General features: G+C 40.5%; 1 protein-coding gene and 2 long non-coding RNA genes across 4 annotated transcripts; 2 read left to right on the plus strand and 1 right to left on the minus strand.

Moving 5' to 3' along the window:
• Nucleotides 1–4372: 4372 nt before the first annotated feature.
• Nucleotides 4373–5681, plus strand: LOC136950435 (uncharacterized). Its single transcript, XR_010877489.1, has 3 exons — nucleotides 4373–4510; nucleotides 4696–4797; nucleotides 5165–5681. It is a non-coding gene; the product is annotated as an uncharacterized lncRNA (long non-coding RNA).
• A 4258-nt stretch (nucleotides 5682–9939) lies between these two features.
• oat (ornithine aminotransferase) lies at nucleotides 9940–36982 on the plus strand. Of its 2 annotated transcripts, none has more exons than XM_067244771.1 (10): nucleotides 9940–9958; nucleotides 27808–28035; nucleotides 28161–28385; nucleotides 28513–28608; nucleotides 28724–28851; nucleotides 29240–29362; nucleotides 29519–29647; nucleotides 31704–31817; nucleotides 31924–32068; nucleotides 35698–36982. In XM_067244771.1, the coding sequence occupies exons 2-10, from the start codon at nucleotides 27831–27833 to the stop codon at nucleotides 35856–35858; spliced, it is 1326 nt and encodes a 441-aa protein (XP_067100872.1). In that variant the 5' UTR covers nucleotides 9940–9958; nucleotides 27808–27830; the 3' UTR covers nucleotides 35859–36982. The 2 variants fall into 2 exon arrangements, with proteins under 2 accessions (XP_067100872.1, XP_067100871.1); XM_067244770.1 differs by lacking the exon at nucleotides 9940–9958 and adding an exon at nucleotides 10059–10205.
• Nucleotides 31615–40480, minus strand: LOC136950434 (uncharacterized). Its single transcript, XR_010877488.1, has 2 exons — nucleotides 40252–40480; nucleotides 31615–31811 (listed from the first exon to the last, which is right to left on the minus strand). It is a non-coding gene; the product is annotated as an uncharacterized lncRNA (long non-coding RNA).
• Between the last annotated feature and the right edge of the window lie 14946 nt (nucleotides 40481–55426).

Consider the following 55426-nt stretch of genomic DNA (forward strand, 5'->3'; position numbering starts at 1 on the left):
ACCAAGGAGCTATATTTTAGTTCGATTAGCTTTCCATACCAATAGAGTTCTTCGCGATTGCCAAGATCCTTTATTTCACACGGATGAGTTCTTGTTTGAGCGATATCGATTCAGCGGACAAGGACTCATTTATTTGCAAGACCTTCTCGGGCCGTACATTGCAAATATCATACGCCGCAGCAAGCGTTATGAGCTTATGCTGCTGTATGTGAATATGTAACGCTATGTTTTAGGAAATGTCTTGTCTTATCTGTTGTGCCTGTGCTTTTTATATGTTTCACTGTGGGAGAGTGGGAAACGTCATATCGATTCCTTTTTATGTCTTGGCATGTGAAGAAATTGACAATAAACTTTAACTGTGCTTCAGACTCTGCATAGCCTTGAGGTTTTTTGCGTCAGGTATAGGCTAAATTTTTATACAGTATAGGCGATGCAGAAAACATTGGCAAAGCCGCAGCATGCGTTGCTGTAAGAAAAGTGTACTTGGCGCTTAACCAGCTGATGAATCAACTCATCATATTCCCTGGCCATGTCCCAGTCAATGAAATCAAAGAGGGATTTACACATAGGCCTACATGCATATACACATATATAGTACATGATATAAGCTCAGTAGCCTACATATATCCTCATAAGTGTCTATGAATTCGTATCAATTAGATACTCTTTGGCCTTGTTTTTATCTAGCCTACTTATTCTGAAAATTTCCATTAAGCCTACTGCCAGCAGGCACATTTAAAGAAATGTGATCTGATTGGGGTAATGAGGCACTTAAGATGAGCCTATACATTTCCCCAAAACTTTCGCATTTATAGCTTATCGGAAATTTTGCCAAGCAGCTTGTCTTGCTCTGGCAGCGGCGGTGTTTGACTTAGGCATGATAATATGTTTATTGTCTTCGCAGAGACAGACTCATTATAATAGTTTGCTCGGATGGCGAGAATAGCCTATCACCGCTCTCTCTTTCGTCTTTTCCGCCATCATACCGTTAGAAAATCACGGTTTTGGTGATCGACCTTTCCTGCCTTTTGAAGTAGGACGTGCACGTGCAATTTCCCTGATAAGTTTAGCCTGATTGAAATTAACCACATGATTTGGATGCGGATCAGCCGTTGACGAACCGATATTTGCTGTTCTCACTCATCTTGCTAATGTTAGCGGGCTAAAGGGACAATTGATTAACTTAGCTTCAACCCTTACGACGAACGGGGCCCTGCTCTACATCCTAAATTCCTCCCCTCGATGCAATCCACTTCCGTTCTGGCGGGCTGGGTTTGTTTTGCTAGCTAGCTCCGTTGTGCCGATAAAGCACTGATATCGCAGTGACAAAGAGGATATAAAATTTACAACATGAAGAAAAGTGGTTCGGGAACGACGTGTGTGGTAGTTGGTTGCAAACACTCGAGAAAGCACCTGAACGAGTGGTTAGATAGAGAGTGCTACGACCACAAACCAGCTACTAAGAGTCCATGCGCTCCATTGTTTACATTTTTTCGCAAGCCTGATACCGACTCGGAATCAAGGACGTGGCTGAAGGCATTGAATCTAAAGAAACCCCCCCCGTAACGTTTTTTGTTTGTTCCTATCACTTTGTTGACCAAAAACCAACCAAGGATAATCATTTCCCAGAGTTGTGGTTGGGATACAATCGCCCTCCCCAGCCAAAGAGGCGTCAATTCACCCAGCGGACCACTGCCTCCACCCAGAATCTGATGAATGGTTTACTAATATAATGTCATAATAAATCATAAAACGTTCATTGATTTGTGAGCCATGCTTATTATTTTAACGATTGAAAACGGATGTATCACAGACGACCGCTATATCGTATATGTCGTCCAACAGATGCTAATTATGCTAACGCCTCAGTCAACAAGGTAAAATTGACTGTTTTCGAAAGTAAACGTACTAATAATATCAGCGTACATCGTATTGTACATTAAATCTCACAATTGTGTTTTATATCACAATGTTAAATGAGCAATAAATTAAGTTTAGCATTTGTTGACGCTTGGAACTCTCCGTTTTGATTACATTGAGAGCAGAACGTTTGTCCTCCGTACCCAGATAAAGAAACGCAGACTTGAATCTGAGGGTAAGTTCAGCAACTTTAGCTATGAAGCTGACAACACTGTTAGCGTTAATTATGAAGAAGTTGTCATACACTAACATTGCTACCGGTATTTTGCTAAGGCAGTTGATTGTTTTGGAGATGTGACAAACAATGCCCACGATAGCTAACGTTACATCATCAGAATGGGATTTATTCGCCATGAAAGTTTGCACAGACAAGGAATTTGCTTTGGCAGGTTCTTCTCATCGTCATGTTATCCTCCCAGTTCTGCACTGAATAACAGTAACGCCATCTCCAGTCAATGTAGTAGAACCGTGATCACAAGCTAGCATCGACATCTGTTTTTACACCGGCCGACGCTGTGCAAACCACTTCCGGCGGAAATTACGTGCATTTGTGTAGAGTTATGGCGGCCCCCTGGGATTTGGCGCGTAAACTTGTGTATAGTTCGGTCCATTCCACACCAGAAAAACAGAAGGAGGGCAATGTTATGACGATATGACTATTGTGAAGACAACCAGGTGGTGAGATTATAATGTAGGTTGCTGTAAAAACTTTGGTTTGCTACGTGAGAGCCCCGTCAGCCTCCGTTGACGATTGCGTCAGCTGTTGTCGATCTCTGATGAGTATTTTCTTAAGTTCGTACCAGGGTCAATTCTACATCAAAAATCAGAAGGAGGGCAGTGTTTTAAAGATATGGCGATTGCGAAGATAGCCAGCGGGTCGGCATATTTTTGTGATTTGTGTAAAACTTGGAATTTGAGTGACACCGCGGCTTGTTTTGACATTAGCCTCAGTCAGACTCGGCTCGCCCACTGGCAGTGTGTCGTGCTGTCTTCAAAGCTATGAAAACTATAATAACTATAATATTAAACTAAACTTTGTCAAAAGAAACGTTCTCATTTCCGGTGCTTTCAAACAATCAGTGAAATGTGGAGCAACAGCAGCTAGCTTGCCTCTAGCAAACTTATTTTGAATTAGCCATTTCCCCCTACATTAATGTCAAACTTATTTACGTTTTGGGGGCATATTTTCAGTTAGCAGACGGTACTGTTTGAATCGCGATTCCACACTGCCAGTGACAACGTTGTTACAGTAGCTTGTTTCAAAGGGGGTTCGCAGCTGTTTCAAAGGGTGTTCTTAATGAAATATGCAATATGAGTAGGCTAAATGCTTGAAAATATCACTAGAAGGGAAAAACTTAGAGGACGTACCCACCTGCAACCGACGCAAGCAGGCACACCCTACAATTTCCCCAGAAATTGTACCCTCTCTAGTTGTATTTTTTACTTTTCCAGGTTAATGGAGAATATTTGGCTTGAAGGGATAATGCGAAAGTTAAAGAAAGTAAAGGATGCCCAAGGCATTCAACAGGTCATACCTTTTTCTGGGGAGGAGAATGATTTCATGCAGGGTTACATTAAGAAACTGGAAGAGGAAACAAAAAGCATCTTCAAGTCCCCTGTGTCAAGTCATAAAGACTACTTTTACTATGGATGTGAAAGATCAACCAAAGCAAGAGGGAAAAGCAAAGGAGAACCAACAAAGACAGCTAATTCTTGCATAGCTTATGTGTCCTTCAAAATAATCAAAGATGGTAGTTTCACAGCTGCTGTGGTCAACAAAATGCTTCAACATAATGTGTGCATGAAAGAAGAGGGAGTAAAAAATCGGATTGACCCAGAGTTAATAACCTTCATTGAAATGTGGCTCGATCAAGGACTGTCAATTTCAGAAACACTTTTAAAATGTGTGGACTGGGCAGAGTGTCATGGACATATGGACAAATATAATCGGCGATATTATGTTACACCTGAAGATATCCAATTAATCAAGAAGACCATTAATGCTCTTAGTTGTCCTGATGCGAAAGACTGCATTAGTGTGGACAAGCTAGTCACGTCCGAGCTGTAGGAAAACATTTGTTACTACCAGCCTTTGAGTGAAAATCAACCACTAATAATTGTAGTGCAGACACCCTGGCAAAAGGATATACTTAGAGAACATCCCCATACCATGGTATTCATGGATGCTACTTACAAAGCCATAACATCATATGGTTATGCATTTTATGCACTTCTTTTGACCAACAGTATTGGGAGAGCAGTCCCATTTGCTTACTTTGTTGTTAGTGAGGAATCAGCAGACATACTTGCTATCTGCTTGGAAAAGCTTGCAAAACACAACCCAGGATTTCTTCCCAGGTCAGAAGCTAAAAACTTAGGGTAGCAAAAATAAAGTTTTGGCAGCAAAACTTTATTTTTACACAAGCTGTTCATTTTGACAAACTCTACAGATGTTGACATATCTTAATTCCTTCTCAATTCCTCATCGTGTAGGTCGATAATGATTGACCGTGACCTTAAGGAACTCAATGCCATAAGAAGAGTTTTTCCAACAGCCAAGGTTCTTCTTTGCTGGTTTCATGTACTCCAGGTAGGTTTAATATATCTTTTGTACTGGAAAAAATATATATATATTGGGCCTTTAATTGGCCTTATTGAGTTACAATTAAGGAATTTATCACTAGTCACAGACATATTCATTTTAAAAATAAAATTTGATTTAAAAGGTCATGTAAAAATTATAACATCATGACTAGCTTTTGAATGTTTTTGTAGGCTGTGCATAGGTGGATGGTTAGAAGAGATGGAGGGAACTTGCCAGTGAATCAACGAAATATTGTGATTCAAGCAATGGTGTCACTGAAATCCTGTTTAATGGTAATATTTTTATATAATAAATCACTTTATTCTTTAGAAATTTCAGTACATGGAAATAAATCTTGCGTTGTATACTATGAATTTTAAAGGGATTGGTCAAGTTTATATTTGTGTTGTTTTGGACCCCATTATGTTTCATTACATGGAAGAAAAAAAACCCTCTGAACCATTATTCAAAATATATATTAATATCTTCAAAATATCTATTGTGTTCTATTGAAGAAATAAAGTCATATAGTTTTGGAGTGACATGTAAATTATAATATAAGACACAATGACAATTTTCAGCTTTGGGTGAACTACCCCTTTAGATGTGTGTAAAATAAAGTGGCATAACTTTACAATGTTGTGTCTTATTTCTTCACAGGAAGAAGAGTTTAACAGCATGTCAGCTAGAAAGTGCGAAGAGCTCGATACCTGTCTAGGTAGTTCACATGTATCGACCTACCTCAAGAATCATTGGATTTGTTTTGGAGATTTGTTGTCCAACTTTGGCAGGTCATTCTATCACCATAACAGCGAAACCAACAACAAGGCAGAAAGGTCTAACTATTAAAATTATAGCACAATACCCTCAACTTACACTTGAAAATATAGTGTAAATAACATGATATTCATGACAAATATTCATTAAGGATGTTCCAAGTTTATTAACTTTTGTACACAGATTTTTCCTCACAATGAAGTATCAGTTTCTTAAGGGAAGGATGAATAGCAGGATTGATCAGCTTCTTCGCCTACTGTGTGGTGATGTCCAAAAATATTACAGGTAAATATAAGTTAATTGTATTACTATTTTTTTGTGGTACCCTGATTATATATTGCATAGATATTACCTCTGGCCACTACCTGTTGCCATTATCAAGTTGTTTGGATACAGGAAGCTCTGTTGTTGATTGTTGTAAAACTAATCCAATATAAAACAGTATACAAAGAGTTTTCCCCCCCCTTTGTTCTATACAGTTGTCCCCCCCCCCCCATTTATTTGTATTAGTTTATAGCCTATGAAATCTATACAAATGTCTAAGGGTATTTGCTTTTCATTTAATTATTACATCAGTTGACCATTTCCTAACTTTTGCTTTCATTTCATTGTTCAGTTACCTGGATGACCTCTTAAGACTCCTGTTAAATGTGCCTAAAAACACCTAAACAGCATACCCAAAGTAAATTGGAAGCTGTTCTTGAACCATTTGGAGTACATGCATGTAAATGGTCTCTTTTGAAAGCTGACACTCTAAAGTTGTGTCCCTTGTTGTCAGGACCCCTGTCAGTCCTACTAGTGTTGAGTAATAGAAGCTTGAACACAAGGAAAGTGAAAATTTATATTTCCGCCTAGATTTTGTTTTGAAAACAGAGGCCTGAAGAGGCCTAGAGGTGGTAGGTATTAGCTGGAATACTAAATTGGACCACAGGTTGAAGCCTTACCCTATTCAAATCAAAAGTCAAACATAATACCACAATATATTCATATTTGACACATGTTTTTATAAGAGTACATCCAGGCATTTTCTAAAAGGGCCTTTTGGAGACTCCAAAATGACCCTTTATAACCAAGGTCAAATACTTAGGATAAAAAGGTATTATTTTTCATATTTTTCATAATTGTTATCTCTAATGAAGGGTGGTACTTAGAACTATCATATATAATAGCTAAATTAAAAATAGCTACTTTAGAGGGCTGTCAACGGGGCATGGAAGCTCCTATTGGGTCAAACAAGGTGTCAATCGAAAGGGGAGGGTTCAACGGACATTTTGATGCCTTCATATTGTAAATACTCCGTTGCTAACCGGAGAAAAGAACACTTTTATGTGAACAAGTTGTTTCTTCCGTCTGCTAACTTGCATAATGAAACAAAGGATAATGGCTATTCATGAACGTAAAACATTGTATTTGGACAAATTACTTTACATGGTTAGATACTTTGAACCCTTGGGACTGTAAGCAGATCAAGTTTTGTTGGCATGATTTGCACACCTGGACCTATTTGAACCATTTAGGGTGAGTAAAACTTTTTTTTCTTTGGCATTGTTGAAGGAATGTTCACCGGAAAAAGACGTTGACTTTGCTTGCTATTGCGACTTGATCTTGAATTGGTTTATTTCAATGGAAGCACAAGAATCGTAGCTTTCCAAAGATGTATAACATGTGTAGTGTCTAAAAAATATATTTGTTAGAATTTAGTGCGTCGTAACTCAGGGAGGGGGGGGGCAGCATTTTTGTAACGCGGGCGAAACAGGAGCGTAAATTACGACTTACAATTCCTACGCTCCCATCAAAATGATAAACGGTAAGGTTTTCATTATCTGTGAGGTAGGATTCACTGTCAACTATTTTTCTTGCTGCTTCTGCCCTAAGGTCTTGAATTCCAAGTCCTTGTTTCTCTGCAATGTTCTGTGAGAAAATGAGGTGTTTGCACACAGATCCACATTGGAATCTTTTGCAATTGCATTTATGCATCACCAGGTCAACTCTGTGAGATTGTGTGCTTGTATCGGGTGGAACCAAACACACTCCATTTTCATGCATCTCCACTGAGTCCAGGCCTTTTGCAACCATAGACTGGGCGACATTAGTCGTCTCTTCACAGTTTGCCCCCTTGATTCGTCCAGTTTCTTTAAAGAGTCTAAATTTTGCACATGCATTGCAAATAGCTATGGAGAGGTATGTGTGTGTGTATTAGCTCACAACATCTTGCGAGAACATATCCGATGGGTCCGTGTACCTTGTGGCCATTGGTTTTTCTATTTTGCAACCCGTGTTGACAAACGCAAAATAGGGCCGTAATATCGTTTTGTCACTTTAGTAAGTCGAACACACATTTAAGTATAACGGCTTGTTTTTGGTTGTTTTGTTTTATTTTGGAATAACGGAATAACCATATAACACAAATGGTATTACGAGCCATTTACTCGTTTGTTTGATTATTCCATATCCTTTATGCTGGTATCTGCAAAAAATGAAAAATAGCCTCGTAATATCGTTTTGTCCATTTTGGATGTCAGAACCAGATTATGGGGAAAGGCTTGGTTTCCGTTGTTTTTTTTCATTTTGGAATTACGGAATATCCATATAACACAAACGGTATAACGAGTCATAACGAGTCAGGTGGCTGAGCGGTGAGGGAATCGGGCTAGTAATCCGAAGGTTGCCAGTTCGATTCCCGGTCATGCCAACTGACGTTGTGTCCTTGGGCAAGGCACTTCACCCTACTTGCCTCGGGGGAATGTCCCTGTACTTACTGTAAGTCGCTCTGGATAAGAGCGTCTGCTAAATGACTAAATGTAAATTTACTCATTTGTTTGATCGGCCGTATTATGCATACTGGCACAAGTGAAAAAGAGAGAGAGGGGGAGAAATGTGAAACTATTGGGGGTGTTATTACTTGCGAACACCAGAGGGCAGCAACGACTAGCTTTAAAAAAAAAAAATCCTGTGATCTGCAGGCCTACAATCTTGACGACATGGCAGCAGGTTCTTTAGTAGAAGACACACACACCAAACTGAAGGCACATGTTGACCCCATTTGCTAGTTGCTACTTAGTTAATAAATCTTTGATGAACCCAAGTTTCTTTAATATATATTAAGTTTCTTTAATATATATTACAAACATTACAAGACGGGGCTCCAGTGTGTGTTCAAACAAGGCCAAAAGTGCCAGATGGTATCAATCACACCCGTGCAAGTAACACTCCATGCCCCAACCCTCCCTCCCCCCACCTAAATTACGCTTTCAGTTCTGTTGTACGTCTTAATGAAGTGCATTGAGGCAATCATAGTAAGAAAGTTGAGGTCATGTGGGCTACCTTTGCAGTTTACATAGACACACAACTGACAGAGGCACTGTTGTGGATACTTTTTTCAAAGTTCTGATCATATTCCAAATTCAACTTCTTCAAAGTCCAAAAACAGTATGGAGCAGCAACGAGAGGGTTCCCAGGAAAATCTGATTTCCCTTTTGTCTGTGTGTGTCAAGTGTGATGACTGTATTCCTCCACACACCATGGGCTTGGACATGGAGTATCCACAACAGTGCCTCTGTCAGTTGTGTGTCTATGTAAACTGCAAAGGTAGCCCACATGACCTCAACTTTCTTACTATGATTGCCTCAATGCACTTCATTAAGACGTACAACAGAACTGAAAGCGTAATTTAGGTGGGGGGAGGGAGGGTTGGGGCGTGGAGTGTTACTTGCACTGGTGTGATTGATACCATCTGGCACTTTTGGCCTTGTTTGAACACACACTGGAGCCCCGTCTTGTAATGTTTCTAATATATATTAAAGAAACTTAATATATATTAAAGAAACTTGGGTTCATCAAAGATTTATTAACTAAGTAGCAACTAGCAAACGCGGTCAACATGTGCCTTCAGTTTGGTGTGTGTGTCTTCTACTAAAGAACCTGCTGCCATGTCGTCAAGATTGTAGGCCTGCAGATCACAGGAACATTTTTTTTAAAGCTAGTCGTTGCTGCCCTCTGGTGTTCGCAAGTAATAACACCCCCAATAGTTTCACATTTCTCCCCCTCTCTCTCTTTTTCACTTGTGCCAGTATGCATAATACGGCCGATCAAACAAATGAGTAAATGGCTCGTTATACCGTTTGTGTTATATGGATATTCCGTAATTCTAAAATGAAACAAAACAACGGAAACCAAGCCTTTCCCGATAATCTGGTTCTGACATCCAAAATGGACAAAACGATATTACGAGGCTATTTTTCATTTTTTGCAGATACCAGCATAAAGGATATGGAATAATCAAACAAACGAGTAAATGGCTCGTAACACCATTTGTGTAATATGGTTATTCCGTTATTCCAAAATAAAACAAAACAACCAAAAACAAGCCGTTATACTTAAATGTGTGTTCGACTTACTAAAGTGACAAAACGATATTACGGCCCTATTTTGCGTTTGTCAACACGGGTTGCAAAATAGAAAAACCAATGGCCACAAGGTACACGGACCGTGACCAAAGGCTCGATTCAGTTCGTTTTTTTTTCATCATGATCCAGCAGCACAGAGTGCACATTTCGAGGCTGTGTCCAGGGTAGTCCTGCGTGACTCTATGAATACAATCAAACCAAGATGCCCTTCTTGAAATTCCTTTCACGGATCAAATGTGCAAGATAAATTATTTTGTGACTATTTATTTGGGTAAGTTCAATTGTCTATAGATACATGTGATGTTAGTCAGTTACTTGCTCATTTTATTGAGTGTACGCTCCGCCTAGTTTGTTGCAACATTCAGGTTGCGTCTTGACATAAATGCTCCAAATTGACGTCCACTCACACGTTTGCTCTCTTCGCACTCATATACACCGGTGACAAGCGGCACTGAGGATTCGTAGTACTCGACGGACGGTTAAACAACACAACTTCAGAAGAACATCGCATTTTATTGGTAAATTGACTGATATCATATATGGTCGCAGTATTAGAGCTATTTAACGTCATGGTGAAACTGGCGATGGCTTGTAACTGTACTAAACTACGCTAGCTAACGCTAACATCTGTTGTGGCCGGGAACTTAGCTTTAAACTTAAACTTTGCTTGCTCTTAACAATTTATTGTAGTACTGTTATTGTTTGCTAATAGTAACATACGTTATCCACATTTAGCCATGTGCAAGAATAGCTCGTCGTATGGTGGTAAAATGTGCTAGCTAGCACTAGCTTAACTGGTTAGCTACGCAGTTTTCTGATGTTGCCTAACAAGTGCCCTACTACTAGCTAGCATTATCTACCTGGCTAACCACCACATCACACGGGTACTTTTCCATGAAGTTGGTGTGACTGATGCAAGGGAGAAGCAGCAGCAGCAGGAGGTGGAGGAGGATAATCTGTTTTATAGCTGTATCATTGAGTTAACTGTTTATGTAGGTGGCTAGCTAGTGTTGTTGAATTGGACGGTGCGCCGTTTTGGGGAGAAGACCAAAGCGTCACTGGCAAAAAATACATAAAATCATTTGTTTTGAACTAGATAGACATCCCTCATCGGTAGATAGCCTACTTTCCTTTCCCTTGAAACTTGAGTGTTTTGCATAATTGGGTGTGCTCAAGCCTTCGGCGAGAGCACAACCTTTGTTCTCTCACATATATATTTGGGTGTGCTTTGCCTTAGGCAAGGGCACAACCTTTGTTCGGTCACATATATATTATTATTGTGAGAATGCTGTTAATCTTTATTGTTTTCCTGTTTCTCTTTATTATTATTCCAACTTCTTAGTTCTTCCGCCGTTTTTTGGCCTTTAACTAGTTCTGCATACTTTCACCGATTCCTACAATTTTTGTATCAAAACGTTCAGCTCCTTCAGGAGATGTTGGCTATGACTTTTGGTATCTCACTTTTATACTTTTTTAAGACATTAAGGTTTTTGTGCAAATTATTCTCCCATTAAAAGTAATGGTAAATCTTTTCAAATCATTAAAAAGCTTCCTCCTCTTTCAAACGTAACTACTTCAGCATACTTTCAGCTAGAGACACCATTCAACCTTTAAAATGTTCACAAGACATTCAGCTATTCCCAAATGATTCAGCTTTTTCAAATATTCAGCCAATTTTGAATTATGACAGGTTGAAATACATTAAAATGTTTGCTCCTTCTTGATTTTTATGAATGAGCAGCAAGCAGAGTGGCACACTGCTGGCTGCTCTTTTTCTGATATTCAACTAAATTGTCAAACAAATTCCTCTAACGTTCATATAGTTTAACTTACAGAAACAAGTTATAGCTTAAAATGTAGGAAAAATTGTCCTCTTTCAGCCAATGTAACTACTAAAGAGCTCACATTTACAGATTCTCAGCTATGAGCCTTGAAGCGAGAGCAGCCTTTCAAATTCTCTCACTAACTTCAATGGAGAGGTGGGTAAAATTCGTCAGACAAAGCGAAAGAAACAAGATTTTTAAACTGCCGGTAGAGTCGTATTTCTGACCGCACAGACATATAAAGAATATCTCTGGTTTCGGCAGAGTCTTGGGTCTCGGAAACTATCCTTATTTTTTGGATTGGATGTACAGTTTTGCGTCTAGGTTAACTTGTTTGAGGTGTGGCTTCTAGGTACATTTCTGTTATTCTCTGCCCTCAGCGCGTTAGCAATCATAGCTGCACCATCACCAGACAGCGACAGACACGCACCACTCACGCCTGGGACACACTGCCTGCGATCGGCTGCAATCTGCTGCGACGCGCCTGGAAGCGCCTCCTTTTTTCTTTCGGCGCCCATGTTATCAAATGGGACCGACCACACTGGCTGCAAAGCGCCGCGATTGCCTGCGATCGTTTCGGCAGCTGGTCGAATTTGTTCGCGAGACTAATAGTTGATATATTTGAATAAAAAAACATGTTATTAAGATTTTACTCCATTAATTGTAGACTACGGTGAACATTTGTAAAGTTGTAGACTTTATAATTACACAATGTTGGTAACGAACGTCCTTTACATGTGGTTACCCTGATGAAAACGAATGAAAATAAACGGATTGATCCGTTGAAAACTTTACGTTAAAACTTGCACCATCATCCTTCTGCAACAAAGTGTCGCCGTGTCTTCCTGTATCGGCCCTACTGCTGTATGTTTCATTCCATCAACACATTGAATCCTACTAAGAAAGACGAGTAAACGCACTCAATGGTAGGCTACATCTGCTACTGCTATTACTATCCCAACTATAATTTCAGCTGTTAAAACGATAATGTTCTTGTTACGACTAGCTAGCCTACTTCTTCTATTTAACAGTTCAGCTCTCAGCTTCTCCCGCATTGTAGGCTATTTTAGCTCTTAGCTTTGTTAGATGATGCAGTTCAGCTTCCACACTGCCTCTTGTGTGACTCACACATTTTTGAAATTCATTTCAGCTTGCGGGTATTTTCTCATTTCTCACTTTTATACTTTTTAAAATATTAAGGTTTTAGTGCAAATTATTCTCCCTTTAAAAGTAATGGTAAATCCTTTCAAATCATTGTTGGAATTCTGCTCCAGCCCCTTTCAAAAATACCTTTCGATTGCTTTGAAGCTTCAGCTTATAACTTTCTACTACATTTTCACTATTTTCCTCTTTTTTTGCATGGTCAGCTATCCCAATTCAGGTTTTCAGCATTCTCACTGCTGTTTCGCAGGAACAGCCTTTTCTAGTTATTATTAGTGTGTTTGCTGCAAGCAAAAACACTATTGTTATTCTGCATACTTACTATTATTGGGTGTGCTCAAGCCTTCGGTGAGAGAACAAAGGTTGTGCTCTCACATATATATTTATTGGGTGTGCTCAAGCCTTCGGCGAGAGCACAATCTTTGTTCTCTCACATATATATTATTATTATTATTATTCTTTTTGCCCCCCTAAAACGCAGTCAATATTTGGCCTACATAGACAACGTAGGTGTCAAAAGTTTCGTATTGGTAGCGATTGAGTTGCTTCTATTGGAATTTACGTTCCGTTGCATGGTTTAGGCTTAAGTTAAGTTTTTGTGGCGAAAAGTGAAGCTAACGGTGGCTAATTTGCTAGCCACAGTCACTGACGTTACTAACGTCACTGCGTCACTAACGTCACGAAAACACGCGTGACTACCTTTGGCAGAACATTCGTTTCGCATCTGTTAACTTGGGGGATAGCTAGGCTAACTATAGCTTTACTGCAAGGCAGCTGCAGAAACGCCACAAGCAAAGAGGCCAGGGTGATAAATATTTACTCATTTTACTTTGTGATATGACACACAATTGTGATGTGTAATGTACAATATAAGCTGATATTATTAAGGAAGTACATCTACTTTCGGAAACAGTAGTCTACTATTTCACTGAAATATTAGCATCATGACATTAGCCTGTGTTGCCCGGGCAACACATACTACAGTGGTCTATGATGTATCTGTTTTCAATCGTTAAAATAAACATTCCTCACATATACATTTTCGTTGTAGGATTTATTCTGACATTAGTAAACGATTTGTTGGTGAAATTACCATTACCTGTGGTTTCAAACCAGTGTAGCTCACTGCAACGCTGTAGCTTACGCGAGACACACTACAAAAACATCTAGCTACAGTACACAGCTGTTTAGGAAGTCAAACGGCGACAGAAAATGTTCGGCACTCCCCTTACTTAAATCAAAAGTCTATCTAACTACTAACCTGAACTTCATTGCCACAGCCTAAACGTTGTCAATCTGTTCATGAAAATAATTAATTTCAGCCTAAACCATACAACGGAACGTTAAATCCTATTCAACCAAGACGAACACAGCAGTAGTCTACTAGTACTGTACGGTAGTAGTACCATTTACCGGGGCAGCTTCTCCACACAGGGCTATATCGCATTTTGCGTTGTTACTGACAATGATCGCTACCAGTGAGCTTTTTATGAATGAGCGATTGTCCTCTAAATAAATGTCAAGCTTATTTACGTTTTGGGGGGCATATTTTCAGTTAGCAGATGGTACTGTTTGAATCGAGATTCCATCTTCTACTGCCGGGTAACGTCGTAGAATAATCTTCAAAGGGGTTGTTTATTCATGAATGAATGCAATATGAGTAGGCTAAATGCCTGAAAATATCATGAGAAGGGAAAAACTTAAAATGACGTTTAAGTCATAGAGATTAGGTCATTTTTTACACCGGTCTGCCAAATGTATTCGTTTTGATTCAACGATGAGGCTGCCTCTTGCAGGGGAAATGAGAAGACATCTATTTCATTCTACACGTCACTCGTATTTTCAGTTGTAAATGAGCAGCAAAAAAATCTATGTAATCTTTATAAATAATAAGTATGCATTTTTATATAAAATATACAGAAATATCAGTTGTAAAAATGTCATTCAAAAACGGACCCCTGTGCAACCGACGCAAGCAAGCACACCCTACAATTTCCCCAGAAATTGTACCCTCTCTAGTTGTTATTTATTTTTGCCCCCCTAAAACTCAGTGAATATTTGGCCTACATAGACAACCTAGGTGTCAAAAGTTTCGTCTTGGTAGCGATTGAGTTGCTTCTATTGGAATTTACGTTCCGTTGCACGGTGTAAGTAGGAATTAAGTTTTTGTGGCGAAAAGTGAAGCTAACGGTGGCAAACTTGTTAGCCACAGTCTATGACGCTACTTACGTCACTAACGTCACGAAAACTCGCGTGACTACCTCTAGCAGAACATTAGTTTAGCAGCTCGTTAACTTCTGGGAGATAGCTAAGCTAACTGCTTTACTGCAAGGCAGCTGCAGAAACGCCACAAGCAAAGAGGCCAGGGTGATAACTATTTACTCATTTTACTTTGTGATATAAAACACAATTGTGATGTGTAATGTACAATATAAGCTGATATTATTAAGGAAGTACATCTACTTTCGGAAACAGTAGTGTACTATTTCACTGAAGTATTAGCATCATGACATTAGCCTAACATACTACAGTGGTCTATGATGCATCTGTTTTCAATCGTTAAAATAAACATTCCTCACAAGTACATTTTCGTTGTAGGATTTATTATGACATTAGATTACAAGTAAACGATTTGTGGGTGAAATTATCATTACCTGTGGTTTCAAACCACAGGTGAGACACTACAAAAACATCTACACAGCTGTTTAGGAAGTCAAACGGCGACAGAACATGTTCGGCACTCCCCTTACTTAACCCTTGTGCTGCCTTCGGGTCACATGACCCAAAGGTTCATAACGAACCACCGTTGTTTTTACCCAATTTTACCCAATACAAAAACAAATAAAAACTAGTGTGGATACAATTTCTGGGGAAATTGTAGGGTGTGCTTGCTTGCGTCGGTTGCACAGGGGTCTGTATATTTTATATAAAAATGCATTGGGCCTACTTATTGTTTATAAATATTACATAGATTTAAAAGCATCTTTTTTTTGCTGCTCATTTACAACTCAAAATACGAGTGAAGTGTAGAATGAAATATGTCTGCTCATTTCCCCTGCAAGAGGCAGCTGACAGGCTGAATCAAAACGAATACATTTGGCAGACCGGTGTAAAAATGGACCTAATCTCTATGACTTAAACGTCCTTTTAAGTTGTCCCTTCTCATGATATTTTCAGGCATTTAGCCTACTCGTATTGCATTCATTCATTAATAAAGAACCCCCTTTGAAGATTATTCTAAGACTTTACCGGCAAAAGATAGAATCGCGATTCAAACAGTACCATCTGCTAACTGAAAATATGCCCCCAAAAACGTAAATAAGCTTGACATTTATTTAGTGGAAAATCGCTCATTGATAAAAAGCTCACTGGTAGCGATCATTGTCAGTAACAACGCAAAATGTGATATAGCCCTGTGTGGAGAAGCTGCCCCGGTAAATTGTACTACTACAGTACAGTACTAGACTACTGCTGTGTTCGTCTTGGTAGCGATTGCGTTGGTTGAATTGGATTTAACGTTCCGTTGTACGGTTTAAACTGAAATTAATTATTTTCATGAACAGATTGACAACGTTTAGGCTGTGGCAATGAAGTTCAGGTTAGTAGTTAGATAGACTTTTGATTTAAGTATGGGGAGTGCCGAACATGTTCTGTCACCGTTTGACTTCCTAAACAGCTGTGTAGTGTAGATGTTTTTGTAGTGTCTCGCGTAAGCTACAGCGTTGCAGTGAGCTACACTGGTTTGAAACCACAGGTAATGGTAATTTCACCAACAAATCGTTTACTAATGTCAGAATAAATCCTACAACGAAAATGTATATGTGAGGAATGTTTATTTTAACGATTGAAAACAGATAACGCTACATCATAGACCACTGTAGTATGTGTTGCCCGGGCAACACAGGCTAATGTCATGATGCTAATACTTCAGTGAAATAGTAGACTACTGTTTCCAAAAGTAGATGTACTTCCTTAATAATATCAGCTTATACTGTACATTATACATGACAATTGTGTGTCATATCACAAAGTAAAATGAGTAAATAGTTATCACCCTGGCCTCTTTGCTTGTGGCGTTTCTGCAGCTGCCTTGCAGTAAAGCTATAGTTAGCCTAGCTATCCCCCAGGTTAACAGATGCGAAACGAATGTTCTGCCAAAGGTAGTCACGCGTGTTTTCGTGACGTTAGTGACGTAGTGACGTTAGTAACGTCAGTGACTGTGGCTAGCAAATTAGCCACCGTTAGCTTCACTTTTCGCCACAAAAACTTAACTTAAGCCCAAACCATGCAACGGAACGTAAATTCCAATAGAAGCAACTCAATCGCTACCAAGACGAAACGTTTGACACCTACGTTGTCTATGTAGGCCAAATATTGACTGAGTTTTAGGGGGGCAAAAAGAATAAAAATAATAATAATAATAATAATATATATGTGAGAGAACAAAGGTTGTGCTCTCGCCGAAGGCTTGAGCACACCCAATTATTTTCTTTTAACCATTGCAATGTGGGGGGTCTGAGACAGCCCGACAGTTAGAAGAAAATGCTTCACTTTGTTTTTGTAGGAGGTAAATTTGTCGCAATACGACGGTGGGTCACAATGACTGATGGGTCAGAATGACCCGAAGATAACACAAGGGTTAAATCAAAAGTCTATCTAACTACTAACCTGAACTTCATTGCCACAGCCTAAACTTTGTCAATCTGTTCATGAAAATAATGAATTTCAGCCTAAACCGTACAACGGAACGTTAAATCCAATTCAACCAACGCAATCGCTACCAAGACGAACACAGCAGTAGTCTAGTACTGTACCGTAGTAGTACAATTTACAGGGGCAGCTTCTCCACACAGGGCTATATCGCATTTTGCGTTGTTACACACCCTACAATTTCCCCAGAAATTGTACCCTCTCAAGTTACTCTTGTATATCTGTCAGATTTACTTACATGTGTTATTCAGGGCTCCAGACTAACTTGTTGCCTTGGTTGCACTGGTGCGCCTAACTTTTAAATTTAGGTGCACCCAAATTTTTCCTTGCGTCGCCACAATTTCAAGGTCACCTTTTTATCACGCTCCATTTACATTCATATATATTATGTAAATGATCTTAAACAAGAATAAAGTGAAGGTAAATATATTTGTTATTTGAAGCACAAGCATACTGTATATATATATATTAAAAAATATATTTTAAGTGCTAAACTGAGCTACCAAACTAAAACATTTTAAGCAAAATAAAACATTTCAAAATAGAAAGTGCTACTGTTTAAATGTCACGGTGTGAGGAGGGGTAGGACCCAAATGCACGAGAGATGCGAGGCATGGTCGAAAAAAGGGGGTTTACTTCTCAAAACGGGGAAAGATAGGGTACTCACAGGGACAAGTAGTAGTAAGGACAAGACAAAGACTGGACACAAAACAGAAACCTAAATACACAGAACCAAACGACACAGGTGGACACAATGACGCTAATGAGACAGGTGAAGACAATGACAGGGAAACACTAGGGCAGGACAAAAAACTGAAACCGGGGGGGGGCACGGCTGTGGCCAGCTTCGTAACTCAGGGGTCCGCAATTCATTTTTACAAGGGGCCACATGAGAAACCTGAAATGAGTTGGAGGGCTTCATCAATTTGCTCACTATTCATTTTCTCCCATTGTAAAAAGCAGTAAAGTATATATTTTGATTAGCTGCTACTGGTTATCAGAAGAATAAGGATATTCTGTAAATATTTATATAAATATTTTAGATTTAGGTGTAGGTCAAATAGGAAAGATTATAGAAGTAATAAACAGTATAAACAACAACAACAGTGTCTCATTTTATTTGTAACCAGTTAATCTTCACAAACACTGAAAAGTTGTTTTGCAGTATGTTAAAGATGTGGAATTGATCAACTTTATACAAAAAGCAATACGTTTTTTCAGTTCATTTTGTTCTGTGAGAGAAATCCAGTGGGCTTGAACAAGTGCATCGAAATCTGTCTGAATGTCTGAGGTGGATATGCGAAGGACAGCTGACAGGTAATGATCAGGGTCTGCAGTTCAACTAGCAAACCATCAGCCCGCGCCCACTGAATCAGTCAAGTTCTTATTATGTCCGCGTTAGTTTTTTTTCTTCACAGCTTTCACTTTGACCTCAGTAAACAGATACTTAAAAGTCCTTGTCTTGTTAACAGTGTCAAAGTTTTTCATTTTCGGGGGCTAACCAACAGCTAACTCTCCTGACGGTGAGGTTGCGCAAGCGCACATATGTAAATCGCCTGATCACTGTAGTCTTTCAGGACTACATATTTACTACCGCTCAACACATTTATTTATTTTACATTTTTTGATTTACCTCACGCGGGCCGGATTGAGACAGCCTGTGGCCGGTTATGGCCCGCAGGCCATACAATGCCCAGGTCTGCTAAATTGACTGGTGCTCAGGTCGTAATTTCAATCACACAGCACGGAGCTACAGGAATATCTGGACCACAGCCAATCAGAGGCAAAGACCCGCCCCATCTCTGTCTCTGATTGGTTTAGACCACGATATGATCCAACCATGAGTGTCAGTTCCGTCTTAGGATAACAAACGCTTCGTTTGTGGAGAGACAGCGGATGCGAGGAGGTTAGGTGCACCGGTGGGACCTAGGAATTTTTTTTGTCGCACCCGTACACATTTTGGTCGCATAGAGCCCTGTTATTGCAAGAGGGATTTTAAATGTATTTTCTAATGAAATTGTTTCCTGCCGATTGGATCTGTGTTCCTTATCATTACAAATAATCATCATCATCATCAGGTCAGTCAGTGTCTTGATGAGAAGATAGAGAGCCCGAACAAAGTGACAGAAGACAGCACATAGTTTTATCCGCTCTGAAATGGTAACGCTGCTCTTTTTATTTTATTTTTTATGATCGATTAAACATTCAATAGGGATAGACTACACAGTGGAATTCAAATCAATCTCAGGTTAAGATTTGAATGAAAAGTTATACATTTCAGGACCATCAGACCTTTAGTGATTGATTTATTGGACTCCTGTATCTGATTAGTGGGGCTACACTTTCAAGATAATGGTATTCATTATGTCACTGTGTCGCCTGTTGATTGCATTATTTATTTTTTGATTTACTGCTTGTAGACTTGGTAAACCTGGTTTATTTGTCATGCTTTGGCTGATTGTAACATACTAGGGACATCCTAAGTTTGTCAGCTATGATGAACTACAAATAATCATCATCATGAGGTACGTCAGTGTCTTGATGAGAAGATAGAGAGCCCGAACAAAGTCTGACAGAAGACAGCACATAGTTTTATCCGCTCTGAAATGGTAACGCTGCTCTTTTTATTTTATTTTTTATGATCGATTAAACATTCAATAGGGATAGAGTACACAGTGGAATTCAAATCAATCTCAGGTTAACATTTGAATGAAAAGTTACACATTTCAGGACCATCAGACCTTTAGTGATTGATTTATTGGACTCCTGTATCTTGATTAGTGGGGCTACACTTTGTAGATAATGGTATTCATTATGTCACTGTGTCGCCTGTTGATTGCATTATTTATTTTTTGATTTACTGCTTGTAGACATGGTAAACCTGCTTTATTTGTCATGCTTTGGCTGATTGTAACATACTAGGGACCTCCTAAGTTTGTCAGCTATGATGAACTCAAGTGGCATGTGGGTTGGTCTTTTTTTAGCCTTTGGCTGTGATGTATTGGGGGTGTGCCTGAGGGGCAGCTCCCACACCAGCCTATCACCTTCCATTACCAAATTGAGCAGTTTACCATGGTCATTAGCAGGTTATTGATTAACTTAATCTGTGGTGTTGACTGGATTGGATGCTTACCAAGTATAGGTTATTTTCACATTGGAGTCCTATTCAATAGATGATGCTTGTCTAAATTATTTACAGATCCAGTAAAATATAGTTGCAATCAGTGCTTGACATTAACATTTTTGCTCACCAGCCACTGTGGCTAGTGGTTTTCTGAAGTTACTAGCCACTCAGCAATTTCATTAGCCACAACTTTCGTTTCGTTGTCTTTTATTTTTCTTTGTCTCCTCTTCATTTTCGGTTTCATCACCATTTTTTATCTTTTGTGTTGGTGTCTGCCCTCCGGGTTTTCATACACCTGTTATGTGCTGCCACATCCTTGCCTTTCAATGAGTTTATTATATTAGACAGGGTCCTCAAGTTTTATCAAAAGCTTGGAATGAGATTTAATGTAGGCCTATGTTTTGACAGGATATGAAACATTACTACATTTAATAAATGTAGTCTTACTGTAACTAGAAAGACTAATTAGTGGTGGGCCGTTAACGCGCTGCGACTCTTATCGGCGATAACAAAAAATATCGCCGTTAATCTATTCTCAAAGTTGGGTTGGGAGCTGGTTCCATACAGCTCAAGCTATGATGACTTTCAACTTGATATTTTAGCGCGAATGTATACCTAGCCGAATTGCACTGTAGGGGGCGAGAACGAGTCTTCGAACCTGTGTGAATGCCTTGTGTATGAAATTATTACATCAAACGTGACGTGCTAATATGGATGCAGCTATGAAGCCGCTTGGTTTGCTTCAGGGAAAATGTATTTTTAAGAAGCTTCCCAATGGAAACCTCGACAAGACTAAGGTTGTTTGCACCTTGTGCTATGCGGAATTAGTTTATGGTAGGAGTTCTTCCAGTCTCAAATACCACCTAAACGCAAAGCATCCCTTAGCTAATGCGGAAGATGCCGGGCCAAGCACTGATGTAGCGCAGGGGAAGAGTCGTCGTCAAACTACGATGTTTGAGTGCAACCGACGCAAGCCTGTCAGCACAGCTCTATCAGCCAAGCTAACTAATCTAATAAACACAAGTACATCTTATTGAACATAATTTATTTTCATCACCAATTATCATAGTAGAACAGCTTTCTCAAGCAGTTTGTGATGCATTTTGGAAACAGGAGATGAGCTCCTGGTCTAATGCGCCACCTGGCTTGAGAAACCCGTTCTCAAAGACTTACTTTTAGTCATTATTTGGGTAGCACACATATTCTGAATGCCTTCGGCGGAATTCAAATGAGCCATCTTAATCTCGATTAATCTAGATTAACGCCAATATTACAGTGAGATTAATCTAGATTTAAAAAAATAATCTATGCCCACCACTACTATTAATACAGTATAATTTGAAATAAAATGAAGAAATACATCATCAGTCCTTCCCATACCCTCTAACATTAAAAAATACATGTTACTTGAACTTGAGCACACATTGATTACTCGGTGTAATAGCCTAAACTAACGTAGTTAAGTATTTCAAATCTTCAGAAAATCTCAATTCATTGCCCTCACTGTTATTGTAATACAAAGATCATAAATGGTACAGAGAGTCATGGCCATCAAACAGTGGGGTTAGAAATGACTTTTGACCCATGGTTTACATGAGGTTGGCCACTCTATTGTGTTGCATGTGAAAGAGAAATGCTGCTCAGCAGATAAACTGTATAGATCTGCACTTGTCGCTGAATAGAACTAACAGTGCGTGTCCACTGCAGCGACGCGTATCGCTTGCCATCGCTCGCCTTCCCACAGTTCACCACAGTTCATTAGAAACTGCAAGTGGCAGCTCGGATCTAAGATGGATTCGAGAGACCGCAGATAGTGCGGCTAGTTTGGTTTGTTAAACGTTTTAGATCAACACTTGTATTATTGTTTTTGTTGATTTTATGTAAAGCACTTTGAGCTGCAATTCTTGTATGAAAAGTGCTATATAAATAAAGTCTTACTTACTTACTTACTACGCTCGGGGGCGTTTCAAACAGATTAATGTAGAATGTAGTTCTCTAAAGTCACTGTTGTAGTTGTCATGGCCAAGTGCGCAGGCTTGAGTTTACGTACTCGCAACATCGATCAAAATACAACTTGTATACAAAATACAAAACCGTTTAATAGACACATGTTGACATGTGTAAAAAAAAACAAAAAAAAAACGTTTTATTATATTACTCAAAGGCTCTGCCAATCTGTCGATACGATAGGGAGTTCCAGCCGGGATAGATAGCTAGTTACCACAGAACGAAGTTACGAAATGTGACTAGACTGAATTTGAAAGTACAAGCACCAACAACTTCGGCAACCTTGCGCCATGCATCGTTTTTCATTAACATCTCTGTACGAATACAGCTATGTATCGTACAGGACTGGGTAAGCAGCCACACAAACGATTAGTTTCTCCTCCACCTTGAAACCTAGAAAGCTAGAAATGTTCACCATGGTTGCTACGTTACGAGAAACAAGAAAAGACTCCGATTGGCCATCGCAAGCGAAAATCGCTCCTCATTTGCATAAAGTTGAGAAAATCTCAACTCGGTCGTGTCGCTACCCACAATGCATCACGCAAGCGATTCCCCTGGCTCCATTGAAAATGAATGGAAAACATGTTGTCGCTCGCATCGCGTCACTGCAGTGGACACGCACTGTTAGGCCGAATCCCAATACTCCTTACTTACCCATACCCCTTACCCCTAGCCCTTATGTCTCGAAACTGAGGGGTAAGGGCTACATAGCCCTATGAAAGGAGACGCTACTTGGTTATGGTTACGTATATCGATGTCTCCAAATCAGCAATGTAAGTTAGCGCAGCAAACTAGCGATTTTTAGAAAGTTTCAATTAAGAATATGGTTGCAAATACATATGTACAGGACTGTGTAGAGCGCAAAACAAGACTGTCATAATTTTTTTTATCAATTATTTAAGACGAAAATATTACATTTATGGGACTCTGGATGATCTGTCCGCCATTGTTGCAGATAGCGCAGTATTCACATACCCCTAGGTTTCAAGTAAGCTCCTGACCTTACTTGGTTTTAAGGGGTGTATACCCCTTCGTCTTAGCCCTACCCCTAGCTCAAAGAGTATTGGGACACCACTTACTCTCACGGGAACGCGCAAAACTAAGGGCTTGGGGTAAGGGCTAGGGGTAAGACAGAGTATTGGGATTCGGCCTTAATCTCACTCAATGATGTCAGGGCATATTCAAGGTCCCACCCTTCAAGGTCAGAGAAGGACAAGGTTGTCCTCTTAGTTCTTATTCACTGATCTGTGGGGAATATGATGTTGCTCCAATCTATAATAATGGTTCGAAAGGAGTAAAGGGGCGGAGAGGCGTGGCTAAACTTAAGTGTTTACTTTTTTACTTACTATTCAGTGTTTCCCACAGATTTTGTGGTGGGGGGGGATCAAAATAATCCCTTTGTTAATAATTTGTTACACAGAAATGTATTATATTACATAATATTAATAAAAAATGATTCACACGCCCAACAATTAACACCCTATACAAAATTCACACCCCATTCAAGTCCTATCTGCCAGAAACGGAAGAATAGAAATGAGTTCCCTTATCCTGAGAACTGCTTTCTTACCTGCCTGTTTCTACATCTGTTTGTCCACCTCACCTGTTGCTTCAGCTGGCTCTCTCACAGCAGCATGTTGGATGATGTCCTCCTAGCTTACTCTTTCTTCAATGCCTAATGAATCTAGAGCCATCTCTTTCTCTCCCTGACCCTGTCTTTCTGCTTGAGCAGCACTGGTTGAAGCCTGAAAATATTTCTGGGGAAATTGTGGGGTGTAGTAGTTACTGCTCTACTACAGAAGTGTAGTAGTTAGCTAGCTCTACAATTTACCGGGGCTAGGTCTGAAAACGGAGCTGCCAACTATCAGGTAGCAATGCTAGTGCTAAATAACTATTTAGCTGGTCGGCTCCATGACGCTGTTAAATAGGGCACGTGAGATTGCTCACCAAAAGAACGAAGAGGAACCCACTTGTCTAGCAGATTAAGACATGTTCATAGGTACCTAGCGAAAAGTAACCTAAACTTTCCTAGACTTTTAGCTATGGTACTAATGCTGACGGCTCGCTGATATCGCTGTCTGTCTAGAACTGCGTATCTATGCGTTGTTGCTAAAGGCCAAATTAAACTACTCCATTTTCACGGAGACGGACACAGGGAACGCGCTCTCCGATGTGGAACGCCCCTTGGAAAGCTCTACGTGCACCTCCTGATTTTTCGTCCGTCATTTTACGGATACCCCTTGGCTGTGATTGGTCCGTATTAAGAACCGCTTGCGTCAGGGGCGAGGGTGGGGTTGCTGTGACCAACAAGACGAACATAATCCTTTGACCGCCATTGCTGTACATTTTTACAATTCATATTTCAGCTAAACAGTACATGTAAATCAGCTTCTGAATTAAAATGTGACGAGAAATGGGCTGTGTAGTTGCTGAAAATGTGCTTATTTTATTGATGAAACGGCTAATTTGTAAATTTGTTCAGAATTCTTGATAACCTAGCTAGCATCGCAGTGCAGCGTCACCTACTCTTCTGGGGGTGAATTGTTTTCAGCACCCACGGCCTTCGGAGTACTATAAATTCAACAAATCCGTCTGACTCTGTCCGTCTGTCTGTAACGGAGTCGGAGTAGTAGAAATCGGCCTTAACATGTGCTGACTTTGTGACTTTGTGACTGTGTCTGTATGTGAGAGAGAAACGTCTGAGTGACCGAGAGATGCAGGGAGAGCAGGGAAAGGAAATGCAGCTGAATGAATGCGCTGCGTGTTTTAAATAGCGTAATTTTATTTTTTTGAATATTTTTTTGATAATGCAATATGTGCCGGCCGGTGTTGATTCTGTTGTGCACCGGCACAAATTAGTCTGTGTGGGCTATTTTACTTAAGTGTTTACTACTGGATTTTTGTTTCAGAGCTACATGTCCCGCAGTGAGAATTTAACCTACTTTTTCATTTGGTTGCCTGCTTTCTTATCTTTTTAATATTCTCTCTCAATCTCCAGGGCTTGAAATTGCGACCATTGTGGTCACATATGCTCCCAAAATTGTATCTGTGCAACCTCAAAATATATTTAGTAACATTTGTGCAAGTGCAAATTATCATTATGGTGCGACCTGTTTTAATATATTTACAAAACACTCGCTAGTTAGCCTACTGCACAGTATGTGTCTGCAGGGTTTTCCCTGCATAGAGAAAATTTTGGCTCGCGACAAAGCCGTTTTCCCGAGCGCCAATGACAAATCCCGAGCACCAAAGGCAAAAAAAAAGTCTGCGATAAAAAAAACAAACAAACAGCTGTGTTCATCAGTACATGCAATGCATGTCAGCGAATATGTTCTCAATAGTATGTTTCAAGTAGGCTACAGCCGAACCCACGTTCTGTTTTGATCAATAGTAATCGAGTTGATAAGCGTGTCTTTTTGTCTTGTCTGTGAGGTGCGCGAATGGACAGAACGGCCAGTAAACTGTCGTTCCGCTGCGAGGGCCAACCCGACGTGCACGAATACACCTGTACAAATGCAAATGAAATTTCCACTCAAAATGCTGACAAAAGTTTGATTTACTTTTTCCAACGCAGTGTTCATTGGTATTCTTAACCTGGAATGATAATATATAGTGCAGTGTTTCCTCAATGGCTAAATTTCTGCCGCCACGGTATCAGAAATCAGGCTGTACAAAATTTGAGGCCGTCCATCAGCACTGATTGTTAGGCCTATATATGCTTCTGCGTTTTTCGAAAAACGGACACATGGGAACGCCCTCGTGTCCATGGAACACCCTCTACGAGCTCTCAGTCAGCCCTCGGAGAGCCCCGGGGAGCTCGACGTGCACCTCCTGAATTTTCTAACTATCCGTCGTAGCGACGGAGAGCTACGGAGACCCCCTTGGCTGTGATTGGTCAGTATTAAGAACCGCTTGCGTCAGGGGCGGGGGCGGGGTTGCCGTGATAAACAGGATGAACAGAATCCTTTGACCGCCATTAAGTTTTTACAATTCATATTTCAGCTGAACAGTACATCAACATCTGAATTAAAATGTGACGAGAAATGGGCAGTGTAGTTGCTGAAAATGTGCGTATTTTATTGATGAAACGGCTAATTTGTAAATTTGCTCCGACTTCTCGATAACCTAGGTAAATAAACACTCCACGACGACTTACAAAAAAACGTTGCGCCACTTACTCTTCTGGCGGTGAATTGTTTTCAGCACCCACAGCCTACGGAGAACCATAAACGAAGTCTATCCGTGCGTATCCGTGCGCCCGCCCATCCGTAAACGGAGACTCAGAAGCATATTGCGGCCTTTAGAGTGCATGTCGTAGAATTGCACGGACACGCGCTTCACACCGCAATTGAGATTGCGTGTGTGCGTCCTTGAGAACTGTAAGTCGTATAACTTATGTTGTCAGTTCACTTAAGCCTGTTATTGTATAAGTCTATAGTTCTTGCTAATTTAAATCAAGTTAACTTATGATTTTCTTGCTAGCTAAATTGTCTGTTGATTCGATAGTGATTGCTGCCCTTGCTCAGGTTTGTATTTTAGGTGCATTATTATGCTGAATTAGTTTTAATTAATACAAAGTGGGTTTATTGTTATGATTAGCTACAGAATGCTTAGCCTATCAAGATCAAATGAAGCAGGCAGTGTACATGCTTCAGAGCGGCCAGAGCGGCTAGGCTAATGACCATTTACAATAAGTTGTTACGTCAAATTATTAATAGGCAGCATTTATGGCATTTAGAACATACTTTGAGTGTAAGGTGTCTTTAAGTAGCCTAACGTTATTGCTTTAGGGGAAATAGGACGAAAATATGTGCAATATTACATTAGCTATTAGATTATTACATTAACCTGTTCCGAAATAGATTTTCGAGGGGGGGGTGCAAAACACCTGTGAATAAATACATTGATTAGAAAAAGGAGCACCGAAGACCCATTTTGACCCAGAAAAAAACCCTGGGCTGCTGTGAGCTGATACAGTGACCAGTCTAATTTTCTATCCAACGTTACATAATTAGTTAAACTTCATCTTTTACGTTCTTAACGTTAATTCATATTTTAGATAGGTTAAAATTAGCCGTCAATCACTTGTCACTGCGCTCTATTGTCACCTTGCACTCAAAATGTTAAGAGCTGAGAACACTAAACATTTTCGGTAGGTGCTCTAAATCTTTGCTGGTGCGCCTAACTATTTAAAGTTGGGAGCACCAGTGCTACCAGGTAAAAAAGTTCATTTCAAGCCCTGATCTCTAATGCCGCCTTTCTCTCTTGATCCTCATCCCATCCACTACCGTGCAGAGTGACGTAACCTAACGAGAGGGATGTTTTCCAAACTGAGTTGCATCCTGAGCTGTGCCGGCCCAGCCCTGACACGCAAGGTCCACTCATTCACCCGTCCCGCCTCCTCCGCTGCCTCCAAACTGATGTTGGAGCGCCTGCTGACCTCTGAAGAGGTGTATGCCCGCGAGGAGAAGTACGGCGCCCACAACTACCACCCTCTCCCTGTGGCCCTGGAGAGAGCAGAGGGTGAGTGCTCGAATACATGCGCTCGTTCATCCTCCATACCATGTGACCTCATCCTCATTTGAGTCGTGCGAATGTCATGTTGTGTTCATGCATGGTCTCCCTCTGTCCTTGTCTGCCTGCCTTAGGGCTGTACGTTTGGGATGTGGAAGGCCGAAGATACTATGACTTCCTCAGTGCTTACAGTGCGGTGAACCAGGGCCACTGCCACCCCAAGATCATTGCTGCCCTCAACGCCCAGGCCTCCAGGCTCACCCTCACCTCACGAGCTTTCTACAATGATGTGCTGGGAGCCTATGAGGAGTACATCACCACCATGTTCGGCTACGACAAAGTTCTGCCAATGAACACTGGTGAGGAGGCCTCTGGATAGGTTGCCATTTGGGCACACAGCTGTTTTGTAATGTGAACACACTTGTATGATGTCCTGGAGGGTTTTTAAAATGATTTATTATTATTATTATTATTATTGTTAACTAGGTGTGGAAGGTGGAGAGACTGCCTGCAAGCTAGCCCGTAAGTGGGCCTATACTGTGAAGGGTGTCCCCAAGAACCAGGCAAAAATAATTTTTGCGAGTAAGTCCAGAAAAAAACTTCCCAACTTGGGTGTCTTCTTCACTGCAATGTTACAGAAGCATTTTAGCATAGCAGTGTTTCACTTGGTCTTTTGTGTAACTTTTTTTTTATGCAGATGGTAACTTCTGGGGGCGCACCATGGCAGCCATCTCCAGCTCCACCGACCCTAGCAGTTACGAAGGTTTTGGACCTTTCATGCCTGGCTTTGAAATCATCCCCTACAACAGCATTCCTGCACTGGAGGTAAATTAAGGATATGGGATTGGGTGCATTAGATTGGGCTCTCATCTGCCACATTTTACTTTAACATGCTTTAAAGTCAAACAGATAGCCGAGTCATTATTTGAATAATGCTCACTAGCTCCTTCTTCAGAAAGTTGTCATATACTGTACAATGTTCCCACTGTCATGGAAAGCCTGTAAAAGTGTTTTTCAGTCATGGAAACTAATACAATCAAAGCTTTCTGGGAAATTTGTGAAACTACATTAAATGCCTTCATGTGCATGAAGTAACCTGTTTGAAGATCAATGTGTTTTTAGGTTTCAAGTCATCCATGTAGCAGATGGTGTGGAAACCCTGTGTACTGTATGAATGTCTGACCGAGTTGATTTGAGTTTTTCCGTCTTTCAGAATGCTCTCCAAGACACAAATGTGGCAGCCTTCATGGTTGAGCCTATCCAGGGAGAGGCCGGAGTGGTGGTTCCTGACCCAGGCTACCTGACCAAAGTCAGAGAACTCTGCACCAAACACAATGTGAGTAGGGGCCACAGCCTCCACCATTTTGAGTAAAACCTTTTTTGTCTTGTGTGGCTTCACCATTCCAGTTCAGTCACTGTGTTGTGACAAGGTTATGTCCCTGACACGGAAGCCTCTACTTATGCCCTCCCCTCACCCATGTGTGGCTGCCAGGTGTTGTTCATCGCTGATGAGGTGCAGACCGGGCTGGCACGAACAGGCCGGCGCCTGGCAGTGGACCATGAGGCTGTGCGTCCGGACCTGGTGGTGCTGGGCAAGGCTCTGTCTGGAGGAGTCTACCCTGTGAGTATTGTACTTCCCGCTAAAACCCAACACTCCTATTTACACAAAACTTCATTGTTTCTGTTTTGCCACATCATGGTACTTGGGGGCGGCCATGGTTCAGGGGGTAGAGAGGGTCATCCAGTAATTGCAAGGTTGGTGGTTTGATCCCAGTGGACTCTTGGCCATGTGCCTAAAGTGTCCTTGAGCAAGACACTGAACCCCAAGTTCCTCCTGGGTGGAAGGCCTGCACCATGCTATGTGTATGGAAACTCTAAAGCCCTTTGGGTGTGCCAATAAAAACTAGAGAGGATACAATTTCTGGGGAAATTGTAGGGTGTGCTTGCTTGCGTCGGTTGCACAGGGGTCTGTATATTTTATATAAAAATGCATCGGGCCTACTTATTATTTATAAAGATTACATAGATTTAAAAGCATCTTTTTTGCTGCTCATTTACAACTCAAAATACGAGTGAAGTGTAGAATGAAATATGTCTTCTCATTTCCCCTGCAAGAGGCAGCTGACAGGCTGAATCAAAACGAATACATTTGGCAGACCGGTGTTAAAATGGACCTAATCTCTATGACTTAAACGTCCTTTTAAGTTGTCCCTTCTCGTGATATTTTCAGGCATTTAGCCTACTCATATTGCATTCATTCATTAATAAAGAACCCCCTTTGAAGATTATTCTACGACTTTACCGGCAGAAGATAGAATCGCGATTCAAACAGTAACATCTGCTAACTGAAAATATGCCCCCAAAAACGTAAATAAGCTTGACATTTATTTAGTGGAAAATCGCTCATTCATAAAAAGCTCACTGGTAGCGATCATTGTCAGTAACAACGCAAAATGCGATATAGCCCTGTGTGGAGAAGCTGCCCCGGTAAATTGTACTACTACAGTACAGTACTAGACTACTGCTGTGTTCGTCTTGGTAGCGATTGCGTTGGTTGAATTCGATTTAACGTTCCGTTGTACGGTTTAGGCTGAAATTAATTATTTTCATGAACAGATTGACAAAGTTTAGGCTGTGGCAATGAAGTTCAGGTTAGTAGTCAGATTGTTTCAACTATTGAAAGACTTTTGAGTAAGGGGAGTGCCGAACATGTTCTGTCGCCGTTTGACTTGAACAGCTGAGGAGTTTTTGTTAGCTACTCACACTAGTGTCTCGGGGAGGCTACAGCGTTGCAGTGAGCTACACTGGTTTGAAACCACAGGTAATGGTAATTTCACCAACAAATCGTTTACTAATGTCAGAATAAATCATACAACGAAAATGTATATGTGAGGAATGTTTATTTTAACGATTGAAAACAGATACATCATAGACCACTGTAGTATGTGTTGCCCGGGCAACACAGGCTAATGTCATGATGCTAATACTTCAGTGAAATAGTAGACTACTGTTTCCGAAAGTAGATGTACTTCCTTAATAATATCAGCTTATATTGTACATTACACATCACAATTGTGTGTCATATCACAAAGTAAAATGAGTAAATAGTTATCACCCTGGCCTCTTTGCTTGTGGCGTTTCTGCAGCTGCCTTGCAGTAAAGCTATAGTTAGCCTAGCTATCCCCCAAGTTAACAGATGCGAAACGAATGTTCTCCCAAAGGTAGTCACGCGTGTTTTCATGACGCTAGTGACGTTAGTAACGTCAGTGACTGTGGCTAGCAAATTAGCCACCATTAGCTTCACTTTTCGCCCAAACCATGCAACGGAACGTAAATTCCAATAGAAGCAACTCAATCGCTACCAAGACGAAACTGTTGACACCTACGTTGTCTATGTAGGCCAAATATTGACTGAGTTTTAGGGGGGCAAAAAGAATAAAATAAAAAAATAATAATAATATATATGTGAGAGAACAAAGGTTGTGCCCTTGCCGAAGGCAAAGCACACCCAATTAGCTATGTGAACACAGTCCATTTACCATTTTTATTTACTTGGCTGATGCATTTCCGCAAAAAAGAGAATCCAACAAATTGTTATACTTTAATTTTGAACAAAAGCAACAAACTTAAGTCCATTTATGGTTGTCACTGATGTGACATGTCGTATCCTCTGTCAGGTGTCTGCAGTTCTGTGTGATGACGAGGTGATGCTCACCATCAAGCCCGGTGAGCATGGCTCCACGTACGGCGGCAACCCCCTGGCCTGCCGCGTGGCCATCGCCGCCCTAGAGGTCAGAACGAGAATGCCGTTATTGCCCCTCCATCTATCAGCACCTCCATTTTTATTTAAACCTTGCAGATAGAGACCCATACTTAATTTGCATGTATTTTCCCCAGGTCCTCGAGGAGGAGAAGCTGGCGGAGAATGCAGAGAGGATGGGTCAGCTGTTGAGGTCCGAGCTTAACAAGCTCCCCAAGGACATAGTGACCGCAGTCAGGGGCAAGGGTCTGCTCAATGCCATCGTTATCAAGGAGACCAAAGGTAGGTTATGATGTGGCTGAACACACCTCACAGGTCTTGTTTGAACAGAGAATCAACAATTGTTTGGCTTTGCAAACGGCAGCTGCAATGGCTAAATCTAATAAATTAGTACTTGCTGGTATGGGTATACAACTAAAATGGTGCATCTAGTAAGTACAGCAGATTACCGTATTTACGAAAAATAAGCCGCGGCTTGTTTTCTTGTGCGGCTTATATTTCGAAGCGGCTTATAGTCCGGTTTTAGAACAAAAAAGTGGCTTCTCTCAAGATCTCTACTGACCGAGCAGCTAATTTTATGCTCAACACTTGAACGGGGGCTTATTACTTGAAAGAGGAATTATTTACTGTTTTCTCAGTTACACTATCAGGGCTCGGAAATGCAGTGACTTGCTATAGTAGGCAAATGGCTAGTAGAACATGACATTTCATAATCATTTCAGTTAATCAAACAGCTGCAAACCCAGTGAAATGTTATAGGCTAGGCTAGCTAGCAAAATAACACTAGCATCGCTAACAACATTACTAATTCAACTTTGGTAGTCTAACCGAGCTCTTTGTAAGTTTGTTTTAGATATAATTGTATATGATAGTGTGGACAATAAGACAAGGACGCAGTCTCTTTTCATAACTTGTATTTTACCACTGCTCTTCTTGACATCGCCATTCGAACAGCCCTCACTGATTTCACGTACTTTCAGCATCAAGCAACTCCCGAGGGACAAAACACCATTGTCCGTTGTCTCACAGAAAGGTCTGCTACAGTAAGCTATCCTCAGGATTTAAAAGCTAGCTAAACTTATAATATATCTAAATAATTTTGTAGACATAACAATGGATTCTGCCACTAAATTAGTGACTTGGATTTATTTCTGGACATACTATCCACAACCGAAGTGTGTTACACAATGCTGTAAGATCACCTATATTCGTGCATTGCTCTTGGTACCCAGAATGCCCTGCGGCAAGCTGAAAAGCTACTAAGTTAAGGGTATTAGCTTAGTTAAATAAGCATTGTTTGGAGTTTTATTGTTGTGTTCGTTCTGTTTTGATATGCGTAATGCTATGGTCTATAGTTTAGATAATTTGATTGTTCACCCTGAATGGGAATGTTGTCTAGTTAGATCGCTGTCCGCAGCCATAGCATGAATGTGCAAGTGATCATTTGTCAGCATTGGGCCACGCAACTGTAACATTGTTTGCTTATAAAGTGCGGCTTATACTCTGATTTACAAACACAAAGTGCTCATTCTGGGGGGGTGCGCCTTGTACACGATGCGGGTTATTTACCGTAAAATAGGGTACTAAGGATCAGAAGTGCACAGGTAGGAAAGGTACAGACCCTTCTTTTAAAATTGTTAAATTTTTATGACGCAAAATAAGTTAATTTTACGGATTCAGTCTCCGATGCGACGCAATAGTCGGACGCTCGCATCCAGTTAGGACATGGTGTAAGACCGTTAAACGTTAAACGAAAAGTTTTTCAAAATGTTTGTGTTCCAGATTTTTAGGGCGAGGCTGAAACCATGCCTCCATGATGCAATGGAGGTGTCATGCCAAAAACTGTCTGGGCCTGACATCACAATGACGTTCTGATGCAAGGACGTGTCCGTCGCTATGCCAACATTAAATTCCTGACAGTTATGCGCGCTAGTGGGAAACTGTCCTGGTTGCTACGCTGGTTGTGAGGTAGGCAGTTTTGTTTTTGGACCTATTTAAAACAATTTAGCCTACTCTACGATTTTTACGTTTTCACTCGTTCGACATTCCTGAGACACCAACGCGCCAGGCCTTCCCAGTCTGTTAAAATCGATGCTAAATAAGTTTTTGACGAAAAAAGGTAACAAACTTGAAGCTAAAAACAGAAATGTTATTGTCTTTGCGTTCTTTTTTTTCTTTTTTAACGAGTGAGAACTTCAAATCATAGAGTAGGCTAAATAGGCCTAAATACAAAACTGCCTACCTAGCAACCAGGACAGTTTCCCGCTAGCGTGCGTAGCTATGTCAGGAATTTAAAGATGCTGTAAAGTGGAATTGAAAATGAGTTTTATGTTCATCACACCACAGAAGAATGTGTTAACAACCTATCCAAAATCGACTGAAAAATAAACAGACATGTTAAATTAGGCTTTGAAATCATGAGAAAATCAGCAGTATTCTCTGCTTGAGACTGGGGGGGCGTGCTGCCTGAAAGAGCTGAAACTCCGCCCCCTTGAATTTAGCAACACTAGCTAAATCAATTGAAGATATCAGAACAGACCTACCTGCAGTCTGTGTTTTTATGTATTAATTACCTTGTCTTTGCATCATACCAGCTGAGTAACAGAATGCAACTGTCTGTGATCTGACGTAGATAGGTGGCTGTGACGTAGATCGGTCGGGTTTTGGCTCCACCTATACAAAACCTGAGCTTAAAACGGAAGAGAAACTGTTCAACGGTCTAACTCCACATTTCGGTGCGCCAAAGTTTTCACGCTTTGCACATGCTTTCAGGAACTCATTTCACACGTATATAATGTACTGAGAAGCAAATCATGGAATTTGCTTTACAGTATCTTTACGGTTGGCATAGCAGAACGGCATTGTGATGTCAGGCTGGACAGTTTTTAGCATGACAGAGGCACTGAGCCCCTCCCCTAACACTATAGTACAGGAGTCCCCAAACTACGGCCCGCCCACGCATTTTGACCGGCCCTCTGAACAATGCCAGAGACATTTTGATATATTTATATTTATAAAAAATTTAAAAAAACTGTTCACACTGATTAATATGCATAAGTAAATGTTATGATTTCAATAGCAATGAAAAAAGGTAATTACGATAGTATTAATGCTATTTTAATAGGCTATATATCCCTTGATATGTACGGTGCATAACAAAATAATAAACTAATCTAGCATAATACATTTTAAATCATAATCAAATCTCCACAATAATACTGGTAGTCATTCCGGCCTATGTAATTTTCTGTTACAGACCGACCCGGCCCCACATTATAGAAAGGAAAAATTATCTGGTTTGGGGACCCCTGCTCTATTAACTAATCTCTTAACTTGAGGGGCATAAGTACATTAAATGGTGAATAGAAAAGAGTGCTAAAATGTGGATGAACCCAAAACAAATGAACAATAGTCCTAGCCATGACTACTTGGCCTACTTCAGTAGTTTGTTGGCGGTCCCTAAATATTTCCATTGGCTAGGTTGCTGGTTGTAAAGACCAATGTGTGCGGTGCTAAACCACGGCTGAACATGTAGTAAAATTGGCAAGATAAGACGATACATCGTGGCTTTCCGAATATTGAACTTCAAACTAACTTTACCACGGTAATGTTTGCATCTCTGACAATTTCAAATGCTTTATCACTGTCGACATGTTTGCTGCATTTATAAAAGGCGCGTGCCTCACTCCATGCTGGTTGCTATTTTATCACGTCATTAAGAAGGTAATTGTTCGGTAATTTATTTGGTATTTTCACTTGTTCTGGCAAAACGCCAAAAGTAAAAAAAAATCCTGTTTTTGGCCACATAATTTTGGTTGAGGAACATTTTGTGCATCCTTCATTTAGAGATTATACCTTCAGTGAACTGAGTGGGGTATTTGAACCATGATGATGTATGTGTACCCCCCCAGACTACGATGCCTGGAGGGTGTGCATGCACCTCCGTGACAACGGACTGCTGGCCAAGCCCACCCATGGTGACATCATCAGACTGGCCCCTCCGCTCATCATCAAGGAGCACGAGGTCAGAGAGTGCGTGGACATCATCCAGAAAACCATCCTATCCTTCTAACACCCCTCGCGGAAGTGAATTCAATTCCACAAAATGAGTGAAGGCGTGATCCCTAAATATCTCTCATACTGTGAACTATTGGAAATGTTAACCCATGCTAAACATTTGCAACAAAGTGTTGATTTCATGGCAGTTAGTGCATTACTGTGAAAATGTATATGAGGATGCTTCCAGGAGGCAGCAATATTTCAGTTTTGTTTCTGAAACATATTTTTAATGTATGATGGAGATGCATGGTGTTGGCATTATTCCAACAATAATTTTATGTCAAAGGATGATGGGTGGAAGTACATTCCTTTCATTAAATAGCTTTGACTTCCAAATCTATTCCAATTGGCCTGACTATAAGTTAATTTGAGATCATCTCAACTGTAAAAGATGTAATTTATTGTGCTTAACTAAACTCTTTCACAAGCATTAATCAAATGCTATAGGTTTGCTTTCAACTTTAAAAACGTTTTTATTTGCCTGACTGTTGAATACTGACAAAACCAACCCAACCAGAAAAGTATTGTAATATCAGTCGATTCACTCAGTTACAATTCAACTGTTGAACAGTCATCAAAGCAAAAATTTTATCCACAAACTTATCTGGTCTGCTTTTGTTACCAATTATTTGTTACAGCTGGGAGTTTACTGTCTTAGGTCAATAATTCACTGAACGTTACAACAACAAAATGTACACCTCTGTGGAGGCAGAAGGACTGGGCCCTAGTGCTCTTTTATAGAATTTGACTTATTATTATCATAATTGCCTGTAGTGACTAATAGTCAACTATCTGTTCAGTGTTTGTTTTTGACCTGCTGAATGTTTAAACTGTCAAACTGCTGTTGATGTTCAGCAACTGAATCCATTGTATCTTAAGTTGTTACAGGTTCCCCGAAATAATTCAATCAGGTTCTATGAAATACTTGGATCATAGTTGTTTCTTGTTCATCCTGGGTTTCTGCATCTGCCCGAAGCCATTTAATTTGTCATCCTGAGTGACAAACTGCAGTGGCAGTATTCTTCCACTAGGTGGTGCTCTGTGTACATTAAAGCTAGGTTAGGTAATGTTTTTGAGAAGCACTGTCATATTTGCTGAAATAATACTGCTAAAATAAACATCCTGATAGAAATCAAATCAATGTGCCTACCTACCTGTCTGCAGTAGTCAGGCAGTGCGTTCATGTGTTTTTGGGGAGTAGCTTTTGAATGGAGGGAGTGGGATGTTTTGGGTTGGATACTTTCAAACTCAAGCCAAAATGGCTAGTTTCACAAAACGTACCTACATTGCCTTTCAAGATGCTAATGCAGTTGTTAGTTTTTAGTTGTTTGATGGTATAATTGTGCCCATGATGCCGCTGGTAGTTCTTCTCAGTGGCTTTGGTACCTACATTTCTTACATCACATTTGAAAACCGCAAAAGTACTTGTTCAACCTCCACATCATCTAATCACTTATGCAGATGATAAGCCATTTCTCATTATTTAAACAAATTACCAGTCCTCTGGTACGTTCATGGAAATTATGTAGCCTACAATTGTCTGCTGTTTCCTACATAAGCGATTGATAATGTCATGTTGATCAAAATTCATTATATTGGTATTAAATTGGCTTACCCCCACAAACTGACCAAAAGACGTCAGACTCAGGCGAAACGGCTTCAGTCTCAGAAAAACCTCTGTCATTCTCAGACAAAACGCTCTCAAACCAAATGCTGTCATTCTCAGACAAAACACCCTCAAACTAAACGGCACCATTCTCAGACAGAATGCTCTCAAACCAAATGCTGTCATTCTCAGACAAAACGCCCTCAAGCTAAACACCGTCATTCTCAGACAAAACGCTCTCAAACCAAACGCCGTCATTCTCGGTCAGGGTATATTGTGGCCAATCGTTTTTCCATCACGTTTCGCAATTGGCAAGGCATATATTTGAGCCCTGCACTACCAATTGACGCTTGGTAATTTGCGAGACACACCTACAAGTGTTTTCGTTCCCCAATTCCCATCACAAAATTGGCAAAGGGGAGACAGGTGATACGTGAGGGGGGTGAAAGGAGGGGCCACTATTAAACATATTTCAAAGTAAGAGCTGTAGCCTGAAGATTGGCTTAGTTCGCTACATGTTTGCGCCAGACTGTAAAACACTGGACGGTAGCTCTGAAAAGTGAAGCCAAACAATCTCGATCGCCCCCTAATAACTGGCTGCAGTACAGGTCCTGCACCCTCCATGTTAGCGGATGGGACATGACCCAAACAAAGAAATCACGTCAAATGATTTTTTTTCCCAAAGATGGTTTCTGTAATTTAAGGTAGTTATCCCACTGATGTCTGTTCAAGTGCTAATTTTTCTCATCAGTTTGTTTTCAATTAGTTATTTGACGATATAAAAATGGGTTATTGTGTGCTTGCAATTGGGTCGGGAGAGTGTATAGGCCAATTTATACTTCTGCGTTTTTACCGAGACGGAGACAAGGAACGCCCTCTCCGAGCCCCTCGGAGAGCTCTACGTGCAACTCCTGATTTTCCTTACTGTCCGTCCGTCATTTTACGGATACCCCTTGGCTGTGATTGGTCCGTATTAAGAACCGCTTGCGTCAGGGGCGGGGTTGCCGTGACCAACAAGAGAACAGAATCCTTTGACCGCCATTGTTGTACGTTTTTACAATTCATATTTCGGCTAAACAGTACATGTAAATCAGCATCTGAATTAAAATGTGACGAGAAATCGGTAGTGTAGTTGCTGAAAATGTGCTTATTTTATTGATGAAACGGCTAATTTGTAAATTTGCTCCGACTTCGATAACCTAGCTAGCATTGCAGTGCAGCGCCACCTACTCTTCTGGCAGTGAATTGTTTTCAGCACCAACAGCCTTCGGAGTAGTATAAATTTAACCAATCCGTCTGACTCCGTCCGTCTGTCCGTAAACGGAGTCGGAGAAGTATAAATCGGCCTTATGGGTGAGACCTCGATACAGCGGCTCCAACACCCGATCACTACTGGGCAGATGGATCTATGGACCTCACGTTTTGCATAGGAGCATAATCAAGCCAAAACTGGAAAGGGCCTTCCCCAAAATGTTGACACAAAGTTCGACGCATAGAATTGTCTATATAGTAACATTTTATACTCAAGCATAAATGAATTCATCAGTAGAACTAAGGTTCCAGCCAAAAACGGCTCCATTCCATTTGGCTTGATTTTAAACCAATGAACAAATCGGAAGTCCATACAGATTGCGAGCAAGACCCTTTCATCTAACATCAATGTCTGACATCACAAATGCTCATACTTTTGGCTATGTATACTTGAGGAGTGAGTTTAGCCATTTCACACATCAGCTGCACGTTGTATACGACCCAATAGACCCCTGGTAGAGAATGTTGTATTCAAACTATGGCCTGTCTCGTATAAGGACTGTCAACTTTCACTCTTTGCAACACTTACTAGCCCAAGATGAGCCCGGTCTGCTTCTGACCCAGTCCTCTGTCCTGCTACCAGACGAGCTGAATGCCTTCTACGCTCGCTTTGAGAGGGACAGTGACCCCCCTGCAGTGGAGTTACCTTAAGGCCAAGCCAGTGTTGTGCCTACATTAACTGTAGCTGAGGTGAGGCTTTGATTCCAAAGGAACAACCCTCGCAAGTAGGGATGCGTATTGATAAGATTTTAATGATGCCGACTCCTTATCAATTCCTGCTTATCGATTCGATTCCTTATCGATTATCTTATCGATGTTCCCCTCTACAGCCAACTAGGTCTGTGCGTCCTGCACCCCCACACACACACACTCGTTCTAAACGAATTTCTCAAACTGGCTTTGAAATGAGCTAATACCTACCACCTCTAGGCCTCTTCAGGCCTCTGTTTTCAAAACAAAATCTAGTCGGAGATAGAAACTTTCAGTTTCCTTGTGTTCAAGCTTCTATTACTCAACACCAGTAGGACTTACAGGGGTCCTAACAACAGGGGAAATATCCTCAGTGTCACCTTTCAAAACAGACCATTTACATGCATGTACTCCAAATGGTTCAACAACAGCTTTCAATGTACTTTGGGTATGTTGTTTAGGCGTTTTCAGGCACATTTAACAGGACTATTAAAAGGTTAAACAATTAAAATGCTAAGTTTAATAATGGATTAAAAATCGATATGCTCAGTTTAATAATGCGACACGCGAACGTTTGCTAATAACACGCCGCCCCGATAACGTGAAATGATCAATACTAATGGGAGACGAATGCCGGAGCTAAAATGTATGCTTCAAACGACGGGACAGAAGATAACTAGATCGACTACACAGAATAAAGGCAAATGCTTCACACAGTAACAAGTGGTTGTGATCACTTTTGAGCAGTTTAGCTCTACCTTACTCTGGATAAGAGCGTCTGCTAAATGACTAAATGTACCTTAGATAGTTAGAGATGAAGCGCGAACGTTAGCTGCGCTGCTGAATGCATCGAACACATGACGTTCCAGTAACTTCATTCCATGCTGTGTGTTCAAATGCTTCTTCATATTTGTAGTATTTCCTCCCTTCGACGAAATAGACTTTTTACACCCGTTACAAGTGGCGTTGTTGTCATTTTGTCGTGTGAAATACAACCAAACTTTAGAACGCTTCTTCCTAGTTGCCATGTTTGCTGCAGTCTGTCTTCGCGCATGCGTGCGCAAACTTTTATAGTTTATTCCGAAAAAACGATTGAAGCCTAATATTTTGCAATACCCTACATTATGTTAAACAAATGCGTTCTGTTACAGTAAGCATATCTACAGGGGAGCATGTTGTTGGTCATCATGATTACAAAACCTTGTCACCATGCATGTGTGTGTAGTGTACACAAAAATGGCAAATAAAAGATTCCACCAATCCATCTTGTAATAGGCTAAAGGATATAAATATATGATTTCATAGAGTTATAGTTGTTTAGTCTATATACATGAAGCCCAGGGTTGGACTGGCCACCGGGAAAGTCTGGAGATTTCCTGAACGGCCGGTCAAACGGCCCCGGCATAATGCAAAAAATATATTATAATAATACACTGTTGTAGGCCGGTCTGCGTTTCAAAGTCCCAGGCCGTTTTTCAGTCCCAGTCCAAACCTGTAAGCCTATGTATTAAAAAATATATATTTGGGTGTGCTTTGCCTTCGGCAAGGGCTCAACCTTTGTTCTCTCACATATATATTTATTATTGTGAGAATGCTGTTAAGCATTCTCACTATTGTTTTCCTGTTTCTCTTTATTATTATTATTATTCCAACTTCTTAGTTCTTCCGTAGGTTTTTTGGCCTTTAACTAGTCCTGCATACTTTCACGCATTCTCACTATTGTTTTCCTGTTTCTCTTTATTGTTGGAATGCTGCTTCAGCATTCCAAGTATTGTTCTTTGAATCTTTATTCAAGCATCTTCTTCTTCTTCTATTTCTTCCAAGACACCTTTCAGCGCCTTCAAATCTTCAGCTATTAAAACCGTTTAGCTATCATAAAATTCAGCAGTTTCAGGCCATGGGTGCTATGACTTTTCAGCTTTGTACCTCTTATGCTTGAATTAATATAAATCAATATTCATAATATGTTTAACATGGTTTTCCAATAGAGTTTTCTTTCAAATCCTCTCAAACTTCTTAAAACTTCTTCAACTTCCAAATCCCGGTCCGCCCGTGCCTAAAACCGCCCCTGAATACACTCATATGCTAACCCATAGTAGCAGTGCGATGACAACAGAGACACACTTGTCAGAGTAAAGATCGTCGCCCAAGCGTCGCCCGAGTCTTTCGACCAAAGTAACTTTCCTATATTATTTAGACTAAATAGTAGTTTACAGAAACATAATCAGTGATATAGAAAAAAGTTGAATAGATATCAAAAAGATTAATTTAAAAAAAATATTTTAGGATTTTAAAGTTTAAATGGTGGCTCCAGCTGAAAAATTGAGGAAGAAGAAGGATTTGGAGTTTTTCAAACCGTTTCTGAGATTTACATGGGTTTCTATGTAGAGAGATAGAGTGAGGCATTGGAATGTTGCGCAAATTCAGAGTGACAGCAGAGTCCGTTTTTTTTTAAATGGCACTTTTGCCCTCACGGCCACAATATTAACTTTTCAAGCTTCATTTTGGATCAAAACGATGCCGTGCTTGTGCTGGTCGGACTCATATGGGTATGGAAACCCACAGTTATTTATTTTTTGCGTGAGGAGCCCGAGAGTGAGACAAAGTCTGTCTCAAGCCCCATAGAGACTAATGCAAATCTGGTGACAAAATCGTCAGAGAAAGCAAAAAGAACAAGATTTTGAAACTGTCGGTAGAGTCGTATTTCTGACCGCACAGAAATATAAAGGACATCTCTGGTTTCGGCAGAGTCCTGGGTCTCGGAAAATATCCGTATTTTTTGGATTGGACATATAGTTTTGCGTCTAGGTTAACTTGTTTGAGGTGTGGATTCTAGCTACATTTCTGTTATTCTCTCCCCTCAGCGCATTAGCAATCATAGCTGCACCATCACCGTGGCAACGACAGACACGCACCACTCAGTCTCACGCAGGTGATTGGTATTAGCTGATTAGTGGAGTCACAAGACAGAGTTTGATAGTATTTCAACCTAATACAATTTACAAGAGGTGACTCTGCAGGTGCTGCTAATATCTCTTTTTTACTACTATTGCTAATGGAACTGTTTTATTCTACTACGCCACTGAGTGCGTTTACTTGACCATGAGAAACCCGATTACTAGCAATTGTCGGTTTATGCCATACGATTACTCCGTTTACATGTGTAATTAGTTATGCGATTACTCAATAAGCGCGTCTACATGATTCTTTTTATTAATCGTTGTATGCTCCACGGACAAAACTTGCACCATCATCCTTCAGCAACAAAGTGTCGCCGTGTCTTCCTGTATCGGCCCTACGTATGTTTCATTCAATCAGCACATTGAATCCTACTAAGAAAGCCGAGTAAACGCACTAAATGCACACATCTGCTACTGCTATTACTATCCCAACTATAATTTCAGCTGTTAAGACTATAATATTCTTTTTATGACTAGCTAGCCTAGGCCTACTTCTTCTTCTGTTTAACAGATCAGCTTTCAGCTTCACCCGCATTGTATTTCAGCTCTTAGCGTTGTTAGATGATGCAGTTCAGTTTCCACACTGCCTCTTTTGTGTGAAACACATTTTTGAAATTCATTTCAGCTTGCGGGTATTTTCTCATTTCTGTATTTTCTGCAATTTAAGAAAAATAATTTCATCTTTCAGCATTCCAACGCATTTTCAGCAGGAAATGCCTTTCTAGTTGTTAGTATTGTTCTTTGAATCTTTATTCAACTTCTTCATATTCTTATTCTATTTCTTCCGTGGTACGTTTCAGCGCCTTCAAATCTTCAGCTATTAAAACCGTTCAGCTATCAAAAGATTCAGCAGTTTCAGGCCATTCCTGCTGTGACTTTTCAGCTTTGTACCTCTTATGCTTGAATTAATATAAATCAATATTCATAATATTTTTAACATGGGTTTCCAATGGAGTTTTCTTTCAAATCCTCTCAAACTTCTTTAAACTTCTTCAACTTCCAAATCCTTCTTTTTCCTCAATCTTTCAGCTAGAGCCACCATTTAAACTTTAAAATGTTGACAAAACCCTAAACTATTTTTAAATAATTCAGCTTTTTGATATCTATTCAACTTTTTTCAATATTACTGATTATGTTTCATGACTTTTTCAAACCGTTTCTGAGATTTACATGGGTGTTTACGTGAAACCCTAGAGTGCAGACTGAAACGCTTAGAGTGGAGGGCAGCTTCGGATGTCGTTGAAAAAATATTTCTAGTTTGCCAGCATTGCCACAATTTTCGCTCTTCATGCTTCATTTTTGGATCAATAGATAGCTAATTTTGTGCTGGTCGTAGACAGTTGTCTGTTGAATCCAACAAACGTACACATTTGTTCAGAGCCCCACGAAAGCGAGACAAAGTCCAACTCTCGCCCCATAGAGACCAATGCAAATCTGGTGACAAAATCGTCAGAGAAAGCAAAAAGAACAAGATTTTGAAACTGTCGGTAGAGTCGTATTTCTGACCGCACAGAAATATAAAGGACATCTCTGGTTTCGGCAGAGTCCTGGGTCTCGGAAAATATCCGTATTTTTTGGATTGGACGTATAGTTTTGCGTCTAGGTCAACTTGTTTGAGGTGTGGATGCTAGGTAAATGTTCGTTTTTCTCTCTGCCTAGCTCGTTAGCCATCACAGCTGCTCCATCGCCGTGGCAACCAAACAAACACGCACCAGGAAAGCAGAAGGAACACGTTTTTGAAACTGCAGGTAGAGTCTTATTTCTGACTGCACAGACATATAAAGAATATCTCCGGTTTCGGCAGAGTCTTGGGTCTCGGAAAATATCCTTAGATTTTTGACTGGACGTACAGTTTTGCGTCTAGGTTATCTTGTTTGAGGTGTGGATTCTAGCTACATTTCTCTTATTCTCTGCCCTCAGCGCGTTAGCAATCATAGCTGCACCATCACCGTAACGACAGACACGCACCACTCAGTCTCTCACACAGGTGATTGGTACGTTTACTTGACCATGAGAAACCCGATTACTAGCAATTGTCGGTTTATGCCAATAATACCATTATTCCGTTTACATGTGTAATTAGTTATGCATTACTCAATAAACGCGTCTACATGATTCTTTTTTATTAATCGTTGTATGCTCCACGGACAAAACTTGCACCATCATCCTTCTGCAACAAAGTGTCGCCGTGTCTTCCTGTATCGGCCCTACTGCTGTATGTTTCATTCCATCAACACATTGAATCCTACTAAGAAAGCCGAGTAAACGCACTCAATGGTAGGCTACATCTGCTACTGCTATTACTATCCCAACTATAATTTCAGCTGTTAAAACGATAATCTTCTTGTTACGACTAGCTAGACTACTTCTTCTGTTTAACAGTTCAGCTTTCAGCTTCTCCCGCATTGTAGGCTATTTGAGCTCTTAGCTTTGTTAGATGATGCAGTTCAGCTTCCACACTGCCTCTTTTGTGTGAAACACATTTTTGAAATTCATTTCAGCTTGCGGGTATTTTCTCATTTTTCACTTTTATACTTTTTAAAATATTAAGTTTTTTTTTGCAAATTATTCTCCCTTTAAAAGTAAGTCTCCAAACTATTCGATAAAATCTCAATTTGACTGTATACCACCACCTGCTGGATGTTTTGTTGAACTCTTCTCAAAGTTTGCTAGCCCCATCCCTTCCTCCCCTCGACTACAGATCACATCACACATGATCGTGTATTTTCATTGGCAAGACATTGAAATCAAAAGGCTGTTATGTTTAAAACCGAAATATTGGTGTTGCATAGCAAGCATCATAGCAAAAAGGCTAACAAACGTAAGAGTTAGCCTATACGCACCAATTAACATTAGCCCTTCATTCATGACATGGATACCGTAATAATCATACAGAGACATATTTGCATACCTTTATCTCTTTCTCGTTTCTCCTCTTCTTCTTTTTGAAAATTGGGCACCTGATGGCTTACTTGACCTCTTCCTGTCCATCTTCTTTGGCACTCAACAGTCAACAGATTTCCCATCCCCCCAACACTGTCACTCACGACCAGAAGTCAAGACTAAACCAATTCACCTTGGTGACCACAATCGTTTTGTGTTACATATTTTTACTAGCCATTTCACACAATTAAAAAAAACAAAAATGTGCAGGAACTTTAGGCCTATATTTACATTTAGTCATTTAGCAGACGCTCTTATCCAGAGCGACTTACAGTAAGTACAGGGACATTCCCCCGAGGCAAGTAGGGTGAAGTGCCTTGCCCAAGGACACAACGTCAGTTGGCATGACCGGGAATCGAACTGGCAACCTTCGGATTACTATCCCGATTCCCTCACCGCTCAGCCACCTGACCCCCATAGTTTTGTCTCAAATGTGTCTTAAAGAAGGCTGACATGATTCTAGTTCCGAATCCATAGATGCCACCTACGTCACTTCCAAACAGACCGCCGAAAAGACTTACTTTGTATGCCAACCAATAACTAGAACTAATTGACAGACTATAAACCAACTGACTTCTGGTTATAATACACGTGCTCTCTAGCTAACTTCAGTAAAAGTGTTGTTTACGTTAGAGAGACCTACAGTCTAGCTCTAACTGCATTTAGAATCTAACAACTATAATCTTGATAAACTTTATCTAAAGCTAGCTATATGAAATACGACTCATAACAATTGATATGTGGTGGTAGAAATATGAAAAAATGCAGGATTTTCATCAATTTACCAGCTAACTTGCTTCGGAGACACTGAAAATGAATGGGGTTGAACGGTGGAAAATACAATGTTTGGAACTATAGGTCGCATGTGACACGCTTTACTTCCGCATTCCTCGATAACAATTGGAATCTATGGAAGTGTCGCAACTCTCTTTTTCTATGGCTCTGCATTTATCTTGTGCATAACCCCTCCCCATACAGTGGGGATAGCTTGAAGTCTTAGTGAAAGTGACTTAGTGAAACAGGCAAAACTAGCCTGGCTAATGGAGGTCACTTTCTCAGGCAAAAGACGAATGAAACAGGCTTGGTGAAAGAAATCCAAGATTCTGGCTATCTTCGGCAGACTCGTATCTTCAAAAAGCACGTACTCCCTGGCGTTTTTGGTGTAGAATTGAGTCAAATACAACATTGTGAACACTGCCATTGAGCGCCCACTCTGAGGCTAACGTCAAAACAGTGTAACGGGGGACCAAGACATGGCTGCCGCCTACTATGCGGGCGACGCATTGTCACTCAAATGTCAAGACTTTCGTGACCCAAATCTAAATTCTGATGTGACAGATCAATGAGGAATCGCGTTCTCTCTTAAAGGCTGTCCTCCTCGACCTTTTTGGTGCAGAATTAACCGAGATGAAATTATCAACTTCACCGAAACACAGAGGAAAAAAGCTAGCAACTAGCATCTATTTGTTAAATAGTAATGAGTGGCACTGCACATAATGTTAAGTAACATGGCATTTTATTATGTTTGAGGTATAACTTGTCCAGTGGGGCAACTACATTTCTCATGAAGGGAAGGGAAACAAGGCCTACAGAAGATTTACAGAAGATCTACGTCTCCAACTATTATTATGCTATCCATTATAACAATAGTAGGAGAATTAGCCTTTAGTCTTTTGGGATAGAATTAAATTCTTAAAACCCGGAAACTTCCGGGTTCCAAACTGGTTGCAGTTCCACTCTAGTTCCATATGAGGGCGCTAACGGTCGAGTGCAGAATGAATGGAGGTCTATGGAGCTCTACCCCTCAAAATCCACTTTTCTCAGGATATAATTTTTTGTCTAGTAATTTGAATGTTGTATTCGAAAGGGCAGGCAAAATCCTGGAAATGACCCGAGGTAGATGGGCTTATTCCTGGCTAGTTTCAGAGGTGATAATCAAGGAGATAGCATGGTACACGTGAGTCATTGCAAAGCATGCATTTTGTTTGATAGCGTCAAATCAAGGAAAACTCCACGCTGTACCTATAGTACAGTGCGTTGAGGTTGCCGTTTTAATCGACTAAACAACATTGTCTATGAAAATATTACACAATCACCATGCACACACAATCATGGCATTCGTTTTAGCAAATTGGACTTTATGATAAAAATGGGAATTGTCTTGGGAATGACGTTCCGTCTTGTATGTTGAAAAACGTATGAACAATTCTAAATGGTGCTATGACTATGGATGTACTGATTTAACTGTTTAATTGGTAACAATGCAAATGTTAAATAGATTCAGAAAGGAAGTTTTAATCTTGGTATAAGTTGGCAACGTTTTCTGTGGAAAAAAAGCTTCTACAAACACTACTATCATAGGGCAGAAGTTTGAATGTTTTGAGAACAGTTATAGACTGTCGGAAGAGGTGATAACAATACTGTTTCATTTATGTGACTTAATGAAGTATTACTTGGGAGTTGCATTAAAGCTTATGTTTTGTTCTTCAGAAACCTGTTTGTACTACTGAAAGTTGATATTAATTTGAAAAGAAACAGAAATTGAGAACATGTAAGTAAATTTCAGGATGTGTGCCAAAGTGATGTGTCTTATCATGCAGAGGTTGTAAAAGAGTTAGCAGCAGGCTGGAGAGAAATGTCTGTTGACCTAAAGTCCTGATTGCTCTGCAGGAGAAAACCTTCGGGGAAGGGTGAGCTTCTTTTGCCATCTAGAAAATGGAGATAAGTTTGCAGGGGAGTACATCTGGAGACACAATCTGGGGTGACTTAAGGGTTAAACAGGTTTTTGTTTGGTTAAATATGGTTAATGACTCCCTGACCTGGAGAGAAATGCTTATCACCTAACCTGGAGAGGAAGAGCATAATCAGGGCCTGGTTTAGACTGTCTTGGAAGAACCTGACTGACAGTTTACTGAATAGTTGATTGTTTTAGTGCTGACCATGTTGAAAACAAGTATGCATGTTCGTATCCTGATAATTTCTGTATTGATTTCTTTGTTGCAATCTTTGTTTCTATTTGATTGTTTGATGAAAGAGATCTGAGATGATGTACAGGTCCGCCGGTCGATGCATCAGACGTCAAATGACCGCTGTGTGAGTGATGACGTTTTTTCAATCCCAATACCATGGGTTTCCCCGTTATGTCCAAGCATTCACACTACTAGACTATAATGCTGTATAGTCTTATTGATTATTACAATTTATTTGTAATTTTATGAATAATTTTTATTTTATGTATTTTTTATTTTATTGACTGTGTGTAGGTGTGGGTTTGGAATAACACATTTTACTCAGGATAAACAGGAGGGATATGTTGGAAAAATTGAAGATGTAACCTTTTTATTCTGTATAAAAGATACTGTGTTTAGCTTTGTTTGCAAAGAGAGGCCTACCCCCAAATCTGAACTCCGGGTAAACATACAAGACCCTTATCTTGGGGCTGAGGACTAAGAAGAGGGGGGTTTGTTTGTTTATTTAAAGGAGATACTGTTTGACAGAGCTAGCTAATATTTCTGACAATGGCAAGCCGAGGAATGGGGAGGTCACACTAAACCACAGTCAGAATGCAGCCTCATCACTGCCCCGTGTCTGTCCAAATCAACCACAGTAGATAGGTCTCCATCCTTCCAGGGGCTGTGCAGAGAGCGCTAAACCATAGGGGAGGGCGGAGCTCTTGGCGCTGACAACAACAGCTGCACATACACAACACTTCCACTGTGTAGACCTCATCATGTCTGGATCTGGTGGCTTGAAAAGGTAAATAACCTGTGGATAGGGGGTGAGACCCAGAGGAATGCAGAACCCGCACACACACATCTTAGGGTGGAGATGGTGAATGATAGATCCATGGGATGAGGGAGGGAGGAGGTGGAAGGAAGTGGGTCCTATCCTGTGTAGTGAGGTCAGCCAGACCACACGGAGCCAACATCTTGTCACACCTGTAGAGTCTGATCCGACCACATCAGACAAACCTAATCAGCCCTCTTGACATGCTCAGTATGCCGATTACCCACCAAACACCGATGCAAAGGAACCATGCATGTGATGCCCTCCTGCTAGCTTGCAGGCTCCAAAGGGCCTGCTTGAGACAACACGTCTCCAGCAACCATTTGTGCTCTCTGTTGTGGTGGCAATTTGAACAAAGAACATACCTTGATCAGAACTTTTGAGGAAAGTGCTTCAAGACATCACCTTTACCACAAGAGTAGAAGGTGGAGAATTATGAGAGGGATATTTGTGTAATGTTTGTTACTTTGTTTTAATACTGTGTTTACTTGTATTGTGTTTTATTTAATTCTAATTCCACTTAGTACTGCTAGTTTATGTACCCTTAGTATAGATAGTCCACATATTTAAATTTTAGGTCCCTATATGTTTATTGTATGCACCTTCCTGCCAAAGCAAATTCCTTGTCTGTGCAAACTTTCATGGCGAATAAATCCCATTCTGATTCAGAAATCTTGATTCAAGTAACTACTCCTTCTTCCTGAAAGATAACCAAGTCATCCTTGGTATCTACACAAAGCTAACATGTTAAAACAAATAATTACATTCAACTTTAAATTGTAACTGTACCAAGATGTCCAGAACAATATTTGAACAATCTTATGAACCACCCAGAGACCAGTTAACACCTTTAAGTCGCTCTTATCCAGAGCGACTTACAGTAAGTACAGGGACATTCCCCCGAGGCAAGTAGGGTGAAGTGCCTTGCCCAAGGACACAATGTCAGTTGGCACGACCGGGAATCGAACTGGCAACCTTCGGATTACTAGCCCGACTCCCTCACCGCTCAGCCAACTGACTCCCTGTAATCCCCCATGTAATCATTGACTATACAATTTCTGTCTTTCTTTAAGTTAGACCATTTCATTCTGTTCATTGAAACCAATCTCCCATATCAAATTCATAATATAAGTTTTTCATACTATCCATGTTTACCTTACTTTAATAAATTCATTGTAAAAATATTTTGACGTGTGTGTGTTCACTAATGTTATGATTGGCTCTACACTTAGAACAAGATGAGACTGATTATTACATATTAAACATAGGATTCCTTAATGTCCTAAAACCAATATTAAGGCGGTGCCCCATTTAACTAAATACTTAAAAATAAATGAAGTATTTCTATCTTCAACGAGCAACCCCTGCTACACCTGTAAATGCGACACTATTTATCAGTGCCAAGGGAGATTGGGTACCTGAGTGATCATGTCCATCCCGAGGATTACAGGGTGACAACAGATGAGGAGTGGGCTTCATGCCATCCCTCTTTGTATTACACCATCATCACATGCCACCACTATAGGGGAGAGCCACTCTCCTCCATCTCCTTCACCAAAGCTCCATTCCGCTCAGAAAGACAAAAATGAAACTATCTCTTCCACCTGTTCAATTTCCAGTTCTATTCTTCACAAGAGTAAGAGCAATCCAACCCCCCAAATAGGAGTTAATGCATTCGAACCTTCAAACATAACCCCTAACCACTGAGCATTGTATTTGGAATGCTGGAATTGTGCAACTCTGTGTCAAAAATAGTCACTCTTCAAGGCTGTGGCCACCCTTGATCCAAAGACAAAAAAGACGGCACTCTCATTACGCAAGTGGAGTGCAATGAATCAGCTAAATTTTTCTTGCTTGTCGTCTGGGAAATTAATGACGAACAAGGGATGTCACAAGAGCCTGTGATCTAAGTGCAAAAAAATCTATGTCCTATAACCAGACAGTCAGATTGAATAGTAATTACCCTGAGAACTGCGCTGGCCTCTTCTGTGATTCAATCATTCCTTCATTGAACTTTAGAGAGGTCCTATGTTACTGATTCACATTGTGATTCATGTTAGTTTTATCAGTTTTTGTTATGTTAATCAATAAGAAACTATAAATTAACAAATTTCCCCAAAAATTAATTGAGCTTTCTTAACCCTTGTGTTATCTTCGGGTCATTCTGACCCATCAGTCATTGTGACCCACCGTCGTATTGCGACAGATTTACCACATACAAAGACAAAGTGAAGCATTTTCTTTTAACAGCTAGGCTGTCTCAGACCCCCCACATTGCAAAGGTTAAAAGAAAATTATTTTAATTTGTTTTTGTATTAGGTAAAATTGGGTAAACTCAACGATGGTTCGTTATGAACCTTTGGGTCATGTGACCCGAAGGCAGCACGAGGGTTAAACAAATGAATGTATTTATTTCTGATATGATTCCATACATATATATCAGAACCTTAGTTGAGAGCCTGGCTTGTGACCAAACAACCGTGACAGCTCCAGCAGCTATCTGTGCAGCCAAGTAGTGATGCCTTCATTAAAGCTACATGCCACTTCCTCAAATGAAAATGTTCCCTACAAATTACCCAGAGTGGGAATAGGGAAGGCGCACCTGAGCTATGATTACTAGGGAACTTGGCATGCAAGTGACAATTGAATCTCAGCCTCATCTGTCAAAAACTAGTAAAATGGTGTGTGTATGGGGATGACTCAGGTCTGTGGAACTTCTGTTTGAACATATAGAGGGACTGGCAGAGAAACCTCTCTATGTCTCAAAGTAGACTGCCTTGATATCCTATCAATATTTTGTATTATTTCCTCAGCACTAAAATCACATTACCTACTGAGAAGCTTCTCTTAGGTTACATGCTGTTATGTAGACAGTCAGAAGTCTCTGACTGCATTAGCTGCACTTCATTCTCCTCTTTGGACTTGATTTTGCCCCTGTTTCTAAGTAGTGAAGTCTCTCTGAGCCAGGGGGAGTAGACTTGACTGTCTTATGTTATGCTGATGTTGCAATATTCACTCTCGGTGGTGGGTTAGCGGTGCAGTGGCAGACCACTGGGGAAATCGGAAACAGGCTTCCCTGCTTGCCTGGCCACTAGCACAGGCCTCAGGGGCATGACACTGCATCGCTAGACTTTGTGGTGCTATAGGAAGTTGTTGAGAATGCCAAAACAATATCCTGCTCGGCCTTAAAGAACTTAGGGGAAGAATTACCCCTGCACAGGTCATCTAAGGGTCATATCCTACCATTTACATTTATTCATTTAGCAGACGCTTTTATCCAAAGTGACTTCCAAGAGAGAGCTTTACAAAGTGCATAGGTTACTGATCATAACAACGAGATAGCCACAAAACATTGCGAGTAGCCAAAACATGAAGCACACATTGTGAACAACCAAAGTAAGTGCCAAAGGGAAGAACCATAAGAGCATGTAGTTAAACAAGTTTACAATTAAACAACATGAACTGCTATAAGTGCAAGTGTACCTGTGAAAAAAACAACAACATTTGTAATCATAGCAACATAGAAACCTTGCATTGTCACATAAACAGTGCTTTAGATCGTTAACATGTCCAGACTCCCAGATTTCTTAGTATGGGCTTTCACTGGACCAGATGATAGATTATGTTTAGCTTTGACCTTGCTTTGAGTGGGCTGTCTGTTGTTCTTTTAGCACATAATGCTAAAAACACCCTTGACATTTTCACATGCCACTCAACTACTCAAAATTCATGACATGTTTATATTGGATCTTTCTGGCCAACAACAATGAAGGGTCATGAAATATCTGCCTACTAGAACCTAGTCTAGCTGACCAAAGGAAAATATAAACATTTGTAGTTCGGGGGGATGATGTCACTCGATAGACTCGCCCACAATGGCGGGTACCTTTAACTCTCATAGGGCCTCTCAAAGTAGCCTTCAGTAAACTGCATCTTATGAAACCCCTGTGGTTTCAAGTTGCTTGAGGGAGGGACTTGCACGGGAGAGGGTAGCTCCATGGACCCCCTCTCCCACAACAGATGACCTCAGGCATGTTCCAGAAGAGAAAAATAATATAGGCCTGGATTCAATTCAGTCCCTTGAATTTACTCATCCATTGCTATGCACAGTACCTGGAGCTTGGCAACTAAGCTCTGGTCCAGATTTTTGAGGTGTGATAATGGAGGATGGGAAGGTTCTGTAACATTACATAGCCTCATCCATCCAAACATGGATAGCAGCTGGCCTGGCCTGACATTAGTATGCCCCTGGTGTTCCACTGTGACAGAAAGCTCTTCCCTTAGCGCTCCATGTCAGATGGAGAATTGGAGGGGACAGTAGGTGGGAGGGAAACCACAGCTGACAACCTCACTTCCCTGAAATCAGGCTCTGTCTTAAAGGGCACACACAGTATTGTATATCCAGCTTTCGTGTTCCCATTGAAGGAAAATAAATTTAAAAATGCAAAACAAAGACAAAATAGTATTTTGCATTGATTTGACGTAAGGCTTTTTGAGATGGCAGGTCGGTAACAATGTTCAGAGAAAAGCAGGTGGGCTATAAGCTCATAGGTTTTGATAGAATCAGGTTTGGCATTTGAGTTACATTACTACAAACAGCTTAATTTCTCTTCTGTGCTACGATTGGTGACAGTAAAGGTTGCTAATCTGTCACATTGCTGCCTTTGTCCATCCCACATCTCCCTTCTTAAAAGTATTGGAACCTTCTACCTATCACAACATCACACCACCATGACATCCTACTGAAAAAATAAATAGCCAATCACATCAGCACAAACAAGCTTTCCTTTTCTAAAAATGCTAACCTTGACACAAGAGCTTATCTCTGTTCCCTCCAGATTCTTTATCAAGATCTCACCAGGCAAATAGTGTGACTCAGTAGTCACAGCAGAGTTTATAGTTGTTAAACATCTACTGTAGTTAGTATTGTTGTATACATTTTTAAAGTACATTGCCTGTGTATTGTTGATTGATTAAATAGAATAATTTTGCAAGTATATTTTTCAAAGTCAAATCTGCACAGTCAGGCCAGCTATCCGTGGGCCAGATCCCCGTATCAATGGGCTGATATTTTCTGGTATGGGAATCAGAACCATTTTAGGAACAAACTTACCATTGTGTGACACAAAGCAGACTTTCAACGATGTTGAGATGGAAAAGCACATTCCAAGTGTGTTGGAAAAGACATGATCAGTTTCCACCAGACTAAAAGGATCACACAGAGAAGGTACTGGGTTCTCAGTGCTCTTGTTCATACATAGTGAATTCATTGCTTGCCAGGTTTGGGTCTGGACCCAAAGATACCTGGTAATTCTATCCTGCTTGACATTTCTTCCAGTAAAATGGGATCCCTGAATCGAAGTTTCATTCAGAAGACCAATTTGGGTTTTACACTGTGGGGAGTTTTTCCCCGTTTGTTTTATTTTTTATTCGACAAGCAATGATTTTAAAAGGAAAGGGAAGGAACTGCAAAATACTTCTTGTCATCGTCCCTATAAAAATATATTGGGTACAGTATGTTTTAACTTAACCCTCGTGCTGCCTTCGGGTCACATGACCCAAAGGTTCATAACGAACCATTGTTGTGTTTACCCAATTTTACCCAATACAAAAACAAATACAAATAATTTTCTTTTAACCTTTGCAATGTAGGGGGTCTGAGACAGCCCAACGGTTAAAAGAAAATGCTTTAGTTTGTTTTTGTATGTGGTAAAGTTGTCGCAATACGACGGTGGGTCACAAAGACTGATGGGTCAGAATGTCCCAAAGATAACACAGGGGTTAACCACCCCCCCCCCCACACACACACATACACACACACAAACACACACACAACCAGAAAACAACAAATTACATGTTTAGTTCCTTGGGAAAAGAAAGAGAGATTGACTGGGTAAGAAAATAAGAAAGGAAAGCTGTTGTGCTGGTGTGAGCAGCATTAAAGTACCATCCAGGCTGCTGAAGGAAGCCCACACTCTTTGTGTGGGGTGAACAATGCCTCCACTGTGTGATGGGAGTGGTGCTGATCCTTGGTCTGATGCAGGTTTGCATGCCACTTCACTCAAACATTAGCCCTGTCTCTCTTTCTCTCTCTTTTCTCTCTCCCTTCTTCCTTCTTGTCACCTTCTCTTTCATCAAAAATCTCATCTGAGCAGACTGAGTTGAGGCATGTGTCTTGAGTCATCCCCACCTCTCTCCCAGCCCTCTGCATGTCCCCTGGCACCCACCCCGGATATCAGTCTCTCAGCCATTCATCAATGCTCCAGTGGTTGAATGGTTCCTGCA

The sequence above is a fragment of the Osmerus mordax genome, chromosome 10 (genome assembly GCF_038355195.1).
Source record: "Osmerus mordax isolate fOsmMor3 chromosome 10, fOsmMor3.pri, whole genome shotgun sequence".
NCBI classification, from domain to species: domain Eukaryota; kingdom Metazoa; phylum Chordata; class Actinopteri; order Osmeriformes; family Osmeridae; genus Osmerus; species Osmerus mordax.

What these genes read in the sequence shown, in the direction of transcription:
- oat (XM_067244771.1), top strand. Translation starts at nt 27,831, where the DNA reads ATGTTTTCCAAACTGAGTTGCATCCTGAGCTGTGCCGGCCCAGCCCTG. An exon ending in AGTTCTGCCAATGAACACTG is followed by an intron (nt 28,386 to 28,512) that starts GTGAGGAGGCCT and finishes ATTGTTAACTAG; the next exon opens with GTGTGGAAGGTGGAGAGACT. An exon ending in GGCAAAAATAATTTTTGCGA is followed by an intron (nt 28,609 to 28,723) that starts GTAAGTCCAGAA and finishes TTTTTTATGCAG; the next exon opens with ATGGTAACTTCTGGGGGCGC.